General features: G+C 41.9%; 1 protein-coding gene across 1 annotated transcript; it reads right to left on the reverse strand.

The window, feature by feature from the left end:
• Positions 1-22,840: 22,840 nt before the first annotated feature.
• Positions 22,841-45,916, reverse strand: ANXA9 (annexin A9). The gene is made up of 12 exons (XM_063440503.1): positions 45,748-45,916; positions 40,187-40,283; positions 34,464-34,555; positions 30,264-30,377; positions 29,440-29,530; positions 28,233-28,312; positions 28,094-28,153; positions 27,828-27,918; positions 27,125-27,220; positions 26,153-26,211; positions 24,311-24,433; positions 22,841-23,028 (listed from the first exon to the last, which is right to left on the reverse strand). Exons 1-12 carry the CDS (start codon positions 45,793-45,795, stop codon positions 22,966-22,968), a joined length of 1,014 nt encoding a protein of 337 aa, XP_063296573.1. The 5' UTR covers positions 45,796-45,916; the 3' UTR covers positions 22,841-22,965.
• Between the last annotated feature and the right edge of the window lie 26,173 nt (positions 45,917-72,089).

Here is a 72,089-nt window from a genome sequence, read left to right on the forward strand (position 1 = left end):
TCTCTGCTGTAGTATTAATCCTTGTACTAGGTTAGTGTCACAGATCACTGCTGTAGTATTAATCCTAGTACTAGGTTAGTGTCACAGATCACTGCTGTAGTATTAATCCTAGTACTAGGTTAGTGTCACAGATCACTGCTGTAGTATTAATCCTAGTACTAGGTTAGTGTCACAGATCACTGCTGTAGTATTAATCCTAGTACTGGGTTAGTGTCACAGATCACTGCTGTAGTATTAATCCGAGTACTAGGTTAGTGTCAAAGGGAGTGACCGGGCACCAATTTTTATCACCCGGCTGTGAGCTTTATGGGCTCCGACGACCTTTGCGGCCTGCTGACTACACTGAGGCGGAGGACGCGGCCGATCTCCCGCCTCACCTACAAATCGACGGTGGTCTTGGCTACGCTTCCCCCCCCCATGGGCTGGTGGGGGTTATCCCGGCCCCCACAAAGCAACAGACCACGAACAAGTGCAAAATAGCACCAAGCGACTGATCCCACAAACCGGCATGCTGGCTGCAAAGATGGCCGCCGCACATAACCCAGCACCATGGGCCTCACACGAGGACAACATAACGAGGGCATTCGATCGCTTCTGGGCGCAACTCTGGGAGAGACTCGCCGAACAGCCACAAGGACCGGCAATTGTAGACCCAGTGCAAAAGCTGGCGGCGACAAAAGCACCACAACCTACACCACTTAGTGGCGCGGAGAGGCTGACCAGAATGAAGAGACTGAGAAAGGCACGGAACATACTTAACCGTCCCACTACCAGAGCTCACTCGCCTGGAACCCGGTTTGCGCAGGTGAGACTGCACTCACACAGCTCTCAGCCTTAAACAACGGGTACTCCACGGAGACACCGGCTGCCAGCTCACACACTCAGCGATCAAGCCCAGACCACCCACAGCACCCATGCACGAGAGACAAAGTCAGCCCATGTAGACCACAGGAAGGGACACAGCAAACCACTATGGTACCTACCAAGAGGCACATGTACAGGTCCAGGGCAGAGCGGTGGGCAAGCCAGAACACAGCAACTAAAACAACAGCCGATACCAGAGGTTAGAAACCGCGCAGTACTGAAGCAGGGGAAATCACCTGTGGGCAAAGAACCTCCTACCCACACTCCAGCGACAAACCGCCATCACAGGCTGAGAACCTCCCGAGGCACAACCGGTAGACGCCGACCAAGCCGGCTGAACGTCTCCGGTAGAAGCAACCACCCTCCATCAAGCTTCCACGGCCATCCCGGCAGGGGAGCAGGCTTAGCTCCCAGGCAGTCCCAAAACCCTGGACCCAAAACACTGGCACACACCCAGGCCTGGAGATGGAAGGGAAACCTACCTCAGCGCACACAAGCAATCGACCACGCTGACCCACTGGACTGTGCCCAAATTTTTCAGCACCCCAGCACAGACCTACTGCACTCGCCCAGACTGGGAATAGGCTGAGGATCAGACCTACCCTGGGACAGCGTGATCGCTAAGAGAAGTACTCATAAGCAGCCACTACACCCTGGACATTAACTGCCCCCACTTGGCGATCACGAGTATTAGCCCTTACACCCATGCTGCTGGCTTGTGAGGGTGATTATAATCTAAGTCTACAAACATCGCTTACCTGCGCTATATGTTAGGAATCTTGCCTGCTTAAAACATATAATACTCTTGTAATACATTCTTCAGTTATATGCATAGTTAACGTTATCTTTTAACATCACCTGTTATGCTAAGCTTTACTACATAATTATAAAATGTGCAACTTCCCATGCCACTGTCAATCCTATTAACCTATATGCACGCTGTTGTGGTGTTTGATATTACAATGTACGTACCTGCACAACCAAAATAAAGAATTAAAAAAAAAAAAAAAAAAGTTAAAATGTTGTTATAAGTTTGATTGAAATAGCTTTTGATTTCAGTAAATATGCAAATGTGACCATTTTCAGTTCTTTACACCCTATAAAGTGTTTTGAAACTTACTGCGTGTAATAATTTGGAACAGTGCATTGTAAGTTTTTTATGTTTTTAAAAAAATACTGTTATCATTAGGAGGTTTGTTCAATAAAATTTGAACTGTACTCTTAATAGTTGACAACATGAGAATTATGCTGACTGTTATTTACATCAATTATTTAGGTAAATGAGAAAAATATAATTTGCATAATTTGGAACAGGGTGTAGTTCAATGTCACAGATTACTGCTGTAGTATTTTGCGCTGTGATTAAATTATTGTTTATAATCATATTTTTTTGTTGTTAAATGCAGATGGAAATGTGTATTTTACAAGAACATGCGACCAAATCAAATTGTGTAATATATCTGTAAGTATTACTACTGATGTACGAGGAACAGCTCAGCTTGAAACCGCATGCTGTAACGGCACTAATAACTGTGATCCCGACTTAGTGAAGTGTAAGTAATGTGATTTATTATTGTACCTGTATATTTTCAGTGTTAGTTGCATGTGTGTGTATGTGTGGGGTGTATTTATATAACCGTGTGTCTAGATTAACTAGCTGGGACCCAACAGTGAAAAGTTTCCAAACAGGGGATTAGCACAAGCTCTGATAGAGTCACAAGGTGGTAGAAAGGCACGATCAGATTCAGCGTTAAGAATCCAATTGCATACTAAGATCTATGGTATGAGCGGTATATTGGAATTGCCTGCTGATTATATTTACGAGTACTGGCAAGAGCAGAACATCAGCTCAAACTAAGATACCATCTATCAAGTCTGCAATAATCTCTTCCAGAGGTAGATAAGTACAATCAAGTACAAATAAGCACTCTTATACTCTCCACTAGATCTCACCTTAGAATAAAGTCTTTGCCTATTGATATTCTTCTTTTTTTCTTAATTTTTTTTGTTCTCTCTCCCTATTTTTGCCTGATACTATACCGGATACAAAATTGTAATAATAGCAAACAATGAGTTATTTTTTACTAATTGCAAACAGTCCTGAAACCGTATATATAGTTAGCTCTTGTTCAACACAAGTAGAAATTTACTCACAAGTGGAAATTAGCAGATTGAAAGATAGAGTCAGAAAGGACTAAAGACAAGAGTATTCTTGAACTGACTTGTTAAATATTCTTTAATAATTTGGGCGAAACGCGCGCGTCATGGACTTCTCACACACTGTCTCTAACCAGGGAATGACAGCAACTCTACCTGTCCTCTTTCTATTTAGATTTTACCCTAGCATGGGAAGACTTAGGTGCCCATGAAGGCACGAGGAATGAGTAGGTAGTGTGGAGTTTACCTGGAGTTTACCTTACCGATAATCGCTATGTATATGTGCAGAGTGTAATTGTGGGGCCCTGGACTGCCAAAGCAGTCCGGGCCCCCCAGGACCGCAGGGCCCGTGACAACCGTCACGGTTGTCACCCCCTGATAGCGGCCCTGACTGTGAATACAGGATGTTTGTGTAGTGGATGCTGTGTGTATAGTTACTGCAGAGTGTGTGTCAGTGTAGTGAATGCAGTGTGTGTGTTAGTGAAGTGAAAGCAGTGTGTGTGTTAGTGAAGTGGATGCAGTGTGTGTTAGTGTAGTGGATGCAGAGTGTGTGTTAGTGTAATGAATGCAGAGTGTGTGTTAGTGTAGTGAATGCAGTGTGTGTGTTAGTGTAGTGAATGCAGTGTGTGTGTTAGTGTAGTGAATGCAGTGTGTGTGTTAGTGAAGTGAATGCAGTGTGTGTGTTAGTGAAGTGAATGCAGTGTGTGTGTTAGTGAAGTGAACGCGGTGTGTGTGTTAGTGTAGTGGATGCAGTGTGTGTTAGTGTAGTAAATACAGTGTGTGTGTTAGTGTAGTGGATGCAGTGTGTGTGTTAGTGTAGTGAATACAGTGTGTGTGTTAGTGTAGTGAATACAGTGTGTGTGTTAGTGTAGTGAATACAGTGTGTGTGTGTTAGTGTAGTGGATGCAGAGTGTGTGTCAGTGTAGTGAATGCAGTGTGTGTGTTAGTGTAGTGGATGCAGAGTGTGTGTCAGTGTAGTGGATGCAGAGTGTGTCAGTGTAGTGGATGCAGAGTGTGTGTCAGTGTAGTGAATACAGTGTGTGTTTCAGTGTAGTGAATACAGTGTGTGTGTGTTAGCGTAGTGGATACAGTGTGTGTGTTAGTGTAGTGGATGCAGTGTGTGTTAGTGTAGTGGATGCATAGTGTGTGTTAGTGAAGTGAATACATTGTGTGTGTTAGTGTAGTGGATGCAGTGTGTGTGTTAGTGTAGTGGATGCAGTGTGTGTGTTAGTGTAGTGAATACAGTGTATGTGTGTGTGTGTGTGTGTGTGTGTGTGTGTTAGTGTAGTGGATGCAGAGTGTGTGTCAGTGTAGTGAATGCAGAGTGTGTGTGTCAGTGTAGTGAATGCAGTGTGTGTGCCAGTGTAGTGAATACAGTATGTGTGTGTTAGTGTAGTGGATGCAGTGTGTGTTAGTGTAGTGGATGCAGAGTGTGTGTTAGTGTAATGAATGCAGAGTGTGTGTTAGTGTAATGAATGCAGAGTGTGTGTTAGTGTAATGAATGCAGAGTGTGTGTTAGTGTAGTGAATGCAGTGTGTGTGTTAGTGTAGTGAATGCAGTGTGTGTGTTAGTGAAGTGAATGCAGTGTGTGTGTTAGTGAAGTGGATGTAGTGTGTGTTAGTGTAGTGGATGCAGTGTGTGTGTTAGTGAAGTGGATGTAGTGTGTGTTAGTGTAGTGGATGCACAGTGTGTGTTAGTGTAATGAATGCAGAGTGTGTGTTAGTGTAGTGAATGCAGTGCGTGTGTTAGTGTAGTGAATGCAGTGTGTGTTAGTGTAGTGGATGCAGTGTGTGTTAGTGTAGTAAATACAGTGTGTGTTAGTGTAGTAAATACAGTGTGTGTGTTAGTGTAGTGAATGCAGTGTGTGTGTTAGTGTAGTGAATACAGTGTGTGTTAGTGTAGTGGATGCAGAGTGTGTGTCAGTGTAGTGAATACAGTGTGTGTCAGTGTAGTGGATGCAGAGTGTGTGTCAGTGTAGTGGATGCAGAGTGTGTGTCAGTGTAGTGGATGCAGAGTGTGTGTCAGTGTAGTGGATACAGTGTGTGTGTCAGTGTAGTGGATACAGTGTGTGTGTCAGTGTAGTGGATACAGTGTGTGTGTTAGCGTAGTGGATACAGTGTGTGTGTTAGCGTAGTGGATACAGTGTGTGTGTGTTAGTGTAGTGGATGCAGTGTGTGTTAGTGTAGTGGATGCAGAGTGTGTGTTAGTGTAGTGTATGCAGTGTGTGTGTTAGTGAAGTGAATGCAGTGTGTGTGTTAGTGAAGTGAATGCAGTGTGTGTGTGTTAGTGTAGTGGATGCAGTGTGTGTTAGAGTAGTGAATACATTGTGTGTGTTAGTGTAGTGGATGCAGTGTGTGTGTTAGTGTAGTGGATGCAGTGGGTGTGTTAGTGTAGTGAATACAGTGTGTGTGTGTGTGTGTGTTAGTGTAGTGGATGCAGAGTGTGTGTCAGTATAGTGAATACAGTGTGTGTTAGTGTAGTGAATGCAGTGTGTGTGTTAGTGTAATGAATGCAGTGTGTGTGTTAGTGTAGTGGATGCAGTGTGTGTGTTAGTGTAGTGGATGCAGAGTGTGTATCAGTGTAGTGAACACAGTGTGTGTGTGTTAGTGTAGTGAATACAGTGTGTGTGTTAGTGTAGTGAATACAGTGTGTGTCAGTGTAGTGAATACAGTGTGTCAGTGTAGTGAATACAGTGTGTCAGTGTAGTGAATACAGTGTGTTTAGTGGATGCAGTGTGTGTTAGTGTAGTGAATACAATGTGTGTGTTAGTGTAGCGGATGCAGTGTGTGTGTTAGTGTAGTGAATACAGCGTGTGTGTCAGTGTAGGGAATACAGTGTGTGTGTTAGTGTAGTGGATGCAGAATGTGTGTCAGTGTAGTGAATACAGTGTGTCAGTGTAGTGAATACTGTGTGTTTAGTCGATGCAGTGTGTTAGTGTAATGAATGCAGAGTGCGTGTTAGTGCAGTGAATGCAGTGTAGGTCAGTGTAGTGCATACAGTGTGTGTGTGTTAGTGTAATGGATGCAGTCTGTGTGTTAGTGTTGTGGATGCAATGTGTGTGTGTGTCAGTGTAGTGAATGCAGTGTGTGTTTTAGTGTAATGAATGCAGAGTGTGTGTTAGTGTAATGAATGCAGTGTGTGTGTGTGTGTTAGTGTAATGAATGCAGAGTGTGTGTTAGTGTAATGGATGCAGTGTGTGTGTCAGTGTAGTGAATGCAGAGTGTGTTTTAGTGTAATGAATGCAGAGTGTGTTAATGTAATGGATGCAGTGTGTGTTAGTGTAATGGATGCAGTGTGTGTTAGTGTAATGGATGCAGTGTGTGTGTTAGTGTAGTGAATGCAGTGTGTGTGTTAGTGTAGTGAATGCAGTGTGTGTGTCAGTGTAGTGAATGCAGAGTGTGTTTTAGTGTAATGAATGCAGAGTGTGTTAGTGTAATGGATGCAGTGTGTGTTAGTGTAATGGATGCAGTGTGTGTTAGTGTAATGGATGCAGTGTGTGTGTTAGTGTAGTGAATGCAGTGTGTGTGTTAGTGTAGTGAATGCAGTGTGTGTTAGTGTAATGGATGCAGTGCGTGTTAGTGTAATGGATGCAGTGTGTGTTAGTGTAATGGATACAGTGTGTGTGTTAGTGTAGTGAATGCAGTGTGTGTGTCAGTGTATTGAATGCAGAGTGTGTTTTAGTGTAATGAATGCAGTGTGTGTGTGTTAGTGTGTGTCCTTGTTTCTTACCTGGTCCAGGGAGTGGGGAAGATTTTTTGATCCCTGGTTGTCCGGTGCCATTGTGGGCCCCCCCTGGCTCCCTGTATTTGCAGAGGGGGCCCAGCGGACTGCAGGAGCACTTTCCAGCATTTCCCTGTCTCTAACTCCCGCGAGATGTGGTGTGCGCGCCGCGCAGAGCGTTGCCATGGTAACCCATGGCAACGCTCTAACGGCCGCACATCTCGCGGGAGTTAGAGACAGGGAAATGCTGGAAAGTGCTCCTGCAGTCCGCTGGGCCCCCTCTGCAAATACAGGGAGCCAGGGGGCCCGCGGCTGCACATATATAGCGATGATCGTTATATATATATATGTGCAGAGTGTAATTGTGGGGCCCATCACGGTTGTCACCCCCTGATGGCGGCCCTGACCCCTTTCAATGTTATAATGGTGTATGCTAGCTTCAGGTCCCATCAGTTATCTACAGCTCGTACCTGATATTTCACAATTAAGATTGTTCCATTTGAATCTTAGTATGCTATTAGATTACCTACTATCAGCATTACTATTAATTATGGCACAAACTATCAGATGCTGTCATTATTATGTCAGTCTCTAATAGTATTTAGCATTCATACGCTTGTAGTTCTGGTGACTTTATATGCAGTGATACCTAGTATTCAACGCTTGCAAGCTCTTATTGCTATATATGCATAGCTGCACTACCACCGATAGACATCACCTTCACTACACCTAACCACCTCCATGTTAGGACCCGTAGTTTTTATACCGATGGCTACTGACAATTTTCTTTAGCTAAAAGCATTTATATCCTTGTAGCCTATAAGGATATAAAGCAAGATTGGCTTTACTAACTATCAATATATGCTCAGACTTGCAGTCTCCATATCACTATTTCAGCCTCAAAAGTGATATTTTTTGTGATCTTTGACAAGTATCTAGCAATCATATGCTTGCACTATTTGCCACCCTGACATTTTTCCTGCACTCCATCTACTCCCCCATTACCACATTAGCCTATGTCTTCCCATTAGCACAGGCGTGTGCTGGTATTTATTATTCTTATATCCTTAGGACAGTAGAATTAGTTTTGCAGTTGACTATACTGCTTTAACGTATTCATCGTATTACTCGTATTAATGATACATGTATCCAATATCATTCTATCATATTGAAACTTAACTGATACATGCATCTCTAGTATATCAGTTTTGTGTCTCAACCGATACATGTATCATTTGAACATTTTGTATTTATTTATTATTATTTTTTTTTGTTTGTTTTTCTCCTACTGTACTCTGAGTACTTTTAGATTTATTGGCATTTTCTTTATACTATTTAGTATTCAATAAATTATTATTTTTAGTTTTCTGACCCTTGGTCTTTTTAACCCGTGCTCCAGACTTTCATATATTATTTTTGGTTATTATGTAGCACAGGCACTCGTTGCTTTCTCCCAATATTCTCTCGGTACACACTTTCTCAAACTCTTTGTCCTTAATATTATCTTGTTTTAAACCTCTCGTCACTATCACCACCAGTGATGGTATATGCCTGAATTTAGAGAATGTGTACGTTTGAACTTCAGGGAAACCGCCCAATAGGATACTGTCAATGGCGGAGTATCGTATTTAGTTTGTGCTTTTCTGTTGTGGGTTTTTTCTTTAAGTATGTGGTATCTGTTTGTTGGGTAAATTGGTATGCTAGGGTTGTTTGTGGGAGTCGAAGGGAGTACGCAGTGAGTATCAGAGACAGTTATTTAATAAAACTTTCAAAAATCGAAAAAATGTCAATTAAAATAGTATCTATAAATGCACAGGGACTAAACACTCCAATAAAAATAGGCTTGTTATATAAGAAATTATTAGAAGATAAAATTGATGTATGTTTTATTCAAGAGTCACACAGGAAAGATCAATGGAAATTTTCCAGATTTCAATGGTCTTAAGTGCAAACGTAAGTGGAAAGAAAAGAGGGATGGCCATTATCTGTTAAGCAAAAATCCAATTTGAATCAATTTACATAGAGAGAAATCCCAACAGTAGATACCTGATAGAAGTGTCTATACGAAAGGGCGGCCACCCATGGGGGGACACGTGCCAAGGCTTCCCTTGCGGTTTTGGCACTATGTCAGAGTGCGAACGTTCTAATTGGCGTTCTAACTAGCTTTCTAAATGGGACATTGGGGTGATCCTCGTTCGGGACGTGAATGGAATCCCTTTGTGAAAGCACTCCCGAACAGGGCGTGGGCACAATAAGCGAACACATAGGGTAACACACATAATAAAGAGAGGGGAAATGTACGAACGGCAGCGGTTCCGCCACAATCTACCTCTAGCTTGCTAGGCTTGAATTAACATATTGATCCTTCATAACCTTCAGTGCCCACCATCAGCTCTGCGAAGAATGGATTAATGTGTCCTGGATGCACGCAGGCAGGATGTAACCCCCTTGGAACCATTGTATGTACTGGTGATGAAAGTACTTGTGCCACCTTAGAATTCACAGGTAAGATTGTATCATTGATGGCAGCTAGCTATGCATTGCATTGTACAGAAATATATTACAAATTCCTGAACCCCCTACTAATCGCTTTGCCATGCAGAGGAGGATAACTTGAATAAACTCAGAGTATTTATGGATTAACATGAGCATTGTTTATGAACACCTAGCACTGGTACTCTTATCTAGAAACATCTGTTAAGATATTAAAGACATAAGAAAAAAAACTGACTGAAATTAGAGATGTCTTCTTATTTTTAAAGAGACACTATAGTCACCAAAACAACTGTAGCTCATTGAAGCAGTTTTGGTGTATAGATCTCTGAAGTCTCACTGCTCAATTCTCTGCTATTTAGGAGTTAAATCACTTTTGTTTCTGTTTTGCAGCCCTAGCCACACCTCCCCTGGCTGTGACTGACGCAGCCTGCATGAAAACAAAATGGTTTAATTTTCAATCCGATGTAACTTACTTTAAAGGAACACTATAGGCACCCAGACCACTTCAGTTCATTGAAGTGGTCTGTGTGCAGTGTCCCATGTCCCTGAACCCTGCAAAGGTAATTATTACAGTTTTTAATAAACTGCAATAATTACCTTTGAGGATTAACTCCACCTCTAAAGGCTGTATACCAGACAGCCACTAGAGGGACTTCCAGGTCGTTAGCCGTCTTTTGGTCACCTAAACCCCCATGGGAAAGCATGGACTCCGGTAAGTAACAGAAGGGTCCCTTGACGTAAGTGGCACTATAGGGAGTGCACTATAGGGCACTATAGGGACGTTTTTTATCTCCTACTCTGTAAACTGAACGTTAATCGCATACCTGAGGCTTCTGCAGGCTCTACCATTCTATTAACAGTGCTGGATATAAGAAATTCTAAATTAAACCAAATTTACAATAAAGGAAGTATAAACATGTATGCATCTTTACAGGAAGTGTTTAGGAAGGCTGTGTAATCCACATGAAGGGAGGTGTGACTTGGACTGCATAAACAAAGTCATTTATCTTCTAAATGGCAGAGAATTAAACAGTGAGACTTTAGAGACATGATCTATACACCCACACTGTTTCATTCAGCTAAAGATGTTTTAGTGCTTATAGTGTCCCTTTAACATTTCTTTAAAACAGATATTCAAGAAAGGGATACATATTCTGTTTAAAGTCTGTGATCACATACAGGGGAAAGATTTGCATAGTCACAAGTTTGTTCAGCGTAGGAGGCAGCTATGTATCTGTAAGTTAATATATATGTATATTTATTTTTTATAAGCTTTTTATTGTAAAACTTGTCGCCTGTGTACTATATTCACTATGTAAGCAAGCTTGAAGCTACTTGTATATTTGTTTTTTTATTGTGTGTCCATGCACATTCTGTATGTGCTTGATGTTTTATTGCCAATATATCAACAAACATATGTTATATGGAAAGACAGGATAACCTACTATGACTTTCTCATTCTGTGTTAACATCATTAATAATATCCGCTGTCTAAGCATCATGGGAGTTTGAGTTCTATGAGAGTTAGAAAACCTACCAACAGGCTGTCCTCTTATTTAGAAGAAAATTTTAGGGTAGAACCCCCAATTACCCACATATATTTAGTGGCACAGGTAAAAGTTAGTGCCAGGACATACCCAGTCCATTACTGTCCCCATGAGTAACTAAAGGTTAGATAGTAGGCTCTTGGGGATTTGGTACTAGGGGAAGGTCAGTAAGAAAATGGAATTGGATGGTAATGGCCTGGGCATGTCCTGGCACTATAGCTTTAGTAATGGACTGGCACTATAGGGTTAGTTACGGGGACAGTAATGGACTATGCACGCCCTGTCACTATAGGGTTAGTTATGGGGACAATCATGGACTGGGCATTTCCTGGCACTATAGGGTTAGTTATGGGAACAGTAATGGACTGAGCATGTCCTGGCACTATATGGTTAGTTGTAGGTACAGTAATGGACTGGGCATGGCCTGGCACGATATGGTTAGTTATGGGGAGAGTAATGGGCTGGGCATGACCTGGCACTATAGGGTTAGTTATAGGGAGAGTAATGGGCTGGGCATGTCCTGGCACTATAGGGTTAGTTGTAGGTACAGTAATGGTCTGGGCATGGCCTGGCACGATATGGTTAGTTATGGGGAGAGTAATGGGCTGGGCATGACCTGGCACTATAGGGTTAGTTATAGGGAGAGTAATGGGCTGGGCATGTCCTGGCACTATAGGGTTAGTTGTAGGTACAGTAATGGTCTGGGCATGGCCTGGCACGATATGGTTAGTTATGGGGAGAGTAATGGGCTGGGCATGACATGGCACTATAGGGTTAGTTATAGGGATAGTAATGGACTGGGCATGTCCTGGCACTATAGGGTTAGTTGTAGGTACAGTTATGAACTGGGCATGCCCTGGCACCATAGGGTTAGTTATGGGGAGAGTAATGGGCTGGGCATGTCCTGGCACTATAGGGTTAGTTGTAGGTACAGTAATGGACTGGGCATGGCCTGACACTATAGGGTTAGTTGTAGGTACAGTAATGGACTGGGCATGTCCTGGCACTATAGGGTTAGTTGTAGGTAAAGTAATGGGCTGGGCATGTCCTGGCACTATAGGGTTAGTTGTAGGTACAGTAATGGACTGGGCATGTCCTGGCACTATAGGGTTAGTTGTAGGTACAGTAATGGACTGGGCATGGCCTGGCACGATATGGTTAGTTATGGGGAGAGTAATGGGCTGGGCATGACCTGGCACTATAGGGTTAGTTATAGGGATAGTAATGGACTGGGCATGTCCTGGCACTATAGGGTTAGTTATGGGGAGAGTAATGGACTGAGCATGTCCTGGCACTATAGGGTTAGTTATGGGGAGAGTAATGGGCTGGGCATGTCCTGGCACTATAGGGTTAGTTGTAGGTACAGTAATGGACTGGGCATGTCCTGGCACTATAGGGTTAGTTGTAGGTACAGTAATGGGCTGGGCATGTCCTGGCACTATAGGGTTAGTTGTAGGTACAGTAATGGACTGGGCATGTCCTGGCACTATAGGGTTAGTTATGGGGAGAGTAATGGGCTGGGCATGACCTGGCACTATAGGGTTAGTTATAGGGAGAGTAATGGGCTGGGCATGACCTGGCACTATAGGGTTAGTTATAGGGAGAGTAATGGGCTGGGCATGTCCTGGCACTATAGGGTTAGTTGTAGGTACAGTAATGGACTGGGCATGGCCTGGCACGATATGGTTAGTTATGGGGAGAGTAATGGGCTGGGCATGACCTGGCACTATAGGGTTAGTTATAGGGATAGTAATGGACTGGGCATGTCCTGGCACTATAGGGTTAGTTATGGGGAGAGTAATGGACTGAGCATGTCCTGGCACCATAGGGTTGGTTATGGGGTCAGTAATGGACTGGGCATGTCCTGGCACAATAGGGTTAGTTATGGGAACAGTAATGGACTGAGCATGTCCTGGCACTATATGGTTAGTTGTAGGTACAGTAATGGACTGGGCATGGCCTGGCACGATATGGTTAGTTATGGGGAGAGTAATGGGCTGGGCATGACCTGGCACTATAGGGTTAGTTATAGGGAGAGTAATGGGCTGGGCATGTCCTGGCACTATAGGGTTAGTTGTAGGTACAGTAATGGACTGGGCATGGCCTGGCACGATATGGTTAGTTATGGGGAGAGTAATGGGCTGGGCATGACCTGGCACTATAGGGTTAGTTATAGGGATAGTAATGGACTGGGCATGTCCTGGCACTATAGGGTTAGTTATGGGGAGAGTAATGGGCTGGGCATGTCCTGGCACTATAGGGTTAGTTTTAGGTACAGTAATGGACTGGGCATGGCCTGACACTATAGGGTTAGTTGTAGGTACAGTTATGAACTGGGCATGCCCTGGCACCATAGGGTTAGTTATGGGGAGAGTAATGGGCTGGGCATGTCCTGGCACTATAGGGTTAGTTGTAGGTACAGTAATGGACTGGGCATGTCCTGGCACTATAGGGTTAGTTGTAGGTACAGTAATGGACTGGGCATGGCCTGGCACGATATGGTTAGTTATGGGGAGAGTAATGGGCTGGGCATGACCTGGCACTATAGGGTTAGTTATAGGGATAGTAATGGACTGGGCATGTCCTGGCACTATAGGGTTAGTTATGGGAACAGTAATGGACTGAGCATGTCCTGGCACTATATGGTTAGTTGTAGGTACAGTAATGGACTGGGCATGGCCTGGCACGATATGGTTAGTTATGGGGAGAGTAATGGGCTGGGCATGACCTGGCACTATAGGGTTAGTTATAGGGAGAGTAATGGGCTGGGCATGTCCTGGCACTATAGGGTTAGTTGTAGGTACAGTAATGGACTGGGCATGGCCTGGCACGATATGGTTAGTTATGGGGAGAGTAATGGGCTGGGCATGACCTGGCACTATAGGGTTAGTTATAGGGATAGTAATGGACTGGGCATGTCCTGGCACTATAGGGTTAGTTATGGGGAGAGTAATGGACTGAGCATGTCCTGGCACCATAGGGTTGGTTATGGGGACAGTAATGGACTGGGCATGTCCTGGCACAATAGGGTTAGTTATGGGAACAGTAATGGACTGAGCATGTCCTGGCACTATATGGTTAGTTGTAGGTACAGTAATGGACTGGGCATGGCCTGGCACGATATGGTTAGTTATGGGGAGAGTAATGGGCTGGGCATGACCTGGCACTATAGGGTTAGTTATAGGGAGAGTAATGGGCTGGGCATGTCCTGGCACTATAGGGTTAGTTGTAGGTACAGTAATGGACTGGGCATGGCCTGGCACGATATGGTTAGTTATGGGGAGAGTAATGGGCTGGGCATGACCTGGCACTATAGGGTTAGTTATAGGGATAGTAATGGACTGGGCATGTCCTGGCACTATAGGGTTAGTTATGGGGAGAGTAATGGGCTGGGCATGTCCTGGCACTATAGGGTTAGTTGTAGGTACAGTAATGGACTGGGCATGGCCTGACACTATAGGGTTAGTTGTAGGTACAGTTATGAACTGGGCATGCCCTGGCACCATAGGGTTAGTTATGGGGAGAGTAATGGGCTGGGCATGTCCTGGCACTATAGGGTTAGTTGTAGGTACAGTAATGGACTGGGCATGTCCTGGCACTATAGGGTTAGTTGTAGGTACAGTAATGGACTGGGCATGGCCTGGCACGATATGGTTAGTTATGGGGAGAGTAATGGGCTGGGCATGACCTGGCACTATAGGGTTAGTTATAGGGATAGTAATGGACTGGGCATGTCCTGGCACTATAGGGTTAGTTATGGGGAGAGTAATGGGCTGGGCATGTCCTGGCACTATAGGGTTAGTTGTAGGTACAGTAATGGACTGGGCATGGCCTGACACTATAGGGTTAGTTGTAGGTACAGTTATGAACTGGGCATGCCCTGGCACCATAGGGTTAGTTATGGGGACAGCAATGGACTGGGTATGTCCTGGCACTATAGGGTTAGTTGTAGGTACAGTTATGAACTGGGTATGTCCTGGCACTATGGGGTTAGTTGTAGGTACAGTAATGGACTGGGCATGGCCTGGCACTATAGGGTTAGTTGTAGGTACAGTAATGGACTGGGCATGGCCTGTCACTATAGGGTTAGTTGTAGGTACACTAGTGAACTGGGCATGCCCTGGCACCATAGGGTTAGTTATGGGGACAGTAATGGACTGGGCATGCCCTGGTACCATAGGGTTAGTTATCGGGACAGTAATGGACTGGGCATGTCCTGGCACCATAGGGTTAGTTATGGGGAGAGTAATGGACTGGGCATGCCCTGGCACCAGAGGGTTAGTTATGAGGAGAGTAATGGACTGGGCATGTCCTGGTACCATAGGGTTAGTTATGAGGAGAGTAATGGACTGGGCATGCCCTGGCACCATAGGGTTACCTATGAAGAGAGTAATGGACTGGGCATGTCCTGGCACCATAGGGTTAGTTATGAGGAGAGTAATGGACTGGGCATGTCCTGGCACCATAGGGTTAGTTATGAGGAGAGTAATGGACTGGGCATGTCCTGGCACCAGAGGGTTAGTTATGGGGACAGTAATGGACTGGGCATGTCCTGGTACCATAGGGTTAGTTATGGGGACAGTAATGGACTGGGCATGTCCTGGTACCATTGGGTTACCTATGAGGAGAGTAATGGACTGGGCATGTCCTGGCACCATAGGGTTAGTTATGAGGAGAGTAATGGACTGGGCATGTCCTGGCACCATAGCTTTAGTAATGGGGACAGTAATGGACTGGGCATGCCCTGGCACTATAGGGTTACCTATGAGGAGAGTAATGGACTGGGCATGTCCTGGCACCATAGGGTTAGTTATGAGGAGAGTAATGGACTGGGCATGCCCTGGCACCATAGGGTTACCTATGAGGAGAGTAATGGACTGGGCATGTCCTGGCACCATAGCTTTAGTTATGGGGACAGTAATGGACTGGGCATGCCCTGGCACCATAGGGTTACCTATGAGGAGAGTAATGGACTGGGCATGTCCTGGCACCATAGGGTTAGTTATGAGGAGAGTAATGGACTGGGCATGTCCTGGAACCATAGGGTTAGTTATGAGGAGAGTAATGGACTGGGCATGTCCTGGTACCATAGGGTTAGTTATGATGAGAGTAATGGACTGGGCATGTCCTGGCACCAGAGGGTTAGTTATGGGGACAGTAATGGACTGGGCATGGCTTGGCACGATATGTTTAGTTGTAGGTACAGTTATGAACTGGGTATGTCCTGGCACTATGGGGTTAGTTGTAGGTACAGTAATGGACTGGGCATGGCCTGGCACTATAGGGTTAGTTGTAAGTACAGTAATGGACTGGGCATGGCCTGTCACTATAGGGTTAGTTGTAGGTACACTAGTGAACTGGGCATGCCCTGGCACCATAGGGTTAGTTATGGGGACAGTAATGGACTGGGCATGTCCTGGCACCATAGGGTTAGTTATGGGGAGAGTAATGGACTGGGCATGCCCTGGCACCAGAGGGTTAGTTATGAGGAGAGTAATGGACTGGGCATGTCCTGGTACCATAGGGTTAGTTATGAGGAGAGTAATGGACTGGGCATGCCCTGGCACCATAGGGTTACCTATGAGGAGAGTAATGGACTGGGCATGTCCTGGCACCATAGGGTTAGTTATGAGGAGAGTAATGGACTGGGCATGTTCTGGCACCATAGGGTTAGTTATAAGGAGAGTAATGGACTGGGCATGTCCTGGCACCAGAGGGTTAGTTATGGGGACAGTAATGGACTGGGCATGTCCTGGTACCATAGGGTTAGTTATGGGGACAGTAATGGACTGGGCATGTCCTGGTACCATAGGGTTACCTATGAGGAGAGTAATGGACTGGGCATGTCCTGGCACCATAGGGTTAGTTATGAGGAGAGTAATGGACTGGGCATGCCCTGGCACCATAGGGTTACCTATGAGGAGAGTAATGGACTGGGCATGTCCTGGCACCATAGCTTTAGTTATGGGGACAGTAATGGACTAAGCATGCTTTGGCACCATAGGGTTACCTATGAGGAGAGTAATGGACTGGGCATGTCCTGGCACCATAGGGTTAGTTATGAGGAGAGTAATGGACTGGGCATGTCCTGGCACCATAGGGTTAGTTATGAGGAGAGTAATGGACTGGACATGTCCTGGCACCATAGCGTTAGTTATGGGGACAGTAATGGACTGGGCATGCCCTGGCACCATAGGGTTACCTATGAGGAGAGTAATGGACTGGGCATGTCCTGGCACCATAGCTTTAGTTATGGGGACAGTAATGGACTGGGCATGCCCTGGCACCATAGGGTTACCTATGAGGAGATTAATGGACTGGGCATGTCCTGGCACCATAGGGTTAGTTATGAGGAGAGTAATGGACTGGGCATGTCCTGGCACCATAGGGTTAGTTATGAGGAGAGTAATGGACTGGGCATGTCCTGGTACCATAGGGTTAGTTATGAGGAGAGTAATGGACTGGGCATGTCCTGGCACCAGAGGGTTAGTTATGGGGACAGTAATGGACTGGGCATGTCCTGGTACCGTAGGGTTAGTTATGAGGAGAGTAATGGACTGGGCATGTCCTGGCACCAGAGGGTTAGTTATGAGGAGAGTAATGGACTGGGCATGTCCTGGCACCATAGGGTTAGTTATGAGGAGAGTAATGGACTGGGCATGCCCTGGCACCATAGGGTTACCTATGAGGAGAGTAATGGACTGGGCATGTCCTGGCACCATAGGGTTAGTTATGAGGAGAGTAATGGACTGGGCATGTCCTGGTACCATAGGGTTAGTTATGAGGAGAGTAATGGACTGGGCATATCCTGGCACCAGAGGGTTAGTTATGGGGACAGTAATGGACTGGGCATGTCCTGGTACCATAGGGTTAGTTATGGGGACAGTAATGGACTGGGCATGTCCTGGTACCATAGGGTTACCTATGAGGAGAGTAATGGACTGGGCATGTCCTGGCACCATAGGGTTAGTTATGAGGAGAGTAATGGACTGGGCATGTCCTGGCACCATAGGGTTAGTTATGGGGACAGTAATGGACTGGGCATGGCCTGGTACCATAGGGTTAGTTATGGGGACAGTAATGGACTGGGCATGTCCTGGTACCATAGGGTTAGTTATGGGGACAGTAATGGACTGGGCATGTCCTGGTACCATAGGGTTACCTATGAGGAGAGTAATGGACTGGGCATGTCCTGGCACCATAGGGTTACCTATGAGGAGAGTAATGGACTGGGCATGTCCTGGCACCATAGGGTTAGTTATGGGGACAGTAATGGACTGGGCATGGCCTTGCATTATAGAGCTTTTTATGGGACATCTGTGGCATGTTTTGCAGCTTTTTTTTTATTAAATAAATTATTTGCTTTTTTTACATGCCAATTTGGATCTAGAATTAGGACCTTGATGTTTTTTTCTTGTGTTTGGAGGGTCTAGTAAACACCAAATGTCATTATTAATAATAGAAAAAAGATCAGATTCAATTTTTTTTAGTTTGCAATGTTTCTAAAACTTCACTTTTTTTTTTTTTTTTAGTTGAATCGTTATCTCCTTTTTACGTATATGGTTGCTCTACAGAAGCCATTCACAGCCTTGTTAATCAAAGTTTAAACGTCATGGGTTTAAACACAAATTTTGGAATTTCCTATTCTAATGCAATACATCCAACCACATCAGACGGTATCCTCAGTGCTGATCTCCACTGGAAGTTATTGCCCCCAATACTTGCTGCCACTCTCATGATAAAAAGCATGGTGTAGGAACTCATTTTTGAGACACATGATAAGCATCTAATTTGACTGTGTGTGTTGAAAATACGATTTTGATTTTAAGTCATTATTTGGGCATGCCCTGGTAAAGCTAACAAATAAAGGTAACTCTTAGATTTGCTGAGTGCCAAACTTCTCTAAACTTTTCTTTAATACATTCTACTTGTAACCTGCTCCTGCAAATATATACAAACATGGGTTTTACTTTGAATCTGACATAGTGTTAAAATAAAGCATCATAAACTAAGGTGTATAATGTCAACCGCAGCATAAAATCAATTCAATATGGAGTATACCAAAAATATGGCATAAATGAGGTATTTTGCAATGCATTATATTTGAACTATAATTTTGAGGTTGTAGATGTAATGAACCAGACTGTCATGAAGCAGATTGATAATTCTGAGGTTACCACTTCCTCCTGTATTCCTAACCTGAAATTATAAACTAATTACGTAAACTAGCCAAATGACGTCGGTCATCATAAATGAAATGACAATAATTTGGCACGATCAATGCTTGCATTTATATTAATGAAAGTCACAGCACGGTCATATTGTTAAAGCTGAGATAACGAAGCTCTTTGAAATGATGAAATCCAGTTTATGCAACTAATATAATTGTAATAATACTGATCACCATTAAAAACTGCTCTTTTATAAGTGTGTATGTCTACTCAATCGTTTTACTAAAAGCTATATAAAACTTATAGGCCTTGTCTGTTTGCTCATTTTATTGCATTTTATATAAATCAAGTAACGAGCAGGGAGACATGAGAAAAGGCAAAGAGAAACCTTGGTGTATTTGAAACTATTAGGGATAACTACTAATATGAGAATTCAATGGGAATTTTAAATTTAAGACCAAAGTAGCTGAATTGGAAGCACGGCTAAATTAGAGAATGTTTCTGGTTCAGCTATTTTTACCTGAAATTTGAAATCCACTTTGAATTCTCACGTTAGTGAATAACCCTGTGAATCTGTCTTCAGGTACGGTGTATAATGTCAGAGTAAAGAAAACAGACAAATCATGGCCAGTGACAAAGTCACACATGGATGAAATGCAAATGGCTGCCCCCATCTTCTATAAAATTCAGACACCATGGAACAATAATTATAAAAAAGACACATTTTATTACTTTTGCATATATCTGTGCAGACTTTGCTAACTGCACTTGTTTTTAGAAATTACATTTATTTAAAAACAAAAATTGCCCCTTTAACACAGATTATAATGCCTGTTGTATAGAAAAAAAAAGCATCTGTCTACAAAATAACTTTACTAGTTCATACTATGAAAACATACATTGCATCATTGCACATTTTGGGAAATAATGAAAATATTATAAAGTCTATGTCGCAATATTAAGCTGTTGTAAAAAATACAACACATTCCTTTTGATTTTGTTATTAAACATCTTAAGTTTCCAAAGCCAAGTATTGTGGGTTTCTGACACAGAATAGACCTATGCTGCAGTAAATGCTGGAGATGCTGTAGTGAATGTTATTTCTCAAAAAGGGGATGTAGTGGCAATAAAGATATTTTCATGCTAATAAAATGTAAATTCACTTTTTTTTATTTACTATCCCTATAAGTGTGTAAATCTTTGAGCTGGAGCATAAAAATACTAATGGAAAAAACATAGGGCAGGCCATACTGTCCATTTCCCTTTAATTATTTCTGTCAAGCTATATGAAGGTTCATCCAGTGTACAAATCTACTGTATTTTTGGTGCCACCTAGTGTTCAGTTTTGGCATTCCGACCTTTACTGCCAATTTAATTTTAGCAACTGTATTTTTTATTTACAAAGATAGAGATGGGATCAGAGTCTGTTTTTAGGTCGGCACAGTGATGTCTAGAAGTTCATCCATCCATCCATCAGTCTGGTGCCTTCCCCCAACCACATGTCAGTGTCACCTTATCTGTAATACTAGTCAAACAGGGCAAGGACCTTAAAACAAAAAAATCTCAGAGCCTAAAATAGGTATTTATCCTTATCTTGTATAGCAATTTCTGATTTGTCAACCTTACTTTAGTATTATGGATTGAAATGCCAAAACTAAACACTAGATGGCAGCAAAAATGGAATTACGTTCTTTACACTGGAAGTACTTGAATAAAAGCAGAGGTCCTGTTACCTTTAGTCCATCTAGTAGGATATAATATATTAATTTATAGACAATGAAATTATTTGCATAAAGCCATGGGAGATTGCATATAGTTATTTATGACAATATATTTGACCAATATTCTGATGGTAGTCTGGGCAGTTATTATGTCTGGAGTCATAACCCCAACACTTAAAAAAAATGGAATTTATTTAAAGGAATAAAGGTTAATAGCAAGTCAGATGCATGCTGGGAAATAGACAATATAATATCGAGATTCTAAACTAAAATGTCTGGGGATGGCGGGAAAAATGTCCAAAGTGGGATGATAAATACTGGATTTAAAGCACTCCAGTAACAGAACCTAGTACATAGAAAGAGAGAGACAGTCCGAAAATTATTTAGTATTTTTTATAGTAATTACAAAAATCTGGTATTTTCCATTTGGACGCAGTACAGTTAGTATATTTATAATTCCCTTATTTTCATAATAATTGTAATAATCTCCAGACTTAGGAAACACTGCATTTATTCATTATACAAACTAAAGAATGAATGAGAATAACTTTGCCATGTATTGCGTTAAACATCATATGAAATGCACTATTCGTCAAGAGGGTGACACAAAGACCTTAATGTTCGTGAGACCACACTTGACCAGATGGAGTTAAAATACTTGTGACTCAATGGAAACATTGAAGGTTTCAAGTAGGAGGTCTCGGAATGAGTGACCAGATTCCAATGATGAGTAACGGTGATCTTTTCTGCATTATCCAATGGATTAAGCTACAATTCACCAGCCTCCCCCGTTGGCGTTGAAGGAAAGTTCCTCCTTGATCACAGATGGTCATTTCAATAATATATCTAGGTTCAAGCTTGGTATGGTCTATATATATATATATATAGATGTAGACCACCCAGGTGCAGCAATAAGTACACAATAAAGGTAATTACTTCCCTTATATATCAGGTTGTAACAAGAGGATTCCTCAAAGGTCCTCAAAATGCAAATATAAAATATAAGATACACCTAAAAAATCAAGACAGAGAAAAAATTCATAGGGCAACACTATACAATCAAAAATAAATAATGCACTCACAAGATGTCAGAATGTTAAGAGCCCGTCAAGATATCTTTCAATGCTCAGCCACGTGCGTCCTCAGAGTCCAAGGGTACATGTCAGAAAGGAAAAAAAAACAAAAAACTGGACATAGTACAGTAATGCTAAATATTTATTTTTCATTATTATTTTGTTTATTTTTATTTCCATTTCTATTTTTATTTTATTTTCTTTTTTATTTTCTACTTTTTCTTCTTTTTTCTTTTCCCCTTCTCTTTTCCCCTTTCCCTGTTTAGGATTATAGCTTGCGAGTTCATTAGCTTTTCGACCTCTGTAAGTAGTACTCACATAGGCATATTCATTTATGTGTATATTTGATTTACATCCAATTCATCCTATATATATTTAGTGTTTGGTGTAACTCTGCCTGATACCTGATGCCTTTAGCATTTTTTCTGTCTTTGAGATTTTCTCGATCGCATGAAGTGGAGCGCATGTGCGTTCCACACGCGGATTGATGACGTCATCGTGGACCGCCGACGGGTGGAACGCATATGCGTTCCACGAAAAAACGGAAGTCCTTATTTGGTAATGAACTGACGAGGAAACCGGGAACAGGTGACTCCAGCGTCCCCGATTGGGGGAACGAACGATAAGAAGACCTACAAAAGGAATTCTGGACTCTGACATGATGTGATGTTTTGTTTTATTTTTGTTACTACAACATTGTATTTTATTGTATTTTATTTTCTCCTGAGGAAGTCTCCATTGGGAGATGAAACGCGTTGAGTTGTACATCATTATTTATTTTGGTCTCCCATCCGGCTGAAACCGAGGGACACAGAGACTTATTGATGAGCTTTTTTATTTTTCACTTTCTGTAAGTGCATTCAATTAAAGTGTCTATTTATATTTAGCATTACTGTACTATGTCCAGTTTTGTTTTCTGTTTTTCCTTTCTGACATGTACCCAGTACCCTTGGACTCTGAGGACGCACGTGGCTGAGCATTGAAAGATATCTTGATGGGCTCTTAACATTCTGACATCTTGTGAGTGCATTATTTACTCAGAGGGGCCACATTTTTGATTGTATAGTGTTGCCCTATGAATTTTTTCTATGCCTTGATTTTTTAGGTGTATTGGTTATGGTCTAACATGATCAAATGTTTAACTTAATAATAAAACATCTTATTATAATGGCCACAGTCATCTTTCTTCAATGGTTGGTAAATGTAGGACAAGTCTTCAAATGTCTTCTGCTCTACACAGCGCCAACAAGCAGGACTGAAAGTCTCCCTTTACTTCACTCTGAAAAAAGAACGCATTGCAGAAGTTATGTGATTGATCAATGATGATATCCATACCATACTGGATATTCACATTCCAAGAAACCTGTCATTTTGCTCAATGGACTTTGGATTTGAAGTTAAATGCATCTTCAACTTTGCACTCTATCCACATTCTCCCTTCGATAGCCCCCACTTTCCTCAAGCTGTCACCCACTTACCACCAAAGCCCCCCCCCCCCCCCCACATGTGTATCAATGCGTCACACAATTCCCAAGCACATATAGTAATTTAACTATAGCTCTACAGGACACTTAAGGTGCCAGGTTGCATAAGACAGCCTTCAAGCCTCAAACAACTAGTGCATTTTAAGAATAGTTGTTTGAGGACGGGAACTAAAATTACATTTAAAAGAATGCTGCATTGATTTTTTTTTTGATTTTTTTTTACATTTGAATAGAAAGCACGGATTTTTTTACTTCTGTTTTTTGCGGGGGTTTGTGAGAAAAACAGCTTACAAAGCTGCAGACCTGCTGTCTGCAGCCATTGTAAAGCATGCCCTTTTTCCCCAGCACAGACTTTCAGTCTTTACAGGGAGTATTCCAATCAGAGGCTTTTCATTGAGACTCCTCTGTGCTGGAGCTCTGAGCACGCACACATAACACGGACAAGGTTTACCGATGGTTTTCTATGAGCTATAGTTCTGCTCCTTAAGAATGAGGGAAGACTGGTGTGCACTATCCCAAAGTGCCTGATCTTGCATTAGTTCTGTGGAAGCATAAAAACGACCTGGCTGACAATTAGACAGGCAGGAAGTTTTTACCCTCAATTATAAAAGTGGTGATTTCTATGGCACATTTTTGTAAACCTGCCTACCAGGCCACCTACGAATAATAATAATAACGAGTATTTATATAGCGCCCTTCTCCCAGTGAGACCCAAAGCACATTTCAGTGCACGCTCTCGGAATTAACCGAATAGATATTATTATTACCCAATTGAAGGTACTCATATTATTGACCTCGGAAGGATGAAGGGCTGAGCTGACACGGGTTTGAACTCGTGAACTTGCATTTTTGAGCAGGCTCTGTAGTCAGGGAATTTACCAACTGAGCCACCTCACCAAAAGGCATAGAATGTGGGCAACATGTAAAATAAATGTGGCCAATAAATATCAATAAGTCTTTATGTTTTGTGTAATATTTTTACCATTACCCTTTTAGATTATGTTTTCTAATTAATTGAAGAAAGCACAGTACATGCAATGCTTCAACCTTGGTTACAACAAGATTATCCCACCCTACCTTGATGGTTGAGTAGAGAGACTTTCCGTATTTCTTCCTAAACTCCACTCGGATGCTGAGCAGATCAATTTCACTCCGAGAAATCAGAATACGGGCAAGGGTTTTATCATTTGTCCCCGTACCCTGCAGGACAGGAATATAAAGTTATTTTCTTATTATAATCTCATTATACTCTAAACATTTTAAAAGGGGATCCAAGTGCTGTAGTGCAATTAATAATCTTTAAGCTGCTTAACTATATAGTAACGTGTTAATAAACTATTGGGGCATTCTGCGGGATGCAGTGGTTATGGTGCTCGGGGTGTTTCTTTGACTTATTCAGATGACAGATTTGTTTTATTCCTCTAGCTCTATTTCATGTTTGGCCTGTTTTATTGTACAGCCTGAGCAAGCAAAGGCAGCCATTTTGATCTGTCATCAGTGGGTGAGCAAATATGCAGCCATTTTGATGTGAGTACTGGGAACAATTATAATGAAAGTAACTAGACTGTGAAACATTCAAGTCTATTTTGAGAAAAGGGTTTATTATAAACACAGACACGCTGGTATATTACAGACAATCTATTTTTATAGTCACACTATGAGGGCACTGAACACCATCACTGCAGCTCTGTTTATGAAGAGCATAATTTACAATAGTAGAACCTCCATTTATATCCAAACATTTAAAACTGATGAAGATAGGACTGTAATTCTTATCACTCAAGACAGTTGAAGATGGTGGAAGTTTATGCCCACAGTAGAGTACCGGCAACGTCTAAGATGGATACTCCCCTAAACCTTATGGACCAGGGGTCCTCAAACTCCGGCCCCCCAGATGTTGCTGAGCTACAACTCCCTTGATTCTTTGAATTACATAGATAGCCAGAGAATCATGGGAGTTGTAGTTTAGCAACATCTGGGGGGCCGGAGTTTGAGGACCCCTGTTACAGACCTTTAGTCATATGACCCCGCTACCCTGAACCCAGTATCAACAACAGTGCAATCACTCCAAGCTTTTGGTAAGGCAGCCATTTTAGTGCCATTTGCAGTGCTGCCAAGCCCCTCCCATAGACAACATGCATGTATTTTATTTCCTTTGTGTCTTCTTTGGGGGTTTATGAAAAGCAAGCTTGCAAAAGCTGCAGACCTACTATCTGCAGCCATTAAGCCCTCCTCTTTCAGTCTTTGTGAGGAGTAAACCAATCAGGAGCTTCTCATTGAGAATCCTCTGTGTCGGAGCTCTGAGCACACACACACACACACCCACACACAACACAGACGAGACTTTCTAATGTGTTTTATACCATCTTGGTTAGTGCCTGAGTATTCCGCTTTTTATTTAACTGGGTTATTATATAAAAGGATAAACTGTCAGGAATTCAATGTGAATTTAGGGTCAAATGTCAGCTACAGTATGTTTTAAAATGAGCTGCTTTGGTTTAAATTCTCTTTGAATTAATTTAGAATTCCGGACAAGTCCCACTTTAGGAGTCTCCATCTATCCCCATTCCCATAGCCCTGTTATAGGTCATTGTGGTATCTTTCATTGAGATTTTATATGACTTACACAAGGCTGTATAAAGTGTAAGATGGATTCCATTAAGCAAGTGATGTCTGTGTGTTGTTTTAAATGTCACTGTGTCGATAGGCCATTTTGTCACAGTGATCTGTCCTTTCAAAATTAAACAGGAAGCTAACCTACAATAAATCCATTTTGTCATATTTTACATTTATAGTATTTAAAAAAAAAAAAAAAAAGTCTGATATAGCCCAAATTCCACCAGTGGCACATTCGTTTCTAAGAAAATGTCCCTTTTAATCTACGAAACCCCCATATTTATTAGCATCTTCACTTAATACCTTCATTGCGCTGTGCAGTCTGTCGGCAAAATAAAGTGGCGTGTTCTTCGTTATAGACACTGTAGGAAAAATACACAAGGGGATCACTTCACATCTGGGATTTATATAACGTTAAGTCGTGTATTTAGTCGGCGTCACTAATAATATTTTTTGGGTAAAATGCACGCGCCTTACCTCTCACCTTACCAACTGAGCTGCTACAAAAACATCTAGCCTTACCACCATACAAACAGAATAATCTCCCAATACATAACCTCATACTACAAATATCTTCAGAAATACATTTATTTATCATTCACACCCACAAATATAACTACCGGTACTTTAATTTAAGAAAAACGGTAGGAAATCAATAAGTTTACTCTTATAGGCTCTCTTTCTGCAGGACAGATAATATCCAGTTAGAATTGGTTTCCGTACCTTAGACCATATTACATTGTTTAATTATATATACTGTTCCTTTAATACCCAGAGTCCATAATATAAAGAGATCCCATCATTTAAACTAGGGAACATTCAGTTAGGATGCAATTCCGAAACATATTAATATATAACAGAAATCAGAATAGAGAGAATTGTCTTAGAGAATATTACGTAAGTGAATGTGTTTATCTTTATGATTGATTTCTGAATATAGCTGACGCACTCAATTTAGCCAGACAAATTATCAAAGAGCACATCACATCTATTATCTAGAAAGAGGAAAGTAATCTTGATGAAGTTTAACAGACAACCCTTTATATCTAGGAACTCCCAATAACTAGAACATGTATTGATACTAACCTCTGATAATACAAATGTAAATAGAATATTGGGATTGGAAAAGAAAAAAATTATAAATCAGGTTTTCTGTAAAGATATTTTGACCAGTTAATCACAACTAAAACAGCCCACTGGGGATTACATATTTGATTAATTGCTTTTTTCTTGTTACACAATTATTTTAAAAAATAAATAAAAAAAGACACTTACCTATTGCCAACAAGGCTTTTTCGAAATCCCCTTTAAAATGTTTCTTAATGTCTTCCTCTATATCCACAAAGTTGATTTCCTTGTACTTATCAAACACTAAAATAGCAAAAAAATTAAACGTAAATTGAGATTATCCCAGACTATAACAAAATCAGAATGCAAGGTATCATTGAGCAGAATTCTCGTATCCAGACACTGCGTACATGCTACGGCTCTCTCTACGGATCTTCCTTATACTGATCCGTACCTGGAGTCCTTCCTCTGTATATGAGGGCAGGACAGGAATCCGGGAGAGGTAATGGGGATCGCTGACCAATAAATGGTAATAAAATAGAACATAAAATGATTCTACAATCTCAGATTCAAGCAACGGTCTTACAGCAGTGGTTATAGTTGCTAAGAAAGATTGGACATTAACGGCAAAAGCATAATAAACTGAAATAAAAAAACAATGACAATGTAAAGAAATGGCTGCCTTTTGAATTAACTTTATTATTTCAAAATAGCAGCAGGAACTAGAAGGGCAACACTGGCTGTCCCATTTTAGAGATATGTGCATTATTCTGATAGGACCCCTATGATTCCTTTCTATGTAGTGCCAATGAGTAGCTTCCACTGTGACAACCGTTTGACCACCAATTAGTTTCTTTAAATGTTGGACAAATAGGAGTAAGCTATCAACCTCCAATTTGGACAGACTTACCTCTTCTGAGATGTCGTGGGCTCCTCTCTGCCATAATTGTGATCCACTTGCTGACGATGGGTGTCTTTTTAGGTCCTAATTCACTCAGAATCTGGAGGAGATAGTAATAAAGAGCACATTACAATTTAAATTTTTTATAAAACAATATAAACATACACATTTTAAGATGTTGGAGATTCAGCATTGACCATGGTATGGAAAGCAGGAAATATCTCAAACTGTCACTAGGGGGAGCAGTCAAACTGTGTCTTGCTATGTAAACGAACCTGAGAATCCTGTTCAATTCGCAAATAGTCAATAATCCCAGAATCCTTTTCTCTCTTACACTGTAAGGAAATATACATTGTATTACGTCTGGTACACATCAATTTATCTCAGTAACAAAGACATCGTTAGAGCAATTACCTTAGTTATCCCTAGAAGCAGCCCTGAGTATGGCTCACTTGTATCAGATATAATGTTTGTTTCCAACTCTGCTTTAAACTCTGAAATGGTAAATTGAAATAGCTTTATAAACTAATACAATAAAAATATATCACAGGCCAGAGTCACAAATTGATATATTCTAGCTGCTATAGAAACCTGCCACCCTTGAAGAAATCAAGTGCTCGATAACTGATTAATTGTCATACACTTGTTGTACCCCCAGGACTGTGTGTCGTCCGGTTACTGGGTGGGAACTGGGTCTTTCTGCATTTTAACTGACTCTCTTCTAGGGAAAGACGTGGCTGGGCAGGGACAACCAGCTGGGTTGCTAGCAGGCCCGCTACAACTGACAACTGTTGACCTGGCAGGGCAAGTACAAGTGAAGTACAAAACTCCTAGATCTCTGCATGTTTGATTGTACACACATGATGCATTCAATACACGGGTTTGACAGTCGGAGGCTGGTGGACTGCAAGGTGTGGCATCACTATCCCTGCATCCTTCATCACTATGACCTGCACAAATTGAAGAAGCATTCACAGAGATGTGAGACTCTGTTTTCACCTGACTCCATTACCAACAATGGCAATCGACCCATCTGACCCAGTCTGTAGTCTCCAAGTATATATCCAACTGGGCTAATCCAGGCATCGACAGCACAAACCCACAAAATGCTGAGGTTGCTAAGGTCTTACAAAATTCCTACCTTCTACCTTATGTCTGTACTACTCTTTCAAAAGACATCGCAAAGTCACTTTCCATTTTTTTACAGCCCAAGAATGTTGCTGTGAGAATGCTGCCCATAAGCCTTGTAGCTTTTGTGGCTATTGCCCCCGTGATCCCATTGCCAGCCATCCCCTGACTCCATGCTTACATGAAATGTATCATGTGACATCCAGAGTTATGTCAATGAGGTCTACAGTGAGGGATTCAACGCAAGGAAACAGTTACAAAACCCGAAATAGCTTAACTGAACTCAGTAATTCAATGCTTCTTCAAATTGATCGATTTCCCCCTCCACTTTTCTCCCAAATTTGTAGCATTCAGCCATCTATCAGAAGTTCTAAATATATGCAACGCTATATGATGATGATTAAAAGTCTTTAGCACTTTCTGTATAATGGCTTCTAGTGGACTGGACTCCAATGAGTTTGCTAAATAAAAGCTTGGGTTTGTGTATACTTACGTTCCCTGTAGAGGTTCTGTATGTCTTTGAGCTGCTCATTGGACCTGGTGCATATGATTTCAGTCAGTGTTGATTCATCTGTGCCCAAACCCTACAAGGCAATAAGAGCATGAGACCTTTGTAAGCCAATTCCACGTGTTCTAAACCATTTATAACCTATTTCTAGATATCATAGACCAGAGCTGACTGTGTGCACCGCAGTACTCCATGTAGGTCTTATAAAACAATGTTTTCTTCCTTTTTAAGGTAAGTGATCTATCAGAGAAATTTTGGTAGACATAAAAAGTCTGTAGTGGCCAACTCTGGAGCCAAACTTCAGTCTATGCTAAACTTCAGTGTCATCTATGTATTGAAAGTTCTTAAATACATGGTGAAATATCTAAAATCTTTAGATTGAGTTATCGCCAAATGCCCCCAGTTTACCCTCGTGATACATCAAATTATCTTCCGACAGAAACTTCCCAGCTGGGTAGCTACTCCCAGTAATCTTTAGCAAGATGTCATCGTTTTTAGCTCCTTTGACAACTGTGGTCAGTTTGTCACTCCAAGAAACAATACATATTAATCTTGATAACGGGGGAATAAACAACTGGATCTTCTCGTCGGCTAAACATCTGCTGGTGGGATGAGTGCATTGCTGCTACTTATTTCTGTTTTTTTCCTTTAGTGGGACTGCCTTTGCATATCTTCGCTTTGGGGTGTCCAGTGTCGATTCCCCACCAATGTTAAAAAGTCTAATCTCCAAATGCAGTTAGCTTTTCCTGGCTCATCGCTGCTTACTGAAACATAAATTGCAGGTGTCAATGTTTGAAAAACGTTCTCACCTTCATTGCAGATTTGAGTTCCTGGACATCATATGCAATGGGGGTCTTCAGCAAACCCACAATCACGTTCTCCAGGTCTCCTGACAGAGCTTTTTTAATGTTTTCTATCAAATCCTAAAGGCAATATAAACATATATTTATCTGCATGATCTCTGGGTCTGGAATGCAATATCTACACTTTGATTATAATATGAAAAAATACATAATAAGCACATCAGTTTGAGGAATAGCAGAGCTATTCACTAAAGGGAGAATTCAAAGTAAGGTTCAAATATAAAGTCAAAATATTCCAACTGGAAACATTCTGTAAGTTAGGTAAGCTTTCAGGTTGGTTAAATTTGAAATTCTCTTTGAATCTCACTTTAGTAAATAGTTTTGTATTTTTCTACCTCAATCCCAGAAGGCCACACAACAATATGCAAATCAGCACAATCTCTGGAATGCTGCAATAACAGACAGACAGAAAGAAACAGACAGACAGAGGGAAAGACACATAGACATAAAGACAGACACATGGAGAGACGGACAGCAGACAGACAGAGAATAGAGGAAATGGGGATTTAGCTTTATCTGGCAATATGCGTGTTAGAATGTAGATAAACAGACGTGGACAGGTGGACAGGTTTAATTTTAAGGGTCTCTGCGTGAGTCACTCTCCTAAGGGCCATTTAAACAGACCAGTTTGGTTGCTTTAACACATACCAGTTTGCTGCAGTTTCTGTGATGTTAGTTACTAAGAACTGATTTTACTACAGACACAGCATTCCGAGCATTTCACAGATTACATTTATTACAGGAAGAACGAGGAAGTTACTTCAGCTACGATTGCGGTTTAATTTGAATTCAGCATCCAGCAGACGTGTGATCTGGCACAGTGTGTTGTGTAATACGGAGAGGACGGCCATCGCCAAACACCAGACAGTTAACATGGTCATTGCCAGACAATGTTTCTACCACAGATATACCGTATATACTTGAGTATAAGTCGACCCGAATATAAGCCGAGGCCCCTAATTTTACCCCAAAAAACTGGGAAAACGTATTGAGTATAAGACTAGGGTGGGAAATGCAGCAGCTACTGGTAAATTTCTAAATAAAATTACATCCTAAAAAAATTACATTAATTGAATATTTATTTTGTGTATATAATGAATGCAGTGTGTGTGTGTGTATATAATTCAGAGTGTGTGTGTGTGTGTATGAATGCAGTGTGTGTAGTGTGTGTGTACGAATGCAGTGTGTGTAGTGTGTGTGTATGAATGCAGTGTGTGTGTGTGTGTGTGTGTGTGTATGTGATGCAGAGCGTGTAACCTTGGTGGGGGGTTGGCATTTTTATTATTTTTAATTATTATTATTATTATAATATTACATTTTTTTTTATATTATTATTTTTATTTTATTTTTATATTTTAAAATTTTGTATTATATTATTATTTACATTTGTATTTATATTTTTTTGTCCCCCCTTCCTGCTTGATACATGGCCAGGGAGGGGGGCTCTCATTCCCTGGTGATCCAGTGGCATGGGCTGTGTAGGATGGGGGCTGGTAGCGAGCTGTAATTACCTTTTCTGCAGCTCCTGTCAGCTCCCTTCTCCTCCGTTCCAGTCAGCTCCCTTCTCCTCCGTTCCAGTCAGCTCCCTTCTCCTCCGTTCCAGTCAGCTCCCTTCTCCTCCGTTCCAGTCAGCTCCCTTCTCCTCCACTGTAAGTCTCGCGGTCTGAGTGCCACGCGGAGCGTTGCCACGGTAACCCATGGCAAAGCTCTCATGAGACTTACAGTGGAGGAGAAGGGAGCTGACCGGAACGGAGGAGAAGGGAGCTGACGAGAGCTGCAGAAAAGGTAAGTTACCGCTCGCTGCCAGCCCCCAACAAGCCCGGCGGTCCTTGTCTGTATTATGGCAATGTAAGTTTCCATAATACAGACACTGACTCGAGTATAAGCCTAGTGGGGTTTTTTCAGCACAAAAAATGTGCCGAAAAACTCGTCTTATACTCGAGTATAAACGGTAATTCAAATCTACTTATCAGGCAACCTAAGCACCAAATCCAGAGGAATAAAGTCTTCATCGGAGAGGACAACATAGGTGGCATTATATATTTATTATATATAGAGAGAGAGAGAAAAAGAAAGAGAGAGAGAGAGAGAGAGAGCACCACAATTATGGAATAACCTCAGGGACACAGTCAAATCTTCATTCAATCTAAAATCTTTTATGAGATCTATGGCAATATAACTCACCACATAATGCACCTGTCACGGTTGAATATATTTATCATCTGTTATATGTTAAATTTATATATGTGTGTATGTGTATATATATTTATAGTTTGTATATTGTATTTTTGTAATATTGTACCTTATTTTATCGATGCAATGTTTGTGGGCCCAGGACATACTTGAAAATGAGAGAAATCTCAAAGTATCCATCCTGGTAAAATATTTTATAAATAAATAAATATTCCTGGATCCCATACCATTCAACTGTCCCAGATTCATCGAGAAAGATTTTGAAGGCTCTCCCACATTGTTATCCCTACAAAGTGCAACATAGCAGAAGCGTAAAATAATATATGGGTTTTCTGTCCATACCGGAGCATTTCAGGTTGACACACCTTATTTTGGCAGAGCCCTTTCGAAACATGCCCCCTCCAGTCCTACCTTAAAGGGACACTATAGTCACCAAAACAACTGCAGCTTATTGTGTTTGTTCTGATGGGTATAATCATTCCATTCAGACTTTTTTCTGTAAACAATGTCTTTTCAGACAAAATGCAGTGTTTACATTACAGCCTAGGGATACCTCCATCGGCCACTACTCAGATGGCTGCTAGAGGTGCTTCCTAGGGCAGTGCTGCACAATGTTTAGCACTGCCATGCAGTGTCTCCACCTTATGCATGGAGACATTGAACTTTCCTCACAGAGATGCATTGATTCAGTGCATCTCTATGAGGAGATGCTGATTGGTCAGAGCTGTGTTTGACTTGTGCTGATTCTGCCCCTGACCTGCCACCTTGGAAAGCTCAGCCAATTCAGTACTTTCCTATGTAAAAGCACTGTGATTGGCTCAGATCAACACTTCTGATGATGTCATCCAAGCAGGTAGATGAGGGGCAGAATTAACATCAGCCGACTGGAAATAAAGGTAAGAATTTACTATATTTAGGAGGGTCAAGCAGGGACCAGGGGGGCTAGATGGTGGTTTTAACACAATAGGGTCCGGAATACGTTTGTGTTCCTGACCATATAGTGTTCCTTTAATATGTGTTTGGAGGTATGGAATCCAAAATGATGCCAGTTAGGAAAAAGGTTGGTGCAGACCTAACCTGCCTTTTGGGCATCACACTTTAACTCCATATTAATGTCCTACATTCCCATAATGGAAAATAAAGTCTATGTTGCCAAAGTTAGCCATTTTATGAAATAGATTTTTGTGGGTTTTGTTGGCTTAGCATAATGGGATTTGTCATCCACAAACATCTGCAGTGCTGTTCGTAATAATTTATTTTTATGTTACTCATTGTTACTAGTGACAAAATTTCCCATGATGCTCTGTCAAGGTTCAGTGGGAAAGATGTGGCTCATATAAAAGGGTTGTGATATGGGGGTAGGCTAAATAAACCCCACTAATAGGGGGCAGGAAAAATAAGCCAGAATACAAAAGCCACTGGCCATGGGCGGACTCTTTCTTGATTAGACCTGACTGACCCATAACAGGGTTATATCTCAGGTCATCGTTATTGGAGCAGATATTTGTGTATCAGATATAAATGAACACAAGTCTCACTTTGCTCAATTCATTCTTCATCTAAAGGCATTGGCTTCCTTTAAACCAGTGGTAAGCCACCTGTGACACTCCAGGTGTTGTGGACTACATCCCCCATAAACCTCTTACAGCTATTATGCTATCAAGGACTCATGGGAGATGTAGTCTGCAATATCTGGAGTGCTAATGGCTGCCTACCCCTAACTTAAACAGGAAATCGATAGCTACGGTGAGTTTATCACAAGCATACGTGCAGGGTGAGATGCTTATTGAACATGCATGGAATTATAAGAGTTCTACGTTCCACCAAAATTAAAGGTTTTTAAAGGATGATAAATGTCGTGATCTTAGGTTGTTAATGCCGTAGAAGGAGTTCCCTGGATTTGAAACCACCGAACGCAAGTATACTATTCTATTTTTCAACACATTGACCTACCTGCTGAGTTTGTTCCTTGTACAGTCGCACCACATCCTGCCTCTGTTCATTATTCAGATTTGTCACCACATCAATAATAGTTTGTTGGCTTCCTGTTATCATTAAAAACATCATTATAAGTTACGTTTTCATTTGAATTTGGGGAAAACACTTGAATCATTCGTTGTGTTGAGCTATTTTTCAATTGCATTTGTTTGATTTGTTCATTGCAAACAGCTGGAAGTCTGTAAATTTTGACAATAAACCTGATTTTCAATGGAGCTTAAATGATTTGAATTACAACTATGTGTATACATATTTATAGTATATTTTATATCTTCTCACCACCAAGTTTTGTAATCTTTTTTTTTTCCAGGTGTCTCTAGCGGGAATAGGGCATTATTTTGCCTGTATAAAAGTACCGGTACTTAAAGGATAATTATGATATTAAAAAATGTCCCTTAAATGTTTAATGTGTTATCAACATAATTATCATCATCAATTATCTGGTTATTAAAAATAATGTTGATCTTCCGACCAACATTCACATAGGGGAGCATTTGGGAAATAGTGATCACAATATAGTGTCTTTTGAAATAAACTCAAAAAACAAACAAAAGCACATGGGTTCTACTAAAACATATAATTTTAAAAAGGGCAATTTCCATAAGATAAGGGGAGCTTTACAATATATTGACTGGCATAAACTCTTTAGTGAAAAGATTACTGAGGGTAAGTGGAATATCTTCAAACAAATATTAGAAAGGTACATTTCTCGGACAAATCAGAGGCATCCTATAAAACAGTGTTCCCCAACCCCCGGGCCGCGGACCGGTACCGGTCCGTGGATCAAACGGTACCGGGCCGCCCAGGGGTGTGGGGTGTGCGAGCCTGCCGGCTAATGCAGGGCTGGCATTGCCCAAGTGCCAGCCCAGCAATGTGCCTGCGGACCGGAGGGGAGATCAGAGATCTCCCTCCCCGGTCTGCAGGCACATTGCTGACAGCCGGCAGGGGAGGGAGTGAGAGAGGACCCGGGAGCTCTTACCTGCAGCTCCTCCGGGTCCTCCTCTCGCGAGATTTGGAGCGTTGCCACGGTAACCACGGCAACGCTCCAAATCTCGCGAGAGTGAACTCTAGCCCTGTAACTGGGCTAGAGTTCACCTCACCACCAGGGAATCCCCACCGGACCACCAGGGACTAAGAAATGTCCCCCCTCCTCCCAGTAAAGGTAAGAAGGGAGGGGGGACATGAATATATTAATTTTAATTAAATAAATTTTTAAAAAGCCTCCTTACCCCCCATACACACTGCCCCATACACACACTACACACACTGCCCCACAAACACTGCCCCATAAACACACTACACACATTGCCCCATACACACACTGCCCCATACACACACTACACACACTGCCCCATACACACACTACACACACTGCCCCCACACACACACTACACACACTGCCCCACAAACACTGCCCCATACACACTACAAACACTGCCCCATGCACACACTACACACATTGCCCCACAAACACTGCCCCCATGCACACACTGCCCCACAAACACTGCCCCCATGCACACACTACACACACTGCCCCATACACACACTACACACATTGCCCCACAAACACTGCCCCATACACACTACACACATTGCCCCACAAACACTGCCCCCATGCACACACTGCCCCATACACACACTACACACATTGCCCCATACACACACTACACACACTGCCCCACAAACACTGTCCCCATACACACACTGCCCCACAAACACTGCCCCATACACACACTACACACATTGCCCCATACACACACTACAAACACTGCCCCACAAACACTGCCCCATACACAGACTGCACACACTGCCCCACAAACACTGCCCCATAAACACACTACACACATTGCCCCATACACACATTGCCCCATACACACATTGCCCCATACACACACTGCCCCATACACACACTGCCCCATACACACACTACACACACTGCCCCATACACACACTACACACACTGCCCCCATACACACACTGCCCCCATACACACACTGCCCCATACACACACTACACACACTGCCCCATACACACACTACACACACTGCCCCACAAACACTGCCCCCATACACACACTGCCCCACAAACATTTCCCCCATACACACACTACACACACTGCCCCACAAACACTGCCCCCCACACACACACTGCAACTCTCACACACACTGCCACCCTCACATACACACTGCACCGCTCACACACACATACACACAATTTTGAGTCTATGTCTTTATGTGACTGTGTTTGTGATTTTCTGACTATGTATGTGTCTGCGTGTTTTTTTTAATATATGTGACTGTTTGGTTTTTTTTTGTCTTATTAAATCAAAACAAGCGGGCCACGGAAAAATTATCAAACGTTTACCGGTCCGCGACGATAAAAAGGTTGGGGAGCACTGCTATAAAAGATATAAGGAAGCCAATAATGCATGCAAAAAGGCGTCTAAACTACAAAAATGAGGATGTGATATCCATGGAGAGCAAAACGAACCCCAAAGCATTTTGTTTTTGAATTCTTTGTTTATTCTCAGCTCACCATCGTGAGAGGGGCTGACTTTGAGTTACAAATGTGCATGTATGCAATAACATAACAAAATTATATAAGGCATATATTATATAGCAATAGCATGTGTAGGGGGCTGTACAGTGACCTGAGGGTTTTATGTTTTGTATAGACGCTTAGGACCTCACTATGTGGACTATTGTTCTTATGTTCTCTCATACTAATGGCTATGTCAAAGGCGAATGAGTGCTCTCCCCGCTAGTGGCATGTCTTGCTAAGTGGGGTTGCTGTCAAATGAATGCCGTTGGCAGGAGATATAGACCATAAAATATATTCAATAAAAAGAGAAATTATAAGCAAGAGTAGACATTGATATAAGATAGTGTATACCAGCCTTGCAGCCATCCTGCAGTAAAGTAATACAATGTGAGCAAGATATTACTTTGCTGCAGATGGATTTAGATAGACTGGGGGACTGGGCTCTCAAATAGCAGATGGAATTGAATGTAGAAACATGCCAAGGTATGAACTTTGGGGTAAAGAATGCAACTTATACCCTAAATTAGGGTTAACGACATACGAGAAGGATTTGGGAATTGTTATGGACAATAAACTAGGCAACAATGTGCAATGCCAATCAGCAGTGGCCAAAGCCAGTAAGGTATTGTCATGCATGAAAAAGGGCATTCATTCTCGGGACGAGAATATAATTTTGCCTCTTCATAAATCACTGGTAAGACCACATATTGAATATGCTGTGAAATTTTGGATACCTGTTCTAAAAAAGGATGTTATGGCACTAGAAAAAGTGCAGAGGTGGGCTACAAAATTAATACAAGGAATGGAACATTTTAGCTATGAAGAAAGGTTAACAAATTTAAACCTCTTTAGTTTAGCAAAATGTCGCCACAGAGGGGATATGATAACATTATACAAATATATCCAGGTTCAATACAAGCCATTGTCTGGAAATCTATTCAAAAACAGGACTATACATAGGACATGAGGTCACGCATTTAGACTGGAAGAAAGGAGATTTAGTCTAAGGCAAAGGAAAGTTTTTTTTTTTTTTTTAATTCTTTATTTATCAAGTCATGCATATCAAGTGATCATGACAAAAGGCAAGGTAATCAATTAGCGGTTAGTATAATAAAGCACAGTGAATGAACATATAAATACTTGTTGAACAGGTTTCACAGTAATGGTAAACATTGGTTCCTCAGAGCTTCCTATATACATTTCACAATCTGTGTACCCAAGAATCGAGCTAGTCTATTTAAAATACGTCATTTTTACTCGTAAGTGTGATGGTTACTTTATATTTTCCCTTTTTCTCTAAGTTCTCCATTCCTCCAGTCATATATATCAATTGATCGTGACAAAAGATAGAGTGAGCAGTGAGTAATTCACAGTTTGTACCATAAAGCACCGTGGAGGAAAGAGGAGGAAAGAAAGAAAGAGGAATAAAAACAGCATGGAAAGTATCGTTGTATACCTTGCACATTTATGATAAGCGTTGTCATAGCCCTTTAAGTATTTTTACTATTCGTGCATACTCTGAGCTGTTCGGTCTGTTGTATCTGCTTCCGTTAAGCAAAGGTTTTTTTTTAAAGTAAGAACAATACGGATGTGGAATTTCCCTGCCTGAAGAAGTGGTTTTATCAGAGTTTGTACATGTGTTTAAACAGCAACTAGAGGCATACTTGCAAAAATATAACATTCAAGGATATAATTTTACAATTGTAGGATAATGGCTTCTTGATCCAGGGATAAATCTGACTGCCATTCTGGGATCAAGAAGGATTTATTTCCTAGTTATTAGAAGTTAAATTAAAAGTGCTTCAAACTGCCTTTTTTGCCTTTTTTGGATCAACAGAAAAAAAACTGATGTGAGAAAGGCTGAACTTTTCAGACTATGTAACTATGATGTAACTATGTAATACATGCATTATAAATGTAATGTATAAAAAATAATGCAAAAAAAAAACAAAAAAAACAGACAACTCTCTCCTGCAGAGAACAGAGCTCAGTCCAAGCTGTGTGTGTGCAGCCAAGAAAATAAAACGTGAAATATCTCTTGATTGGAATCTCTGCACCGACCAAGCCTGTTTGGCGAGCTCTGAATATGTGCTTAGTGCCCTGACAGCATTTTGCAAAACTCAAGCGTGTCTTCTGGTGCACTTAAACTAAGCTGAATGAGACATTTCCCTAGTGTTCACCAATGCCAAACACAAGGGAACTGGTAACTGACCAGGACTGTGGACAAGAGCAGACATTCGAGACAGTTCTGCCAAACCAGGGAACAGTTGTGAAGCATGTTATATACCTTTATCTGTGTGCCGGTGGGAGTCATCTCATTATCTACTAGTATAAGCGTAATTGTGATTTTTTTATTTTTATTAAAATGGTTTTCTTATATTTACATGTTAATTTAATTGTTTATTTAATGATTTTGTACCTAATAATAATGACTTACTTTGCAGAGAAACTGCTTAAAACTACAAGAGGGCTGGGGTGTCACATTTTTTTCACATTTTTACAACAGTTTTACTTGGTGTCGAAACACTGAAGATAAAAGGTCTTATTGGACGATAAACTTTTGATAGGCATTTTACAGAAATGTAATTGCACGAATGCTTTAATAAGACAATATATGATTCGTACCGATGGTAACTGTATACTGCTGTTTTGGATTGTTTAACTAATAAAGAATATTTTAACACAGTAAAGGAGTTTAAGCATGCGTGGGATAGGCATAAGGCTATCCTAACTATAAGATAAGGCCAGGGACTAATGAAAGTATTTAGAAAACTGGGCAGACTAGATGGGCCGAATGGTTCTTATCTGCCGTCACATTCTATGTTTCTATGATTTTAAGAAAGTTATAGTTGGGGAAAAAAGTGATTGAAAACCCCTTCCACCTGAAGTCATTGGATAGTCAATGTATTGAATGTTAAAATTGTTGTTATATTGCCCAAATCTACAGCATTTGCTTTTTCTGTTCTCTTCTGGGCCTAGAGAGAGTAAGAATATATATATACAGCTATATCTCCATTCTCTGTAATTCTGACCTGAGATGAGCTAAACAGAGGTCGTATGAATGGGATGGATACAGTTCCAAAAGGAATGCATGTATTAGACATACTTTATCTCATTGTACAAAGGAATAAACAAACCTTTATTTGGCAGACTTTCTCTAAGTTTCTCCACTTCAGCATCAGGGTCAAAGTTCTTCTGAGCTCTCACAGTCCCGAGTGTGCCCCAAGCACCCACCTGTAGGATAATATCAAAGATTGGATTGAAGGAAAGTCACAAGATACATGTTCATAGATGGGGCATTTCATTAGTTACAGAGTCCTTGAATGATAGGAAATGTAGGGGTTTTGTCAGGTACTTTCATTATCAGGACACCAGGGGTGAGACTGAGACTGCTCTTATTAAAGTCACCAACTACCTAATCACGGTTAAATCCAAAGGGCACTACTCCATACTAATTCTTCTTGACCTCTCTGCTGCCTTTGACACTGTTGATCATGTTCTTCTTCTCCAAACTCTTCAATCACTCTGTCTCTGTGACACTGTCCTCTTGTGGATTTCCTCCTATCTCTCCCAATGCTCATTCAGTGTCTCCTTTTCTAATGATACCTCCTCCCTTTGTCCTGTCTCTGTTGGGGTCCCCATTGGCTCTGTACTTGGTCCTCATCTATTTTCTCTTTATACTGCCTCTCTTGGCAAACTTATTACCTTATTTGGATTCCACTACCACCTGTAAGCTGATGACACCCAGATATTCCTCTCCTCCCCGGACCTCTCCCCTGCAACGTGTCACTGCTTGCCTTTCTTCCATCTCTGACTGGATGTCCTCCTGCTTTTTTAAAATCAATCTCTCTAAAACTGAACTCCTTGTCTTTCCTCCTCCTAATACTGATACTCCTCTCTCACTCTCCCTTCAAGTTAGTGGTACCCACATCAGTCCATCCTTGCAAGTGCGCTGTCTTGGCGTTCTATTTGATTCTGGACTCACATTTGAGCCTCACATTCATTCTGATACCAAATCCTGTAGATTCCATCTTAAAAACATAGCCCGCATCCACCCCTTTCTTACGCAAGATGCTACTAAGAAACTTGTCCATGCTCTGGTAATTTCCCGAATGGAATATTGTAACCCTCTCCTGATTGGTCTTCCCACAAGTCGTATAGCCCCGCTACAGTCTGTAATGAATGCTGCAGCTAGACTGATTTTCCTCTCCTGTCGCTCCTCTCACACCTCTCCCCTCTGTCAGTCCTTACATTAGCCTTCTGTATCCTATAGGAGTCAATTCAAGGTACTAATCCACACCTATAAAGCACTGAACAATTCTATCCCCTTCTATATTTCTTTACTGATCCGCAGGTATGCCCCTTTGCAATCTCTCCGCTCTGCCCATGACCTTCTCCTATCTGCTGCTCTCACCCATACAGCCAACTCACGCTTGCAGGACTTCTCGCGGGTGGCTCCTTTCCTTTGGAATAGCCTGCCTACCACCATCAGACTCTCCCCAAGTCTTCAATTGTTTAAAAAGTGCCTTAAAACCCATTAGGAAAGCTTATGGCCTCCCAGAGTTACCTGTGCCTCACATACCTGTCCCTTGCTCTCTCCTAAAGGGCAGCACTCTACTCTCTCCTCCAGCTCTGCTTCACTCCACCTTGTTTGATTGCTACCACGTGTCCTGTTGTGTTTTACACCCCACCTCCTATAGACTGTAAACTTGTTTGAGCAGGGCCCTCTTTAACCTATCGTTCCTGTAAGTTTTTGTAATTATCTCATTTATTGTTAAATCTCCCCCTTTGATAATATTGTAAAGCGCTACTGAATATGCTAGCGCTATATAAATACTAGTAATAATAATAATAATAATAATAATAATAATAGAAGTAGTAAATTATCTAAAATATCTTAGAACAGCCCTGCCGCTAGCCACACCCCCACTCACACCCCTAAAATGAAAGTGACCCTCTTTGTACATTTGTTGGGAGGTATGCAAATAAATGAGTAATATAATGTATGTATTAGTGTAAATGGAAGTGAAATGCTTGACATTGTGCACATATCTCAAAGCTGGTTCTTCTCGTTAATCTAACTTAAGCTTAGAAAGAACAAACAAGCCTCGGGCCATTTTCTTCACAAAGGACGACCTCTCTTTTTGGTTCATTCATCGGTTTGTATTTTTACGCAACGCGACATTGGGCACTTTTATAAAGCCAATGATATGAACACTTACTTACGATGACATCAGTGGAAAGAAAGTTAGGCTGTACGATGATTGAAGAATAAATAGACGACATATTATTTACATTTTTAGGACATAATAGCTCGACTGAAAACATTTTCCGAGGCATCTATGTTTCCAGTGAATCTACTTCAGTCTAAAATTTCAAATTCACTTTTTTGAATTTATTTTTCAATAACAATTCACACATGAGCAAACCATATCCTTTTCAGTAACAAAGGTTAATTATTGTTTTAGATTTAAATACAATTCTCTGTGTTTACCTTCACAGCGTGGTTTATTATCTGTGGGGGTTTTTTTTGTGTCTCTACTGCGCTACTACCGTGGGTGTGTCTTCCTGCCTATCTCACTGTAAGTCAGATGGTGCAATTTAGTCCCTTGCATCATGTTGTGGAAATAAGGAGCAAGTGATAGGTCTGTCTATTGTTTGAGGATTGGATCTATAGCTGGTGCTACGTCTCCGACCTATACCAACTCTGAGAATCAATTAATGCAGCTCAATAGCTTTCCTTCACTTAGAGCCAAAGAGCCCCTTTCTCAGGGACAACCACAATTTTCAGAATTGTATTGTCCTCTGAAAAGCTTGCCGTCTGTGACAGATAATTCAGCCTGTTCTGCAGAGCTTGCAATCAGTTTGCAATCGGCCTGCTATATAGGGCTTGCAATCTGTTTCGGGCCCTGTAGCCTAGTGCACAGAGCTAGCAATCTGCTTCATATTCCACAGTCTGCTCTACAGAGCTTGCAATCTATTTTATTGGGGTCCCTCCAGCAGAGTTTCGCGCATGATCTTATTATTAATATTGAAGGTAAGTTGGCTTTCTCTGGAATGAGGCCATTGCCAAGCTCATTGTTAACTCGAAAGGTGAAGCTGCTACTTGTAGCAAGGCTTGATACACAATAAATCATATCACATTTCTACCGAGTTCAACTTCAAAAGTTAGTTCCAAAGAAAGGCACGGCCTGAAATTCACACAGTGCTGCTTTGTTACGAATCGACAAGCACATAATCAGCAGGAGTGATGATTAAGCAAATATTTGTGGGAAAATAGCAGTGAAATTCATGCAGAATCTAAAAGGCAGATAACTGCATTAAAGCAACGCTCACAGCACCATATAACCATTATAATGCACTGCAGTGATTATGGTGCCAGGAGACCCTTGGTGCCCCTATTGTAAGGAAGTCAATAATTTTAGAACCATTTGAGTGGCGACAGGCAGAACCCATGTAAGAATTAAATGGTTACTAATAACGATAGGGGCACCAGGGCATTATTGGCACCATAACCACTGCAGCACACTGTATTTTCACTTAATCCATTGATTGGTCCATTTATAGTCACAAGAAAACATTTTGTCATTTCACTGTACTTTTAAAGATAGTATTGCTTTATACCCTCCTCCAGCCTCTCTGTAGTCATTGAGCGGGGGTCAATGCCTTTTTTTAAGCAGTGTATATAAGGCGGCTGCCACTGATCCAAACAGTTAGAAAGACCAACTGCTGTCTGTAGAATACAGGGTACGCAGCATCTCACACTGGAGGGGACAATTAAAGAAACACTCTAAAAACCATAATCATCACAGCACCATTCCCCACCTCCACCACCTCGGCCAGAGAGCTTCAAGCTCCCAAGTAGGAAATTGCACTAGCTTTCCTGAGCTAAGAGCTGCCTACCGGGGCTCAGTTTAGACTCAGACTGAGATAGTGGAGGTGGGTAGTGGTCCCCGGCAGATAACAGGTAAAAAGTCAAACTGTTCTAAACCATTTGACTACTTACAATGGGGTGCACCAAAGCATTCCTAGTACCATAACCACTGCAGCTTACTGTAGTGGTTATGAAGTTTAGAATGTTCCTTTAAAGGGACACTCCACTGCTTCAATACAAAATCAATTAAAAAATCCCTGTTTAGTAGATATACTCCAAATGAAAACTTGCATGCATTTAATTATGTATTTTTTCATTGGAGATATACCTAAAATCAGCTTGCAAAACCTGCAGTTCTCTTGTCTGCTGCCTTTGCAAACCCTCCCCATCTAACCCCAGATTTTCTGTGTCTGTCCAATCACAGACTTCCCAACGCAGTTCAATGAGAAGTCTTTGCAAGGCAGGTGCTCTGGGCAATTGCTGCCTCTTGATGTTATCTCCACTGAGCTACCCAAACCAGGAAATAATATTACCTTTTGTCTGCTTTGTCATCCAATGGGGTGTAACCGGGTTAATTTATTCGTGGTGGAGCTGATGGTAGCACCGATGACTTTGAGGGAGACAGATACAGGAGTAACAACATTGGAGGGAGGAAAGACCAGAATTTCAGTTTTGGTCAAGTTTAGTTTAAGGAAGTGGGCAGCCATCCAGTTAGAAACAGCAGAGAGGCAGTCAGAGACACTAGTCAAGAGGGACGGGGAGAGATCAGGAGAGGACAGGTAGACTTGTGTGTCATCTGCATAGAAATGATATTGGAAGCCAAAAGAGCTAATGAGTTTTCCAAGGGAGGCAGATGGAGAACAGTAGGGGACCAAGGACTGAACCTTGGGGGCACCAACAGAGGAGTTGGGGAGAAGAAGCAGAGCCAGAGAAAGAAACATTGAAAGAGCGCTGGGAGAGGTAGGAGGAGCACCAGGAGAGAGCAATATCTTGTAGACTGATATTGCGGAGGATGAGAAGAAGCTGTTGATGATCAACAGTGTCAAAAGCCGCAGACAGGTCAAGGAGAATTAGGATAGAGTAGTGACCATGAGATTTTGCAGCGAGTACATCATTGGATAGTTTGGTATATCTTACATATCAGAAACATATCTTACAGTTGCTCAAAGTGTTCTTTTAATACATATTGCAACTCAAACATGACTTTTCCATTATAGCTCCCATTTAATGTAACCTTATTCAAAATGGATCGGAACCTGATTTCTAAAATCTTTTGTGAACTAGAAAATGAATCACAAACAGTCTCCATTGGTCCAGGATTAAGGGATTGCCCAATAGAGCTCTAAAAGATAAAATTTAAAAAACCGAGCTGGTAGTTATTTAGGACTGGTTCTTAGCTAGCACGGGAAAGCATTCAATGAGTAATTTACTAGAAGCCACAACTTACTTGTTAAACCTGTGTTCCCAAAAATATTAAATCACAGATCTAATGGTCTGAACCGAAAGCACAAGCCTCTCCTTCAAACGTTTGATTGTCCTACTCTAGATCTGAGCAAAACCACAAAAAACAGATATGAGGGCAAAAATTGGTTGTTTTTCCTTCTACATCCTTTGGTTCAAGATCTGTTCAAATGTCTATTCATAGACATCTGTAAGAGGCATCTGGGAAGAGATCTGTGTACCCAGCGTACTCAATCATAGCTAAATAAAGTAAAGCATTGGAAATGCTTAAATTCTCCTTGCTTTGTTCGCTGCTTTATTTAGTTATTACAACACACACACTAATTCATAACACATTATAAGTCTCTGCTGCCATTCACTTACCTTGTCTGCAATGGAGAGGGAGCTTAACATTTCTTGAATAACCGTCATCTTCTCTTTTACAGTAATCTAGAATATAAAGAGTCAATCCTGAATGTGATTCTGTAGAAACCCACTGCCTGGGAGCTGTCACAGTCCTACAGCCTATCGCTTGCTGTGACAATGTATAACTGGTTCTAGCAGTCCTTAAGTAAGCAGAGAAGGGTGGGGAGTGGGATGACACTCGCTCCTCAATGGAACAAAGTCATGGAATGCCTCAGATAATGTATCGTTCTACGGGAGACTTTATGTAGGGTGACAAAGTAGGTGATTTGTGGAGAAATGCAAATTTTATACCAAAGCAGCAAAAAAAAAAACTTTTAAACAATTCAAAACTCAGCTTTTTCATTTTCCTGCTTAGCTATTTTGGGTTTAAATGGTCAATTTCCTTGTCAACGCCTCCCCGATTTCTAGACCAGTGAATAAACACAGTATAAAGGGCTAATTTGTTTAGAAATATTTTTAGGACAAACTATGACCTAGCAATATTGCAAATTAGCCTGTGATGCAAAGGAGATTGTCACCGTGGCAACAGCTAATTTTCATAGGACATCGGGTTGGTGTCGCAAATGGTGGGAGATCGTTAGTATAAGTACAAAGAAATGTTGACTTTTTTAGAGATTGTGTTGATTTTATTTTGTGACTGACTTGGCCATGTTTCAATCGCACACTCAGCTCTTTCGTAATGTCTTGGGAAGTCGAAACGCGGCCAAGTTAGCCACAAGTCAGAATAAAACTCATAGCTATCACTTAAGAACACAGAGGTATCTTCAAATTGCTGATTTGGTGACCAAATAACAGAGATATAACATTGTATCTGGTCCTAGAAAAGAGGGAAATTGGGTGCACACACAGAACATGTATTTCTTATCAATGGTTCTGCCGTAAAGACCAAAATGTATACAAAATATGGATAAAGGAACAGCACAACAGCTTAAAGGACCACTATAGTGTCAGAAAAAAAAAACCTTGTTTTCTTGGCATTATACAGTCCTAAGGTCCCCCACGCTCAGGGCCCCCCTCTCACAGGGCTGAAGGGGTTAAAATCCCTTCAGTCACTTACCTTAATCCAGCACCGGGCTCCCTCTGTGCTGGTGACCTCTCCTCCCCTTCCAACAGCAGCTCCCGAGTAGAGCCGAATGCGCATGCACAGCCAGAGCCGCGTGCGCATTGAAACCGCACATAGAAAAGCATTACTCAATGCTTTCCTATGGACATTCTGCATGCTCACTGTTATTTTCACATTGAGCGCCGCAGAAGCGCCTCTAGCGGCTGTCAGGAAGACAGTCACTAGAGGCTGGATTAACCCTCAGTGAAACATAGCAGTTTCTCTGAGACTGCTATGTTTACATATGAAGGGTTAAAACCAGTGGGACCTGGCACCCAGACCACTTCATTAAGCTGAAGTGGTCTAGGTGCCTATAGTGGTCCTTTAAAGGGACACTGTAGGCACCCAGACCACTTCTGCCCATTGGAGTGGTCTGGGTGCCAACTCCCACTACTCTTAACCCTGTAAGTGTAATTATTGCAGTTTTTTATAAACTGCAATAGCTACCTTGCAGGGTTAACTCCACCTCTAGTGGCTGTCTACTAGACAGCCACTAGAGGTCACTTCCTGGATTATAGCAAGGATTTTAGGTCTCCTCGGCCGGTGGGCGGGATCAGTCTCGCCCGCCGGCCGACGGAGCCAGTAGGAGGAGCGGCGCGGAGGAGGAGACAGCGGCGAGGGACATTACCGCTGCCGCTGCCACAGGTAAGTGACTGAAGGGGTTTTCACCCCTTCAGTAACCGGGGATTGGTGGGTGGGAGGGGGAGGGACCCTCCAGTGCCAGGAAAACGGATCATTTTCCTGGCACTGGAGTTTCCCTTTAACACAATATGGGCATAAGGTGGAAGTGAATCCCCATATCTGTTTGCTGAGATAGGTGATTTTAAGTAGCCTTATAAAATTGGAAACTGTATTTTTGTGTGTGCGCTGTTACTTTTTCTGTATTTTGTAAGAGATACTGTCCCAGAAGAGGATGGACACACGATTCCCCCTAAAATCATGTTTTCTGTAAGGAGCGGAAAATTCTTGAAATTAAACCACTGAACTAATCTCCTATAATATGTGTTAATCTGTTTTTCGTGTGATGGTCTGTTTTCTTTTGAAAGTATAATAAAGATTTACAGGGTGATTCACTAAATTGAAAATTAAAAGTGAATTTCAAATTTAAAGTCAAAATAGCCGAGTTGGAAAAAAAAAGTTAGGTCTGCTTTAATTTCAGCAACTCTGGCCTTAAAGGGAAACTATAGTCACCAAAATAACTTTAGTTTAATGAAGCAGTTTTAGTGTATAGATCACGCCCCTGCAGTCACACTGCTAAATTATCAGCCATTTAGGAGTTAAATCACTTTGTTTATGCAGCCCTAGTCACACCTCCCTGCATGCGACTGACACAGTTTTCTCAAACACTTCCTGTAAAGAGAGTCATCTAATGTTTACACTTCCTTCATTGCAGTCTGCCTAATTTAGAATTCTGTATCTCCTGCATTATTAATAGCCTCATAGAGCCTGCAAGAGCTTCCTGTGTGTGATTCAAATTAAATTTACAGAGCAGGAGATAAAAGCATGTAAAGCAAGTTAACAGCTGATTGGAAATTAAACCATTGTGTTTTCACGCAATGCAGACTGTCACAGGCAGGGGAGGTGTGGCTAGAGCTGCATAAACAGAAACAAAAGTCATTTAACTCCTAAATGGCAGAGAATTGAGCAGTGAGACTGCACTGGCATGATCTATACAACAAAACTGCTTCATTAAACCAAAGTTGTTTTTTAATGCCATAGTGCCCCTTTAACCCCTTAAGGACACATGACATGTGTGACATGTCATGATTCCCCTTTATTCCAGAAGTTTGGTCCTTAAGGGGTTAAATGTAAAATTCACTTTGAATTCTTACGTTAGTAAATAACCCTGTTGGGAATAAACGTCACAATTTAGTTTAGTCCTGGTAAAACCAGGGTAAACATTGCACCGAAGAATTCACACTCAAATACTGTTCACTGATTAGAAAAGAGCAGGGCTTATAACAATGACTGACTGGTGACCACATCCCAGTATAGAGCTAAATGCACTATTGATTTCTACATTTACAGAGTTACTTATTAATGTCCAAATACATTCCAGATTGGCGAAATTCAATTGGACTAACTGAACTCCAGCAGAGTCTACAATTCTCATATTTACTATAGGCCAGTCCAGTTGAAACAATATGTAAAAGATTTGATTTGCATCTTTATATAACACTGGATTTCATCTAGAACAAATATGGCAGAAGGCAAATTCACACACAACACACACAACACACAAATCCACAATATTTGCCCACTGGCTGCCTGCATTTAAATGATTACTCCTCGCACCATCCATGACCACCTCTGTACTTGCAACGTTTCGCTATGAAATGCTGCACATATAAAGACTAAGCCCTTAATTGGTGGCACCACAAGCCAGTCTAGAACAAAGTTTTGAGATTTTTTTGTGTAAAATTGGCATCTGCACACAGGGTATTCGGGCACCAGACAGCCATTGGCAGCAAAGCCCCGCTCCTCCCTTCAGTCCATCTTCCCAGACCGGTGAGTGGGAGTAACATCAGGCAATCAGGATTGGGCTGCAGGGAGAACTTGGACTCAGAGAGGCAGCAGGATGTCCTGTTTTATTTAATTACGTTTTCTTACGTTTTGAGGGGCCAAGCTGCTCACAAAATGTTATTCTAACAAAAGCCAGTGTTTTGTGGAAAGAAACCACTGTTTTTCTGGTTGGCGTAAGTATTTAAATAATTTTAATAGAACGATTAAAACATATCACTAGATACAATAAAAGTAATAAACTAAATTCATGCATTTTAACCATTGGGTATATTTGGTAACCCTTTTTTTTCTCCGGTCATGTGCTAAACAAATTAGCCAGCTACAGCTTGTTTTAGACAAAACCGATAACCGACTGCCCGTAAACTTAGTTCATCCAAATTTCCTACAGTGGGTGCCATTTGGTGCGTTTTGGAATTCAGCAATTCACTTGCTTCAAGGTAGGCTGAAATCCCATCGAATTTCAAGTAGTTTCAGGTACTTAGACTTTACTGCAAAATCCGGCCAGCTAAATTATTAAATGACAGTAAGATAATACCTCATGGTATTCAAACCAGGAAGAAGGTCATACAATAAGGGTGATTCTCGAAAGTGACAGGTCAAACTGAACTGAAAGTGAATTTAGGGCCAGAATAACCAAACCGATAGCGTAGCGGGTTTAGACAAAATGTTACAGTTTGTCTATTTTGACCTTAAATTTGAAATATACTTTGAATTCACCTAGAATTCTAACGTTAGTAAATAACCCTGATACACTCGATTGAGAGAACAACAAACAGAAAGAAACAATGCTAAACACAGAAAGTCCCGGGAGCTTGCAATCTACGAAGGCGAGAATTCCGTGCTGAATTGTCCGTGACTGTGATTAAAGGGTTCCATTATACAGTGAGACGAGGATTTAGAAACTTGGATCAGGATACTAAGTAACACGCCTGAATGCAGAGATTAAAATATTTTAGCACTGAAGCCTATCACATTCCACTCTAGTGAAGCAGAAGGCATGCTGGGAAGGCACAGTGCGTGAGGTGGTGTGGGGACACGTTACTTACATGCTAGTGGATATTGCAGGCCGGACACGGCACACACTGTGAGAGCGACTGAAAACCAATCACTGGCACAAGGGATGGGTCTGGGTAATCAGGTGACTGTCTGCACTGTTTACCAATCACTGGCACTCAGATCGCTCTGTGTAATGTGTTTAGGACAATTTGCTCTTTGAAACCTGCCCATCACACATACCTCCCAAGTGTCCCTATTTAGGGGGGGGCAGTCCTTATTTTGGGCCTGAATCCCTCTGTCCCCCCTTTCCACCAAAATGTCCTTCTTTTCTAGGAGCTCCATATCATTGGTGTGTCTGAGTGTATAGCAGAGCTCCACAGCAATAATACTCCCAGTAATGTGTCTGAGTGTATAACAGAGCCCCACCGCAATAATACTCCCAGTAATGTGTCTGAGTGTATAACAGAGCCCCACCGCAATAATACTCCCAGTAATGTGTCTGAGTGTATAACAGAGCCCCACAGCAATAATACTCCCAGTAATGTGTCTGAGTGTATAACAGAGCTCCACAGTAATAATACTACCAGTAATGTGACTGAGTGTATAACAGAGCTCCACAGCAATAATACTCCCAGTAATGTGTCTGAGTGTATAACAGAGCTCCACAGCAATAATACTCCCAGTAATGTGTCTGAGTGTATAACAGAGCTCCACAGCAATAATACTCCCAGTAATGTGTCTGAGTGTATAACAGAGCCCCACAGCAATAATACTCCCAGTAATGTGTCTGAGTGTATAACAGAGCTCCACAGTAATAATACTACCAGTAATGTGACTGAGTGTATAACAGAGCTCCACAGCAATAATACTCCCAGTAATGTGTCTGAGTGTATAACAGAGCTCCACAGCAATAATACTCCCAGTAATGTGTCTGAGTGTATAACAGAGCTCCACAGCAATAATACTCCCAGTAATGTGTCTGAGTGTATAACAGAGCTCCACAGCAATAATACTCCCAGTAATGTGTCTGAGTGTATAACAGAGCTCCACAGTAATAATACTCCCAGTAATGTGTCTGAGTGTATAACAGAGCCCCACAGCAATAATACTCCCAGTAATGTGTCTGAGTGTATAACAGAGCTCCACAGTAATAATACTACCAGTAATGTGACTGAGTGTATAACAGAGCTCCACAGCAATAATACTCCCAGTAATGTGTCTGAGTGTATAACAGAGCCCCACAGCAATAATACTCCCAGTAATGTGTCTGAGTGTATAACAGAGCTCCACAGTAATAATACTACCAGTAATGTGACTGAGTGTATAACAGAGCTCCACAGCAATAATACTCCCAGTAATGTGTCTGAGTGTATAACAGAGCTCCACAGCAATAATACTCCCAGTAATGTGTCTGAGTGTATAACAGAGCTCCACAGCAATAATACTCCCAGTAATGTGTCTGAGTGTATAACAGAGCCCCACAGCAATAATACTCCCAGTAATGTGTCTGAGTGTATAACAGAACTCCACAGTAATAATACTCCCAGTAATGTGTCTGAGTGTATAACAGAGCCCCACAGCAATAATACTCCCAGTAATGTGTCTGAGTGTATAACAGAGCTCCACAGTAATAATACTCCCAGTAATGTGTCTGAGTGTATAACAGAGCTCCACAGTAATAATACTCCCAGTAATGTGTCTGAGTGTATAACAGAGCTCCACAGCAATAATACTCCCAGTAATGTGTCTGAGTGTATAACAGAGCTCCACAGTAATAATACTCCCAGTAATGTGTCTGAGTGTATAACAGAGCTCCACAGTAATAATACTCCCAGTAATGTGTCTGAGTGTATAACAGAGCTCCACAGCAATAATACTCCCATTAATGTGTCTGAGTGTATAACAGAGCTCCACAGCAATAATACTCCCAGTAATGCGTCTGAGTGTATAACAGAGCCCCACAGCAATAATACTCCCAGTAATGTATCTGAGTGTATAACAGAGCTCCACAGCAATAATACTCCCAGTAATGTGTCTGAGTGTATAACAGAGCTCCACAGTAATAATACTCCCAGTAATGTGTCTGAGTGTATAACAGAGCCCCACAGCAATAATACTCCCAGTAATGTATCTGAGTGTATAACAGAGCTCCACAGCAATAATACTCCCAGTAATGTGTCTGAGTGTATAACAGAGCTCCACAGTAATAATACTCCCAGTAATGTGTCTGAGTGTATAACAGAGCCCCACAGCAATAATACTCCCAGTAATGTATCTGAGTGTATAACAGAGCTCCACAGCAATAATACTCCCAGTAATGTGTCTGAGTGTATAACAGAGCTCCACAGCAATAATACTCCCAGTAATGTGTCTGAGTGTATAGCAGAGCTCCACAGCAATAATACTCCCAGTAATGTGTCTGAGTGTATAACAGAGCTCCACAGCAATAATACTCCCAGTAATGTGTCTGAGTGTATAACAGAGCTCCACAGCGATAATACTCCCAGTAATGTGTCTGAGTGTATAACAGAGCTCCACAGCAATAATACTCCCAGTAATGTGTCTGAGTGTATAACAGAGCCCCACAGCAATAATACTCCCAGTAATGTGTCTGAGTGTATAACAGAGCTCCACAGCAATAATACTCCCAGTAATGTGTCTGAGTGTATAACAGAACTCCACAGCAATAATACTCCCAGTAATGTGTCTGAGTGTATAACAGAGCTCCACAGCAATAATACTCCCAGTAATGTGTCTGAGTGTATAACAGAACTCCACAGCAATAATACTCCCAGTAATGTGTCTGAGTGTATAACAGAGCTCCACAGCAATAATACTCCCAGTAATGTGTCTGAGTGTATAACAGAGCTCCACAGCAATAATACTCCCAGTAATGTGTCTGAGTGTATAACAGAACTCCACAGCAATAATACTCCCAGTAATTTGTCTTCAAACTGCAATAAATGTGTTTAGAAATCAGTCTGTGTATATAAGATACATTGTTCTTGATTACATCTTAGTATAAATTGTTATTAGTAAGTCATATAATATTTCTCATACCAGCCCCAGCACTGGCCACATGCCCTACAAAGTGTCCTTCAGTCTGCTATTGAAATATTGGGAGTCATGCATTACATGCCAAACATTCCAAAAGCCAGATTTACTGAAATGTGAGATTTTGGCTCCACGAGTTGAGCCAGAGCTCTATTAGGCAGATACCGGTAAGTACTTGTCGATTGTACGATCTTTCGAGCAGTGTTCTCAATAACCGCTTGTCCCTTTTAACATTTGTAACCGTCTGTTTCTTACTTACTGTTATATTGTAGTGAAGATAAAAATAATACATTTCAATTTATAATGCACTGCTGTTCATGTTGGTGCTATATAAATGCTAGCAATAATAACAATAATAATAATAAATGATGTATTTCCCCTAAGAGACTCACATTACTTATATATTCAGGTTAAAACAGTTATGCTGTTACTATAGCCAAGACAGCAAGATATATTTTTTTCACAAATCAGCTATAATTTTTTTAATTTGCCGTAAGCGTTCAGACGATAAAATAAAAGTGCTGATTGGAGATAATATTTAAATGCATCGTTGATCTCTCCGTATGATGACGGGTATGTATGTTGCACAATGCACCTGCCTAGCAATGAGATATGCTGTCACAGGGATCTTGTGGCTAGAAGCCATTACATTCCAGCATGCAGCCCCGGGGGCTAGTACATGCAGAACTGGTCTAGCCACATAGTTGCCATGCAATCACTCCAGTTTGACCCCAGCCTGCTTACGTAGGTATTAACCCTCTCCTCTCCCCAGAAGCCATTCTTTTCACTCATTGCAAAAACATTTGTTTCTCATAACTCTCTATTTACATTCTGAGCGGTCGATTTACTAATCTGGGAATTGCAAATAATTTCAAAACAAATTCTACAATTCTGAAAATTTGCCTTTTTTTTCAAATTTCCACATTTTCGGTTTAGTTAGTAATTATCTTAAACAAAACTCAAATGGACTTTTTTGTTTTGTTTTATTATTATGAAAATAGTTAAAAGGACGCTCCAAACACCATAACCACTACTTCTCTTTCAGTTAACTACAGTTATTACAGCTTTATAACGCAGAGAGACAGGAAGCTTGTTTACCCAAAACATGTGCAAAGTTCAACATTTTTTATAGTGTCCCTTTAAATCAGGCCTGACAAAAAGTACTTAAAGGGAACACTGCCCTCTACAGCTGATGTTGAGGTACAACCCTGAGGAAGGAAACAAGAAACCTCCTTAAGTAGATTTAGATTTTTTTTAACCCCTTAAGGACAGACGACGGATATATTCCGTCATGATTCCCTTTTATTCCAGAAGTTGTGTCATTAAGGGGTTAAAGCTACTCACAAGTATTTATAAAACATGAAATGCAAAGTAAGGTGCTCAGAACATGCAACACCTTGTATTTAAACATTGAATACATCAAAATATGCTGAATTAAGGTGTGTTATGCAGCAATGTACATATACTACTGAGCAAAAGGAAAGAAACGTGGGCACATTTTAAGTAACAATGTGTAAAATAAAAAGCAAAAATATAAGGAGAGAAGCAAGAATTCTTTAAAAACTCAGTTTATTTCTGCGAGACACTGCCAAGTAAGTTGTCCAGTCATTGCCCAACCACTAGGAGAAATCCCTTCTCAAATCCAGGTCATTGACGGCTTCAGAGAATTGGAAACCAGTCTCATGTGTCTACTTTGAAAATGATGGCAAAGCCCTGGTACCACTTGGTAGACCAAGTTCCCTGCATGAAAACCCATCCTAGATTGATCTTATGGAGAACCTAGACCTAAATCAAGCCCTTCGGACCCACAACAAGGCATTATAGAAAATTATAGAAAATGTACATTACTATTCCACCAGAGTCTGTCCTGAGTGCCTGACACAATTTCATGCCAGCTCTGGTGGGTATTAACCCTGAATCCTCTGCTGCTATGTCTATGCAACTATGAGGTTTGACTCGCATTAGAATGTGAGGACAAATTTTTATTTTTATTAATGAAATGAATAATGTGAGATCCTCTCTGTTTGATCACTTTGAATACACTGGTAGCTGTTCTTTACCAGCTATTTAATAATAAGCATGGTCATGGACGCGCACATATTTTTAACATTTTCCCTTGTTTTCCCCTTTTCCCTTTTTATTTTTACCCTTTATTGTATTATTGAATATGTTTTAAAATATGTATTGTATATTGTTGAATTTTTTTATTTTTATTTTAAATAAAATAATTTATAAAAAAAAGAATGTGAGCACAGGTTGAGTCAAGGTCTACGAGACGTACATCATTTCGATCCCACCGACAAAACCAATGACTTGAAAATCAATCACACACATAGCTGCATCTGCACAGTCAGGACAATGTAAACCCACTCGGAATCCCACGATGACACGATTCACTATCAGTCTACTGGACCCCAGATTGTTGTCAGGACTTTGCACCATCACTGCCTGCCCTGGTCTGCAAAGGGAATCTGGCAACTCTATCAGGGTTATTTACATCACTGCAGGTTTGTGAAGTCTTATGGCTTGACTGGTGTGCAGATATTTGTTTAATATTGTATTAACTATCCACAGACTTCAGGTGGAAGGGATTTTCAATCACAATTTTTCCCCCACCATAACCTGTTTGGTTTTTGCTTCCCAAGCACTGCCAAGCCTCAATAGCAAAGCATTAACCAATTTAAAGGGAAACTCCAGTGCCAGAAAAACGATCCGTTTTTCTGGCACTGGAGGGTCCCTCTCCCTCCCACCCACCAATCCTCAGTTACTGAAGGGGTGAAAACCCCTTCAGTCACTTACCTGGGACAGCGGCGATGTCCCTCGCCGCTGTCTCCGCCTCCGCGACGCTCCTCCCAGTGATTGCGTCGGCCGGTGGGCGAGACTGATCTCGCCCACCGGCCGAGGAGACCTAATGCGCATGAGCGGAAATGCCGCGCATGCGCATTACGTCTCCCCATAGGAAAGCATTGAAAAATCATTTCAATGCTTTCCTATGGGGTTTTGAGCGACGCTGGAGGTCCTCACACAGCGTGAGGACATCCAGCGACGCTCTAGCACAGGTTTCCTGTGCTAGAACCCAGGAAGTGACCTCTAGTGGCTGTCTAGTAGACAGCCACTAGAGGTGGAGTTAACCCTGCAATGTAATTATTGCAGTTTATGAAAAACTGCAATAATTACACTTGCAGGGTTAAGGGTAGTGGGAGTTGGCACCCAGACCACTCCAATGAGCAGAAGTGGTCTGGGTGCCTGGAGTGTCCCTTTAATGCTGATGATTTGCATTAACAATGAAACAGCTGTCCATGAGTGGCTCACTGGCTTTGCATCTTTTCCTAAGTTGTATTTGAAAGCTGTTGTATACAGGAAACACCGACTCAAAGAAATCCATGTTTAAAATGGAATGAGGCAAAAAAATTTGATTTTTGCATATGCCCACCCAGAATCCTTTGCGGTAGGAACATCACTGCAAATTTGTGATTTCTGTGGGAAAAGCAAGTCTTATGGCTTGACTGGTGTGCAGATATTTGTTTAATATTGTATTAACTATCCACAGACTTCAGGTGGAAGGGGTTTTTAATTAAAAAAAAATTCCCCACCATAACCTTTTTGGTTTTTGCTTTCCAAGCACTACCAAGCCTCAATTTGTTAATTTGTAGGCCCACCCACCTTGCTATTGTGTTTCCCTAAAAATAAGGTCTTATATTAATTTTTCCCCCGAAAAACACACTAGGGCTTATTTTCGGGGTTGTCTTATTTTGGGGACACACGGTAATAAGCATGTGCTAGAATGCAGGTATACATTCTGGGAAATTCCCCCAAACATAGACCAGTTCACTAGTGTAACGAGTATATACCCCTACACGCAGGATCCAGCAAAACAGAAGACAGCACAGAGGAGAGATACGTCTACCGGACCTTAGAGTGGCCGGACTCGACGTAAAGGAGAAGTACAGAGTCAGGAGCGATCCGAGGTCAAGGGCACAAAGAGACAGCGTAAACGAGAACTAGCCGGGGTCTGGTACACAGGAATCAGCAAGCCGGCAAACAGTACAGACAAGGATAAAGCGAAAACAAAGTCAGAATACAAAGCCAAGGTCAAATACGGAGAAACCCCACTGAACACAACAAGCACTAAAGGGAACTGTAGCAGAAACCACGATAGGGCAAGGAACTAAGGGAAAAGGGTAAGTATAAGTAGCCTTCAAACTAACGTGATTGGCTCCTGTCACTTCCACTCCCCCAACAGGTAAGTGTATGGGGTGATTGGCGTGACAGGAGCCAATGGGAGCCTTTTTGCAATTTAGGCTCCCACTGTCTCTTTAAGAGCGCGCCCGAGATTCGCGGCGCGCTCTTAGCTGCAGGCGGGACACGTGACCGCTTCTCGCGGTCACTGCCCGCCTTCCTGTTTGAGCAGTTGGATGAGCCGCGCGCGGCTCGTGCAGCCGCAGGACCGCGCGCGGCTTGAAGAGAGGACCGCGGCCGGCCCCCGGATAAGGTAAGTACCGCTACAGTACCCCCCCCCGAGGACACGCCCTCCGGGCGGGCAGGACCAGGTCTGGCAGGAAAACGCGAATGGAAAGAACGTACAAGGCGGGGAGCATGAACAGCATCCGCAGAAATCCAACTGCGCTCCTCAGGCCCATAACCCTTCCAATGTACCAAGTACTGAAGCCGACCCCTGAGGAAACGAGAGTCAATAACAGCAGACACTTCGAACTCCTCATGACCCTCCACAGAGACAGGAGGGGGAGGGGGTGTACTCCGGGTATAGCGGTTGCGTACGTAAGGCTTCAACAACGAGGTGTGAAATACATTGGGTATACGCAGATTTTTAGGCAGACCCAAGGCATAAGAAACGGGATTAACCTTATGTATAATGCGATAAGGACCAATGAAGCGGGGAGCCAATTTCATAGAAGGCACCCGGAGGCGAATATTCCGTGTGGAAAGCAAAACCCTGTCCCCCACAACATAGGAAGGAGCCGCTCTGCGATGCTTGTCAGCCTGAGCCTTCTGGCGGGCAGCAGAGTCCACCAAAGAACGCTGAACCTGCTCCCAAGTATTACGCAAACCAGCCAAATGCTCATCCAGAACTGGCATGCCCTGTGAGGAGAATGCAGCCGGAAGAACAACGGGATGCTGGCCATAGACAACGTAAAAAGGGCTTTTGCCGGAAGAATCATGAGTGGCGTTATTCCGAGCAAATTCAGCCCAAGGAAGCAGGTCAGACCAATTGTCCTGATGGTGAGACACAAAACAACGGAGGTACTGCTCCAGAGACTGGTTGGCACGTTCAGCAGCTCCATTAGACTGGGGATGGTAAGCGGAAGAAAATGAGAGGGAAATACCCATCTCCGAACAAAAGGCTTTCCAGAACCTGGAAATAAATTGGCTACCCCTATCGGATACAATAGATAAGGGAATACCATGTAATCGAAACACTTCTTTAGCGAAGATAAGAGCCAGTTCCTTGGAAGTGGGCAACTTGCGAAGAGACACAAAGTGAGCCATTTTGGAAAACCGATCTACTATCATTAGGATGGCTGTGTTACCATTCGAAGGGGGTAATTCAACAATAAAATCCATTGATAGATTAGACCAAGGTCTCTCGGGAACGGGTAACGGATGCAACAGCCCACAAGGAACTCTACGAGAGGTTTTCATACATGCACAAGTAGAACAAGCACTTATATAGTCAGTAACATCCTTACGTAAGGTATCCCACCAGAAATACCGAGAAACGGCTGACACTGTTTTGGAAATACCAGGATGTCCAGCAGTCTTAGTATCGTGATACAGTGACAGAATATCCCGTCTCTCGGGAACGTCAACGAACAATTTATCATTAGGCCTCTCGCCAGGTGCCATGCTCTGTTTCGCTTGTATGGCCTGCAAGAGGGACGAGGAAATAGACAATATAGTAGTTGCTATTATCCTGTCTGGGGGAATGACAGGAGTGACATCAATCTCCTGTTTGTCAATAGTCTCGAATTGTCTGGACAGAGCGTCCGCTTTAGTGTTCCGGTCACCTGGCCTATAGGTGATTATATAATTAAAATGAGACAAGAACAGTGACCACCTAGCCTGCCTTGAAGACAATCTTTTAGCTTCGCTAAGGTAGGACAGGTTCTTATGATCCGTAAATATGAGGATGGGATCCTTAGTGCCTTCTAACAAATGTCTCCATTCTTTGAGTGCTAAAATGATAGCAAGGAGTTCGCGATTACCCACATCATAATTCCTTTCTGCTTTGGACATTTGTTTAGAAAAGAAGCCACAAGGATGCAATGGCTTGTCAGGAGACTCTCTTTGGGATAAGACAGCACCTACCCCTATATCGGAAGCATCAACCTCAAGTATATATGGCAATGAGGGGACAGGATGCTGTAAAATAGGGGCAGAGGCGAACGTAGTCTTAAGAAAGTCAAAAGCCTGAAGTGCCTCAGTAGACCAGACACGTGTATTGCCATCCTTTTTAGTCATACGAGTAATAGGCGCTACTATAGACGAAAAACCTTTGATAAAACGTCTATAATAATTAGAGAAACCCAGAAAACGCTGGATGGCTTTCAGACCTTGCGGCAGAGGCCATTCTATGACCGCAGCGAGCTTCTGGGGATCCATCCGAAAACCCTCAGCGGAAATCAAATACCCTAAAAACTGGACCTCGGATTGGTCGAATAGACATTTTTCTAATTTGCAATAAAGACCATTAGCAAGAAGGGTCTTCAGAACTGTCGTAACATGTCTGTGATGAGTGTGAATGTCTGTAGAATATATTAAAATGTCATCCAAGTACACAATAACAAATGAGTGAATAAAGTCCCTTAAGACATCATTAATAAATTCTTGGAACACTGCTGGGGCATTGCAAAGCCCAAATGGCATGACGGTATACTCATAATGACCTGACCGAGTGTTAAAGGCTGTCTTCCATTCGTGGTCCTTTTTTATACGTATCAAATTGTATGCTCCTCTAAGATCTAATTTGGTGAATACCGTAGCATGTTTGAGCCTGTCAAACAATTCTGTTATTAACGGTATAGGGTAAGCATTTTTGATGGTGATTTTATTAAGACCTCTATAATCAATGCAAGGTCTTAAATCACCTTCTTTCTTCGATACAAAGAAGAACCCCGCTCCAGCCGGAGAAGAGGATCTCCTAATAAATCCCTTTTCTAATGATTCTTTAATGTACTCCTCCATGACACGATTTTCTTGAACCGATAGGGGGTACACCCTGCCCTTGGGAGGTATAGTACCAGGCAACAAATCAATAGCACAATCGTAGGGTCTGTGAGGCGGTAATTTGTCAGCCTCTCTTTTATCAAAGACAGTCTTTAAAGTTAAATACTGAGAGGGTATAGCCGTAGATAAAGGAGGAACAGTAGGAACGTTAATAGAATTCACAGGCGTGACTTCAATAGTACATGACTCATGGCAGGCTTCACTCCATGATTTTATCTGCCCTGTCTCCCAGTCAAAAATGGGATTGTGGGCACGTAGCCATGGATACCCTAATACCAACTGTGAAGAGGGAGAGGTGATGACCTGGAACCGAATGGTTTCATAGTGTAGAACCCCTGTGTACATGTGTAGCGGTGCAGTCTCGTGAGTAACAACTGGAGATATCAATGGTCTACCATCTATGGCCTCAACGGCCAAGGGTATCTCCTTCTCCCTGATGGGAATATTGTTTTTCTTTACAAAACCAGAGTCTATAAAATTCTCAGCTGCCCCAGAGTCAACCAGGGCGTATATGTTTTCAACTATACAACTCTCTCCCATATGTAAAGAAACAGGGAGAAGCAGTCGGTTAGGAGGCAATGTAGGAGACTTAGAAATCACACCCAAGGCCAGTCCCCTATAAGGTCTTAGGTGCGAGAGTTTTCCGGGAGCAGAGGACACTCCTTTACCATATGTTCTCTCCTACCACAATATAGGCAGAGTCCCTCTCTTCTCCTATGTAATTTTTCATTATCAGAGAGTTTGGCAACCCCTAATTGCATTGGCTCCTCTTCAGATACTTTTACACTCTCCGGTGGATTAACTCTGGGGTGAATAGGCGTAACAAAACGTCTATTCCTGTTCTTGGTATAGAGCCTGTCCCGAATCCTATTATCTATATCGATGAGGTAGTCAATAAGGTCCTCTAAGGCAACAGGAAGTTCCTTAGCCGCTACCTCATCCAATATAGAATCTGATAAGCCTTCCATGAAGGCAGTAGTTAACCCATTATTGGTCCAATCGACCTGTGAGGCAAGGGTACGAAACTGTATAGCGTAATCAGCCACAGACCTAGAACCCTGTTTAACCCTCATTAATGCTCTAGCGGCATTCTTAGACCTTTTCATAGTGTCAAAAGTTCTGCGAAAAGCTGTTAGGAAACTGTGAAAGTTATGCACCATAGGTCCATTAGCCTCCCAAATAGGGTTTGCCCATTCAAGTGCTTTGTCGGTAAGTTGGTGCATAAAGAACCCAACTTTGGACCTCTCTGTGGGAAATGAACGTGGATACATTTCAAAATGAAATTCTATTTGGTTAATGAACCCTCTGCATGTCTTAGAATCCCCTCCATACCTAGGAGGAGGCGTTAAATGTGCTGTAGCATTAGGCATAGTCGATACTTCAGGAAGCAGGGGTGCAGGAGGGTTAGGTGCGGTTGCTGGAATGGTTCTAGCTAAGAGCGTCTGGAGAGCCTGAGCTATTTGATCCATACGGTGATCCTGCTCTACAAATCTAGCCTCATGGGTCGCCATCTGTTGAGCTAAATCTGCGGGGTCCATGGCCCTATCGTAATGTAACGAGTATATACCCCTACACGCAGGATCCAGCAAAACAGAAGACAGCACAGAGGAGAGATACGTCTACCGGACCTTAGAGTGGCCGGACTCGACGTAAAGGAGAAGTACAGAGTCAGGAGCGATCCGAGGTCAAGGGCACAAAGAGACAGCGTAAACAAGAACTAGCCGGGGTCTGGTACACAGGAATCAGCAAGCCGGCAAACAGTACAGACAAGGATAAAGCGAAAACAAAGTCAGAATACAAAGCCAAGGTCAAATACGGAGAAACACAACTGAACACAACAAGCACTAAAGGGAACTGTAGCAGAAACCACGATAGGGCAAGGAACTAAGGGAAAAGGGTAAGTATAAGTAGCCTTCAAACTAACGTGATTGGCTCCTGTCACTTCCACTCCCCCAACAGGTAAGTGTATGGGGTGATTGGCGTGACAGGAGCCAATGGGAGCCTTTTTGCAATTTAGGCTCCCACTGTCTCTTTAAGAGCGCGCCCGAGATTCGCGGCGCGCTCTTAGCTGCAGGCGGGACACGTGACCGCTTCTCGCGGTCACTGCCCGCCTTCCTGTTTGAGCAGTTGGATGAGCCGCGCGCGGCTCGTGCAGCCGCAGGACCGCGCGCGGCTTGAAGAGAGGACCGCGGCCGGCCCCCGGATAAGGTAAGTACCGCTACAACTAGTGCATGGAATCCCACAAATCTATGGTCGGGGAAAATTCCCCGAACATAGATTAGCAAACTAGCGCTGTTTGTGAGGAATAACAGGAGTTCCTACACACAGAGTGTAACAGAATAGTAACTATACCGGACCTTAGAATGGCCGAACTAACGTCAGAAGAACAGAGAATAATGATAAACGAGCCAAGGTCAGGGATGCCAGAAATCAGGAACAGCGAAATTACAAGAGCCAAGGTCAAAGGAAAACAGAAGGTAGAATCGTCAAACATAGTGGTCTGCCCCTTTGGGGGTGGTGTTACTGACACAATCGCATCACTAGCTCAGCCCCCTTTTACCTCCCTTACACCAGCGTCCTGTGAATCGAACCTGTCACCTGTCACCCCACTACAACCCTTGTCACTGCACCACAGCCCATGTCACCCACTAAAGCCCCTGTCACCCCACTACAACCCCTGTCACCCCACTACAGCCCCTGTGAACCAACTAAAGCCACTGTCAACCCACTAAAGCCCCTGTCAACCCCAGTGGGGAGAGCAGATTTATTTTTATTTTTTTAATGTGGGACCGGGTTTCTGCCCCTTGCGCATTTGAGTTGTACTTGCCCCCTGGGCCACAAGTTGCCAGTCAATCACTGCTAAAATGGTTCAGGAAGTGAATATATTTTGTCAAATACTTTGTATTCGCAAGTTTTTCAATAATAAATACAATATAATAATAAAACAGAAATAACAATAACAAAACAGGGGAACACAAATGTAAGCAATCGTCCAATAATATATAAAGAACATGCGAATATGCACTTTTTTACAAACTGAAATGACTCATTTATTTTTCTTTACAATTTCTTTTCTTTTTACTTTTCGATAGAGAAATAAAAACTGATAACTGAAATTTTCAGTCAGGTATAGGGTCATGGTTATAAATGATATTGGCGTCTAATATTTTCTTCCCATTGTGACCATTCATGCCTTAGAATATTAAAGCGACACTAAAGTCAGCAGAACAATTACAGCTTATTGTATTTGTTCTGGTGAGTATAGTCAGTCCCTGCAGGCCTTATACTGTAAACACTGTCTTTACGGAGAAAATGCAGTGTTTACATTACAGCCTAGTGATACCTCCAATGGCCACTCCTCAAATGGCTATTAGACATGCTTCCTGGGGCAGTGCTGCACACTGTGACTGGCATTCAGTGTCTCCACCATCTGCATGTAGACACTGAACCTTTCTCATGGAGATTCATTGATTCAATACATCTCTATCAGGAGATGCTGATTGGCCAAGGCTGTATTTGGCTTGTGCTGGCTCTGCCTCTGACCTGCCTCCTTGACAATCTCAGCCAATCCAATGCTTTCCTATAGGAAAGCATTGTGATTGGCTTTGAATAACACTTCTGATGATGTCAACCAAGCAGGCAGATCAGGGGGAAAACCAGCAGCAGCATACTTGAATAAAGGTAAGATTTTACTATATTTAGTGGGTGGGGGGGAGGATGCTAGATGGTGTTTTAACCATGGTATAAAGGAACACTACAGGGTCACGAACACAGACATGTGTTCCTCACCCTATAGTGTTCCTTTAATGTAGTTGTTTTGGTGAGTCAGGTACAGTCAGTCCCTGAAGACTTTTTCATGTAAAATGTATTTTTACAGAAAAGGCAGTGTTTACATTAACGCCTAGGAACACATCCAGTGGTCCCTCCTCAGATGGCTACTAGAGGTGCTTCCTGGGGCAATGCTGCACAGTGCTCTGCGTGGAGACGCTGAACTTTGCATTGACTTAATGGGGAGATGCTATGCTGAGGTGCTTTATGAGGAGATGCTAATTTGCCAGGGTATCATTTAATCCCCACCCTGCCTCCTTAGCGATCTCAGCCAATACAATACTTTCCTTGTGGGAAAGCATTGGATTGGCTAATATCAATTCTGATGACGTCAGCCAACCCAATTCCCTCTACTGTTTTGACATGTAGTCCAATTTGGGACCCATTTCTCCAGCAAGGTACGCATAGCACATGGAGATGGTACAATTACGACTAGGATTTATAAGATAAACCTTTTCTAAATTTGACATGTCAAATTTTCTCATATTCAGATCCTGGTCGGAAAGCTCAGAGTGTCCACTGATCAATTTTACCCTCTCTTAGTGCACAGGGGCATCAGAAGCATCTAAATTATTGTTTCTTTTGAATTGATCAAAAGGTATAAATTTATAGAATAGGAATAAGTTGTTGCTATAAGTAACTGAATGTGACCACCAATAATCTACATTCAGACAATGCAGGTTGCAGCACAGACGAGGGAATGGCCCAAGACCATCACGCAGAAGGGTGAATTCTATTATATAGAATATCCCAAGCCTTATATCCCAAGCCTTAGTAGTGAGTTTGATGGAAGGAAACATGTTCGCCAACCTCGGTCTTCGAGAGGGAGGCAGTCACAGCACATCTTTAATAGAACACGGAGAAACCTGTCTCCATCTCGAGCCACTGAGGGTGACCATGATCCACACTGGATTTATTTGCCATAGCTGCATTAGTTGAAAAATAATAATGGATAAAGTTTGGCAAACCCACACCTCAACCAGCTCTGAGCTTCTGCAATATGCATAATTTGATCCAACTTCTTTTGTTTATTCCACAGGAATGTCAAAAGAGAAGAGTGTACCTTCCTAAAAAAAAAAAAAAAAAAAAAGATAAAGGTATCTCAAGGGGGATCATCCTAATAAAATGCAACATTTTTAGAAGGATAGTCATTTTGACCAAATTAATCCTACCTGACCAGGAAATTTGAAGATCACACCCCCTCTCAATGTCTTCCCTGACACACATACATGTTCACTGCAGACATGCACACTGACACACACATACATGCTTACTACCGACATGCTCACTGACACACATACATGCTTACTACCGACATGCTCACTGACACACATACATGCTCACTGCAGACATGCACACTAACACACACATGGATGCTCACTGCAGACATGCACAATGACACACACATAGATGCTTACTACAGACATGCACACTGACACACACATGCTCACAACAACAGGCACACACACACAAAAGATCACTTTCACTAGCTGCAGTGAATTTGAAGCCTACCCGGCATTGCAGGCTGCTGCTGTCGAAGTCCTGGCTGGAAGGTGATGACTCCATTTCCTGGCCTCTTCCTGTCCTGAGGTCAGCAGCTTAAGATGGGGGCAGGGCTTGCTAACTGGGGTAGGGCTTGCTATCAGGGGCAGAGCTTGCGTGCCAGAAAGCTCTCTCCCTGCTTGCTCCCTCCGGCCGCTGCCAGGGTCGATGCAAGGATTTTTGCCGCCATTTGCTCCACCCACTCATGCAGAATGACATACACTGACCCATGCAGACTGACGCACACACTGACCCACGCAGACTGAGGCACACAGACTGACGCACTCACTGACCCATGCAGACTGACGCGCACACACACTGACCCATGCAGACACACACTGTCTCATGCAGACACACATACTGGCGCATGCAGACACACATACACTGTCACACACTGATACATGCAGACACAAACTGACCCATACTGCAGATACAAGCTGACCCATACTGCAGACACCAGCTGATCCCTACTGCCGACACACACTGACCCATGCCGACACACACTGACCCATGCCGACACACACTGACCCATGCCGACACACACTGACCCATGCAGACAGATACTGACCCACGCAGACAGACACTGACCCATGCATATGCAAACAGACACACACTGAACCATACAGACACGCACTGACCCATGCACACACATACACACATACAGACACACACTGACCCATGCAGACAAACACTGACCCATACAGACAAACACTGACCTATACAGACAAACACATACACATTCCCCATTGACCAACTTACCTTTCTTCATATTTGACTGCTTGTCATGTGTTCCTGACCACTTTCCTGCACCTAGCCGGCTTCACTCCGTGTCAGCCACAATTTAAGCACATGAAATCTCCCCAAGCATTACACCCATATTCCAATAACGATCAAATAAACAAGTTCAATAAGGAATGAAAATGTTGAAAAAAATATTTATAGTATGCCATTGTAAAACCATCAGGTCTCTGAGCTTTTCCTGCAGTAATCATTCTAATGACATCCATAATTTCTTTTAGGGATATGGGAGAATTTATCACGTCCAATTTATCAACAGAAATTAGTTTTAATGGGACCTTGTCCAAGAATGACGTGGGTTGTATTATGCTAGGGTGAGAGGCCAATTTATATAAAGCAGCAACCATATTACTAATTTTAACAGGGTGGGTCATTTTTACACCGTCGTTGTTAATTAGATGGACAGTAGGATAATCGAGCTATAAAGGAACATATCAAATTTAAGAAAAAAAAATATTTATATATATTTTTTAATTAGAGTATTTCTTGAAATGGTCAATTTAGGCACTCATTGAAGTGGTTATAGTGTCTAGAGTCCCCAGTAAACCATACCCTCTGTGTCTAATAAGGAAGGATTAGCCTGAGCAGCAATGGACAACTGTGATTGGCTGAGAGTGTCAGCTGACTGCTTTCAACCTATCAACCTATTGTATAATACTGTACGCTCTGAAAATAAAATTATAATCAGGAAAAAGTATAATTTTATCTTGATTAATGTTTCATATGCAAATAGCATAAATTGTACAAACTGTTTTTTTTTCCTGGTTAAAAGATGTTTTTTCTTTTAAGAGCGTGGAGTATTACATTGATGTTTGGTATGTTTGCGTAAGGACTTGTGTATGGAGGATTAATCCTACAGCTCTACCGACATTCAGAATTTAGCGCCAGCACTAAATGATCTAATACTGAATGGAAAAACAGCACCAGAGGACTTCAGGCACTATAAGCACTTCAAAGAGATAAAATGGTTATTGTGCCTACAGTGTTCATTTAAGTAGAAATTCTTTAATACTTTGTGGGATTTTCTGTCCAGATATTTTGCAATGAGTTATTATAGCTTTCTGTACTCCTTATAGAAATATAGTTCTATACTTAAAGGAACACTAACACAAACATAGAATAACTGTATAGGTTTATGGCCCCCTCTATACTTTAAAAAGGTGTTTTACTCACCTTTTTTCCAGCGCTTCACTAGTCTTTACGCAGATGGCCAAATTTGATGATCCCATCCAATCCAATGCTTTGCATATAAAAGCATTAGGAGGCTTTTGCGCACCTGCGGCTAAACGCTGCGCCATTCGGCATCTCCTCATGTAGATGCATTGAACCAATGCATCACTATGGGGAATGGTTCAGCTTTTCTATTCAGAGCGTGAAGACGCTGAATGCCAGTGCCGACACAGGAAGCACCTCTAGTGGTCGTCTGAGTGGCTGCCATTTGAGGTGTTACTAGGCTGCAATGCAAACGCTGACTTTTCACTGAAAAGGCAGTGTTTACAGCAAAAAGCTTGCAGGGACTGTCTATACTCACCAGGACAACTACTTTAACCTATAGTTGTTCTGGTGACTAGAGTGTCTCTTTAAGGAGCAATACTGATGTAAAGCCTAAATATCTCGCAATTTAATTTGCAAGTTTGAGTACTGTCAGAATAGGCATGCACTGCATTACTCTATGTGGTCAGCAGGAGGCAGACTTGTTTCAGTTTAGATAAACTCCATTGCAAAAGCACATTAACACAATAGTTTTTTTGCCAATACTATAAATCAAAGAGCAGCTACTGCTGACTTTTCTAAATTATATTTAGTACTTTATATCTCTTTTTAACCAATAATCAGAATGTTTAGTCTCAGTGTTTGAAATGTCCAGTTAATGGAGCATTTGGACACTTTGTTGCTTTCAAACAATTCCAACACAGTCATTTACTAAAGTGAGAATTCAAATAGATTTTACAGTGAATTTCAAATTTTAGACTAAAAAAGTACATAACGTAACTGACTTGGGGATGGTTTTTTTTGTTTGTTTTTTTTAGATTGATTACTTTTGCCTAAAATCTGAAATTCACTTTGAATTGTTTTTAAATTGCTGAACATTTACACTTATGTGAATAACTATGAAAATTTTGGGAATTCAAAATTAAATTCATCATTTTAGAAAATATAGCTGGCTTCATATATTGTGGCCTAAAAATAGAATTTAACTTTGAATTCCCAACATTGTGTTTTTTGATAATACATAGGACATGAGGTCAAGCATTTAGACTGGAAGAAAGGAGATTTAGTCTAAAGCAAAGGAAAGGGTTTTAACAGTAAGAACGATAAGCATGTGGAATTCTCTGCCTGAAGAGGTGCTTTTATCAGAGTCTGAACACATGTTTAAACAGCAACTGGTTGAATACTTGCAAAAACACAATAAACAGGGAAATAATTTTCACTATATGTCATAATAGCTTCTTGATCCAAGGACAGATCTGGCTGCCATTCTGGGGTCAAGAAGGAATTTATTTCCTAGTCTGTCGCAAAATTGGATGTGATTCAAGCTGGGTTCAAACATGTGATAAAGGTTGAACTTTGTAACTATGTAAGACTGTCCAGACACATATGACATGGACTATTCTCCATCAAGCAACTTCACACAATTACACTCCATGCATTTGGGGATCAAGAACCCAAGCTGATAAATTGTCAAGATAAGTCCACCACACTGTCAGAAGATATAGAAAGCAAAGTAGGATCATGCAAAACCCTTGTCCATTTACCTCAAATTCCACAGAGATGTTATGAAACCATCTTCATGTACCAGCCATGATTACATTTTAGACAACCCTTTGAGATTGTCAATGTCATTGCTAATATCAGGCCAATATAATAGTTGCAAGGATTTTTGGCTACACAGGTGAAGATGCATTTTGCCGCCGCTTTCCCCCCAAAAAAAGGAATGCATCTTCATCTGTGTCTCTTAATCCCCTTTTGTTTTTCTTATCCCCTCTCTTGAATATATGACAATTTCTAATGTATCATATATCTATTTTTTCCCCATGGTTGCGTCTTACAACCCCCACTCTGTGTGTCTCTGCCCCCCCCCCCCCACCAGTTCTTTTGTAGTTTTTCTCCCTTCCCCCCCTCTTCTCTACTGTGCCTGCTGCTCACCTTCCTCCGTGGCCGAGCGGACTGCGGTAGAGGATCTTTAATTTACTTAATTACTCCACATGGTCTCACAAGAAGCTGTTTGTTGTCCCCAGTGACCACTTACTGTCATACTGGTTAGAAGGTTCAAAAGACCCTCTACCATGGTCCTTGTGGCCTCCCTACATTCAGTGACTGGAAAAAGGGGGATTGTGTATCAACTCCTGCTGGTCACCTGGATTCTTGCGCCCCCCCTCAGGTCAGTGCGCCCTCCAGGTGGTCGCCTGTGCTGCCTTATGGTTGCACCAAACCCATTCTAAGGATGCTAAACCAAGCCCAAACATTCCTGCAAACCTGAGGCCATAACTAATAAAAAAAAAATTATGAACGATAATTTGGCAGCAACTCAATATGTAACTTTTGTTGATATGGAAAGAGATGTAGTTGTTCAACCAAAGATTAGATCAAGAAAAATACTAGGACTTTGGCAGTAATGTACATAGTGGCACGCAGGGCTGATTGCGTTTTCTCAGAAGCTGTCATCTTGGAATTTGCATGCAGTATAGAATTTGTATTGATTGGTGAGAAAAAGAGATTACATTCTAAAAGTTGTAGATCTGAGGCTGAAAACAAATCTTGTTACTGAGAGAGACCAGAAGAGAAAGGCCAGGTTGGATTAGAGGGACAAAGTAACTGCTTAATCTCATTGAAGTGATTATAGTGTCTGGAGTCCCCTGGCGCCATCCCTACATTTATTGTTAAACTGTTTTTAATGTTTAATGCCAAATGAGAGTTCCCAGTAGCCCCTCCCCTCGGTGCTGCTTGGGCTAATGAGGAAGAATTAGCTTGAGTATCAAGCTTGTATGAATTGGTATCACTAGAAGGAAGTGTGTAATCTCTGCGTTATCCACACCTCCAGTGGGGGCTGGAACGTGAGTGGACAGGGACCATTATGTAAAATCCGCTCAAAACTAGTTTGACACCAAATGGAAGAATAGCGACAGGGCATCAGACACTATAATTACTTCAATGAGATGTATAGTTATAATGCCAACCATGTCCCTTTAAGCTAACAGAAAGGTCATTCTTAAAGGGGCACACTTAGCACCACAACTCATGGCACTGTACCCTGGGCAAGTTTCAATCTGCCTTGAAACGAGTGATCACATTCTGGCCCCTCTTCCAATACAGCAAACGTGAAAGTTTCCATTCACTGTAGTGATGTGAATTTTGCCCATATTTGGATGGAATTCATTTTTCATTATTTACGTTTAGTAGGCAGCAGGGGGTGGCAACTGACAGGGACTGATAAAAAATATTAGAAGAACTTTATTATATCTTTACGGCTTCAAAAACTGATGTGTGTTGATTTTATCTTACTACAATCACTATGTGTACCTTGTTTTCGTCAAGGTCAAGATATGTATTTGCCAGAGTAAGATCGCATGTACGATAACAGCTGATACTGAGATGAATAAATGCTCCAAACAAAATAAATTCTAAACAGTAATTAAATTGATATATCTAATGCAGATTTGGAACTTCTAGTTTAGCTATACCTGAAAAAGGGTAGAACTGTGAGTGCGCTGAAGGACGCAGATAAGCCAACCACTGTAAATTGATTTGACTGTTATCTTGTAGACACAGTACCATAACCACTACAGAGCGCCATAGTCGGTATTTTGCTTTGATAACAGTGATGTGCAGAATATCTCCGAGTGCCAGCACCTAGAGCATTGAAGACGATGGTTTAGTAGCAGAAGATCACATCAGATTCCATTCCCATTAGTTAGTAAACAGGAAAAAGATGGTATTGTAGGGAGGTAATCACCGAAATTGGATGATTGAAGTATGGACTAAGATTAACTTGTCTGATAAATCTTGATATCTGCTGCAACATACAAATCAATAGGATTGGTCATGTAGTGTAATGGTGTTGGGATGTCCATTTGTTTCCCAAACTTACCTCTATTCCAGTGCTGGGCCAAGTTCTCCCCTTTGCCCAATCCTGCTCTGGCTGTCATCACTCCCCCTAGCTGCAGTGGAAGGGATGTCGGGGAGGATTGCCATTGAAGCCCTGTCACTAGCA

The sequence above is a fragment of the Pelobates fuscus genome, chromosome 13 (genome assembly GCF_036172605.1).
Source record: "Pelobates fuscus isolate aPelFus1 chromosome 13, aPelFus1.pri, whole genome shotgun sequence".
Taxonomy (NCBI): domain Eukaryota; kingdom Metazoa; phylum Chordata; class Amphibia; order Anura; family Pelobatidae; genus Pelobates; species Pelobates fuscus.

Excerpts from the sequence above, each read along its gene's own strand:
- ANXA9 (XM_063440503.1), bottom strand. The coding sequence starts at position 45,795 with ATGACGGTTATTCAAGAAATGTTAAGCTCCCTCTCCATTGCAGACAAG. Across the intron at positions 26,212-27,124 it reads AAAAGCCTTGTTGGCAATAG|TGTCTATAACGAAGAACACG; the intron begins GTAAGTGTCTTT and ends TTTTTCCTACAG. Across the intron at positions 23,029-24,310 it reads CTCTCTACTCAACCATCAAG|AGTGAAGTAAAGGGAGACTT; the intron begins GTAGGGTGGGAT and ends TTCTTTTTTCAG.